This window comes from Symphalangus syndactylus, chromosome 8 (genome assembly GCF_028878055.3).
Source record: "Symphalangus syndactylus isolate Jambi chromosome 8, NHGRI_mSymSyn1-v2.1_pri, whole genome shotgun sequence".
NCBI classification, from domain to species: Eukaryota; Metazoa; Chordata; class Mammalia; order Primates; family Hylobatidae; genus Symphalangus; species Symphalangus syndactylus.
This window is the reverse complement of record NC_072430.2, coordinates 55,935,212-56,007,300: the sequence shown is the minus strand read 5'-3', so window position 1 is coordinate 56,007,300 and position 72,089 is coordinate 55,935,212. Positions and strand designations below refer to the sequence as shown.

Below are 72,089 nucleotides of genomic sequence, written 5' to 3'. Positions count from 1 at the left end.
CGCTCAGTGTCTTACTTTAGTTCTGTTATCCCTACTTGACAGTGTGTGTTTTTTTCATTTATTTGGTGTTGTGTAGATCAGAGAAGGATTTTTATTGGCAGTATCCTCATTTGCATCTCTTTATGTTTTTAAGACAATAAATGGCATTTTACTTCAAAACTCCCTCATATCCATGGACTTAGAAAGATACAGACTAGACTCATATTTCCTGTATTAAAATATTTGCACAAAAACACCGTACTTTCTGGCGTGTCAAACAAGCTAATGTGTCTCATGAGAATTGTGTGTTCAGACATGAACAACTCCGCGAACTTTTTTGTGTGTGAATCATTTGAGCTTTGAATGGGTTTCCTCATGGGGAGATACGATTGCATAAAATATTCGACTTCTACCTGAAATGTATCATGAGGTAGTCTTTCAACAAAGACTGTTAGTTCTACAATGGATAAGCAGTTTTTGAGAAAATAAACTCTGCATGGACAAAAAGCTTTCAGTTTCTTGCATATATTCTGTCTTCTCGGGAGACCAAAGAGCTCTCATGAGCTCATGAAATTTGAACCTCAAAGATTCGTCTAATTGAGCTATTTCTGTTTCCACATTTTATTCCCAGTGGCCAGTTTCACACCCATAACATTTAAGAGACTTGGAAAACCTGGGAGATATTTTCAGCCTGTCAAGATGCCTTTTTTTTCCCCCTCTTCCTTTGACTTTTAAAAAGGAGCTATTGACTCTCACTCTTTAATTTTTGCACCAAACAGCCTATCTCTTAGTCTTTTCAGATCCTCGCAGGGGATTTAAATGATGAAATCCAATTCTCCATAAGCAAAGGTATTTCATAGGCTTTTAGAAGTGGAAGAGACTTGGAGGACATTCAGTCTTTCCCATTTAAACGGCTTCAACCCAGGAAAGGATCCAGGTAGAAGGAGAAGGAATCCCACAACACCGGGAGAGACTTCACACAGAAAGAAAAGATCATTTCCACCTTCAGACTCCAGACATCTTTCACCATCGACTCCTGACATCAAAGGGACAAGATGTGGGGGTGGGACCTAAAGGTCTGACTTTCGGTTTGGGTTTAAAATGAAGTGACAGTGTTTCCCTATAATCAATTTCTTTAGCTTCTAGGTAGACTAAAGTGTCTTTCCTTTGAGACCACAGCTGAGATGAGCCCAGCACAATTTCCACTGCCTGCAGCCCACAACCTCATCTTTGGCTCCTACCATTTGGCCTAAGGTCAACTTCTCTCTAACCCCGGCCCTCCTCCCTGGGAAGACTCTGTTGCCTGATCTTTCTTTTCCCACACTCCATTATATGGCATGATATCTGCCTCTGCATTTATTTATTAGGACTCAGATCTGTAATATACAATGGTACCCTTCCTGTATGATGCTGTATCTGTGTAACAGAGAGAATGAGAGGCTCTGCTTGCTGTGGAACTGTCATGGCCAGAGGCTTGCAAAAGAGCTAACCCTCAGGAGGCCCCTCAGAGCCAAATGGCTGTCTCAAAACTTCACCCTCACGATCCAGCGGTCCAGACAGGCAGCCATAAACAGCTCCTTGTGAGGGACTGCATTTGCAACTGGCAACCTTACACCCACATGTCTGGCCCTCATTTAGTATGCTAGCTATATTTTTTAAAAATTAACATTTTGCCTAATAAGCCTCCTCTTTGTCATTGTTGCTTTCCTTCAACATGTCCAAGCAGGCTACAGAGCCAGGGTGTATTTTTCTTTAAGCAGGTAATACAGTCATATGTTTCATAACTCAAAGTGACATTTTAACAGTGTGCACTGAGAAGTCTCGCTCCCACCCCTGACCCTGGGCACCCATTCCCACTCCCCTGTATGTAAGCACTTTTATAAGTTTCTTATCTATCCTTGCAGTGCATCTTTTTATTTTTACTTTTCCACCTGTTTTTTTGATAAAATTTTTTTATTTTAGAATGTTTTTAGATTCACAGAAACATTGCAAAGACAGTAGAGAAAGTTCTTGTATGCCCTCATCCCATCTCCTTTATTGTTATTATCTTACATGGTCATTGTGCATTTGTCACAACTAAGAAGGAAGCACTGACTGGTATGTTACTATTAACTCTGCGCTTTATTCATATTTCACTAGTTTTTCCATGGATGTCCTTCTTCTGGTCTAGGACCCCATCTGAGATCATGCATTGGTTGTCTTGTCTTCTTTGGCTCCTTCTTGCTGTGACAGTTGCTCACGTTTTGCCTGGTTTTAATGACCTTAACAGTCCTGAGAAGTGCTGTGTTGGGTGTTTTGTAGAATGTCCCTCAGTTGGGGTTTATCTGATGTTTTTCTCATGATGAGACTGGGGTTATGGATTTGGTAGGGGAAACCACAGAGGTATATTGCTACTCCCATCACATCATATCCGGAGATCCATTGTGTCCACATGACTTATTATCCTTGTTGTGAACCTTAATCACCTGGCCAATGTAGTGTCTGCCAGGTTTCTCCATCATGAAGCTACTTCCCCCACCCTCTCTTTTCATGTTCCACTCTTTGGAAGCAAGTTTCTGAGAGCAGCTGCACTCAAGAGGGTCTACAGTGTTTCTTCATCTGTGTGTGGTAAATTGGCAGGGCCCTTAGGAGTGCCAAACCTAGGCTAAGACTGTTCCTCCAAGTGGTACTTTCCTAGCAGGATCTCACCTCTCAACAGGACTCACACATTGTCAGAAGCAGTTCATGCACTTTCCAAGTTACTGGGCTTTTGCTCTGTCATTTTAATTATGTCTCCTACCTAAGCCCTCTGTATTAAAAGCAGCTTTGGCCGGGGTGAGCACCAAACCCTCTAGTCTTCACTAGGACAATACTCTCTCCATTAAGTTTCAGTGGCTTTGCGTTGGATTTTGTTTTGATCTGAGCCCTGAAAAAGAGTGTGTGGCTCACAGGATGGTTATTTGGATACATGCACACAGGCTTAAAATTAAACATGTCTGTTTTTTAGTTCTAGCTCTGGAACTTTCTGTGGGGAAATAAAAATCTTTTAACCTATTTCTATGTTACCGCGGACTCCTGCACTGCAGGCTTGGGAAATTCATTTTGCCTCCCAGAGTTTCAGAGTTCCTTTCTGCCAAGTGGAGATGACAGCGTGAGGCCCGGGCTGCATATCCTCCTAAGCACTCTGTGCTGGACTGGATGGACCCAAGCAGGCAGCTCCCGATGGTAAAGGCGGTGTGCCGTGAAGACACTGAGCGCAGAATACCCACTCTGTCCTCTGTGAAGGGCTCACAGGCCACGCAGCATGGAGCGCATGGTAATATGCATAAGTTCTCCACGATTCTGGGAGAAATAGCTCCACCCACATATGAGTAAGTGTCGTCTGCTCTGTTATTGCAGCAGTAACACCAAATTTCTTCCACTTTCAGTCAGTTTATAAAAATAAGAGAGAAAACAATCTATTCTGATGAAAGAGTATAAACATTCTTGGAAGACATACTTTTTTTTTTTTTTACAGACCGGGTCTTGCTCTGTTGTGCAGGCTAGAGTGCAGCGGCACAATCTTGGCTCACTGTAACCTCTGCTTCGCAGGATCAAGCGATTCTCCGGCCTCATCCTCCCATATAGCTGGAACTACAGGTGTGCGCCACCAACACTCGGCTAATTTTTTAATTTTTTTGTAGCTGGGGTTCGTCGTGTTGCCCAGGCTGGGAAGACATAAATATAATCTCAGGAGTGGGAATGTTTTTAATGAGAAGTAAAAATATCAGGTCAACTGATACGCCTTGTAGAACTGACAAAATGAAAATTCATTTTACCAAAATCTGGCAGCCCCTTCAAGACTCTGCTGAAGACTCACCTCCGTTATAGCACAGTCTTAACTGTAGGCAAATCATACCATGTTAAATTCTCAGTACTCACTCATTCTTTCAACCAGTAAGCATTTATTGGCCTCCACTCTGAGCCAGGCACTGTGTTAGTTATTCATCCTAAAGAGCATGAAAAATATTGTTCTAAGTGTCAGCACTACCTTCGTGACTCATTAAAATCTTTTAAATACATTTATCCAGGACCAAAATATACATCTTCAAGCCAAAGATTATATTATTCCTTGGCCACACCTTCCAGCAAGTCATCATTTCTCTAACACAAACTACCCTGGCCCCAGAGAAAGTCAAGAGAGGAAAGTATGTGTGGGATGTTGTGGGTCGATTACATTAAAAGAATGTGACAACTTGATGTGGGTTTGTGATATTTCAATTGGCTTATACCGGGCAAGGGTGACAGATAGATTTATGTGGGGCAACTGTGTCCTACTCCTTTTGCTTTCCTTAATCACAAAAATGTGGCAGAAAACTGGATGTTGTAGATAGACCATGGAATTATGTGGTTTCCACAAAGCATTGTATTTGGCAGTGGTTGGGAGACAATGATCGTTCTCTAAAGATTCTGGGTTCTCTTAATCATGAAGGCAAACATTTGAGCATTCAGTCATTCCTAACAAAGGCCTAAATATTATTATATCCAGGGCTTGTCTTGTCCTATGTGCTGAGCGAAGCATTGGCTGATGATAGAATAGGCTCTCCCACCCAAAAATATTCTACCCACCACCCCCTTCCACTTCCCATTACCACCATTTATTCCTTGCCTTCCGTCCCACTACCAAATCTCTCTCAGATCTCCTTGGCTGCCACCCCTGGGGTTTTCACAGTGAAAGTCCTAGTGTACGATACATCTACTGAGATGGGTAATGCCTTGGTCCATTGTCAGCCATTCACCACCTAAATTTGTTTATCAGATTAACTTAGCCACTTTGCAAGGCCCAGAGAGAATAAGAGGACAAGTGATTTATTGATTTTTGGTGGCAGAGAAGAAAAACCTAGAACAAAAGAATCTAAATAAATTGGCAGTATAGAACAGCAGTTAATCATGTGGTTCTCAAAGTCAGACTGCTTTCCTCGCTTACTCACTCTGTCATCTCCAAGAAGTTTCTTAACTGTTTTTCCTGCATTGGTACAACAGGATTGACAATAGTAAGAGTATCTGCTTCATAAGATTGCTGTTGTGGCTGGGCACGGTGGCTTATGCCTGTAATCCCAGCCCTTTGGGAGGCCGAGGCGGGGGATCACAAGGTCAGGAGATCGAGACCATCCTGGCTAACACAATGAAACCCCGTCTCTACTAAAAATACAAAAAATTAGCCGGGCATGGTGGCGAGCGCCTGTGGTCCCAGCTACTCGGGAGGCTGAGGCAGGAGAATGGCCTGAACCCAGGAGGCAGAGCTTGTAGTGAGCGGAGATGTGCCACTGCACTCCAGCCTGGGTGAAAGAGCGAGACTCTGTCTCAAAAAATAAATAAATAAAGATTGCAGTTGTGAGGGTTAAATGAGAACATTTTTATGTTAATGCATAGGAATGCCTGGCATATATTAGGTTGGTGCAAAAGTAATCACGGTTTTTGCCATTTTTAAAGTAATGGCAAAAACCGTGATTATTTTTGCAGCAACCTAATAGTAAGTGCTTGATAAATATGACATCTTGAAGAGAGACCTGAGCAGCCAGATGTTAGCATGAGGGCCCTGGGGATTTTAATCATGTGCAGAGGGTAGAGAAACATTGCTGAGTAAAATACATTTGAAAACAAAGGCTCATAACCGTTTTGCTGGCAATTTGTTTCTACCCTAAGTGTGGCACCCACAAACTTTTCTTCTTAACACTCCCTAAATACCTTCCAGTTTTCCATCAACAATCAACAAATGGATTGTCTGCTCCAATTTCTGCAGCAAGTATCCATTTACATTGTCCCAAAGGAAGGAGGACTCTTGTGTTTTCTGAGTCATGGGTCAAATGCTGTCAAGTTTTTCATTCATTATACAGTAGAGAAGAGGCTAGCATCATGTCCACCTTGGGTCACTACAGTAGCTTGGGTGACAAGTAACTTGGCCATTGAATCCCCAGGATAGAAGAAATGCTTGAGTCCAGTCATTTATACAAATACAAGGACAGAAACAAGGTCAAAAGTTGAAGTGTAGAAGACAGAGAGAAAAGCAGTTTTTAAAGTCTAGACAGTATATTAACAGCAAGGGATTAATGTGTTGCACTCTGTTTATAGGAGCTTTTTGCTGACAGCACAGAACCTGAGCCCTCCTCTCTCCTCATAGCAAGTTCCCTTCTGCTGTGTCAATAGAAGCCACCTCTTCTCAATCCTTGGAGGATTGGCGATCAGAGTTTGTACTTGGTGTCTACAGAACAAAGGGAAACAGAAAAAGGAAGCATATCTTGAGGACTTGCAATATTGGATAGAAGATGAATCTATCACATCAGTCTGGTAGCAGCTCACAGTTGTATTTTAGCCTCCCAAGATTTTTTTTTCCTAGTAACAAATGAAAAGATAGATGAATAAGAGATCATCAAACCTTTTCTATATGTACTTTGCTTTTCTAAGGAAAGCAGTTTGGGAAAGAGTTTTTCTTTCCTTTTTAATCATTTTTCTAAAGTTACAAAATGTGTCAGGTACTGTGGCTCATGCTGCTAATCCTAGCACTTTGGGAGGCCAAGGCAGGAGGACTGCTTGAGCCCAGTAGTTCAAGACCAGCCTGGGCAACATCGTGAGATCCCGTCTCTTTTAAAAAATTTTTTTTAATTTAAAAAATATATAAATCAAATTATAAAATGACTTTAATTAGAATATTGGGGCAGTGGCTGGTGGGAATGTAAATGCATTTCACCTTTCTGGAAAGCAATTTGACAGTATGTAACAACAAGCCATCAAAATAGGCATATCCTCAACCCAGAAATTCCACTGGTAGGAACTTATACTATGGGGACAGCAGCATAAATATTTAGATAAGAGAACATTCTCATAGTATAATTTATAATAACTCCCCAAATGGAAATAATCTAAATACTCCAAAATAGGGGATGTGTTAAATATAATACAGTGGGAGTACCAAGCAGCCACTAAACACCTTCTTTAGAGAAGTTTTTCATAACATTGAGATATAAGGTAGTGTTTAAGATTCATTGAGGGTTGGAGGGCAGGCGCTAAGTGTACTGTACAATGGGCTCCTGAACCTGGAGATAGACTGCAGGAAGGACTGACCCCTCGGGGTAAAAAAGGCAAGAAGGCTTTTAGCTGCTTGAATAAAATTCTGCCAACGAGACCAAAGCTAGCTATGGAATCTGCCTGCCATTGTTCACCTGAGGCACCTGAATGAACGAGCAGATTTCTCATAATTTGTGTACTGAGCTCTGGTTACATAAGCCACTAGCTGTTTGTGTAAATGGCTGTTTTACCCTTTGCTGAATTGGAAGGAGCCTGTTTGATTAGAACAGCTTATATAACTGAAATCTGAGACTGAAGGGAAGATTTGGCGGGGACTGTTGATTGCATTGGAGGGTGGATTGGAAAGGAAACTTTTCCAGAGTGAGAGGCTCTTATTTTGAGGCACTGATGTGGAACAAATTGTCCCCGACACCCCACCTAACCACATTAACACACAGTGAAATGTAGCCCATCGATAGAAATGGGCTCTATTCCTTCTTCCAGGGGGAGAACAGGTCTGTTTCTTTCCAAGGATCAAGCCAGGTTAACACACATGTGCACAGAAGCCAGTCAGAATGCAATGTCGACGGCATGGGCTCCAGCAACATTCCAACCCCCTCTGCTTTTTAAAGCTCAAAAACATTTCCATAAAGGTTTTTTGGGGTGGGATTTTATTTTTGTAAGAGTGGGTGTGTTTGTAGTCTTTTTTCCTCTTTAAAAACTTTTTTTTCCCTTTTTTCCTTCCTGAATTTTAATGGGCCCTTAAGTAGGAGTCTGCTAGGATTTTAACATTCAGTGAAAAAAGGTACAGGATCTTCGTCTCTCCAAAGCAAGCCTAGGGTGCATTTTCCAGGCCTTTCTCCCACACCCACTCAGCTTAAACCTCAGAGGCTGTGTGGGTGCTGGCCAAAGCCTCCTGCTTCCAATGCATATGCTTCCTGTTTTGTCTTTCACCTCATTTGGACCCTGGGGTAGATTCAGTTCTCATCTTTAGACTCTGTTATTTCAGTTTTTGGTCTCGATGTCACTTAATCAGGAAAATGCTAATTCCTCAGGAGGGAGAATAAAGTCATGACTCTCTTCTTAGGTTTATATTAAAATCTCCTAGGAGCCCCTCAGCAAGTAGCTCAACTCCTTACCTTTGATTTTCCATCTGTAAAGGGAAAATCTGTAATGTGCGTTTAGTCCTCAAATGCAATAATACCTGAAAGCCATTTGGGAGCAACTTAGGTCGTGTCTCATTCTCTGAAAAGGTGTAGATAATGTATCAGATCATTTAAATTGCATGCATCTTCATATTTACAAATCAAATGTGTTTCCATCTATATGTATGACAGAAGTGTTTATTCACAAACACACACATTACAGAGAAGCTGTATGCAAACTCTCACCACTGTCCCCCAACATATACAATGGTTTTCTGTGGGATCCCCTCTCACTTCAGCTACTTGCCAATCCCTGCCCTCACTAAGAAGGCCCTCTTCTGATTCAGAACTCTGCCCTCAGGAAGAATTTTGTTGTCCAAATTTCATACCAGAGGAACTACAGTCTTGTTAAAATAGTCACAAAGGTGTGAATTACTTAGTATGGTTGATCCTGGAGAGGAGACGTGCTTATTTCTTCTACTCTAGGATGTCCTCTATTATAAGGTCTACCATCAATTTAATTTAGTAATAGCTTTGCCTTTCATAGAGGAAGGGAAAACTACTACATTGATTATATTCATTAACAGGGAGATACATTCCAAGTTCAAGGGCAGGAAAATGGACATTATCATTTATTTACTGTAGTTAAGAAAGCGCAGACTCTGGAACAGATTGCCTGGATGAGATCTCTCCAACACTGAACAGCTAGCTGTGTGACCTTGGGCAAGTGATAACTTCTCTGTGCCTCATTTCTTCAACCATAAAGCCAAGATAATAGCATTTCTCTTACAAGGTTATTGCAAGGACTAAATGATTCAATATACACAGGGTTATTGCAAGGACTAAACAATTCAATACACAAAGTGCTTAGAACAGTGCTTGGTAACTGATCAATACATTTAAGAATTGCTAATTCAGATGAATCTTTTTTTTTTTTGAGATGGAGTCTCACTCTGTCGCCTAGGCTGGAGTGCAGTGGCACAGTCTCTGCAAGCTCACTGCAAGCTCCACCTCCTGGGTTCACGCCATTCTCCCACCTCAGCCTCCCGAGTAGCTGGGACTACAGGCGCCCGCCACCTTGCCCAGCTAATTTTTTTTTTTTTTTTTTTTTTTGAGACGGAGTCTCACTCTGTCGCCCAGGCTGGAGTGCAGTGGCGCGATCCCCGCTCACTGCAAGCTCCGCCACCCGGGTTCACGCCATTCTCCTGCCTCAGCCTCGAGTATCTGGGACTACAGGCGCCCACCACCATGCCCGGCTAATTTTAATTTTGTTTTTATATTTTTAGTAGAGACGGGGTTTCACCGTGTTAGCCAGGATGGTCTCGGTCTCCTGACCTTGTGATCTGCCCGCCTCGGCCTCCCGTAGTGCTGGGATTGCAGATGTGAGCCACCGTGGCCTGCTGAATCTTTTATTTTTCTTATTCCCGAAACTTGGCAGTGTGTGAAAAATATTTCTTTCTAATTCCAAACTAATCTGATGAAATGTAGAGATCTTCTCTCCCCTCCCCCTGCAAAATACAAATCTGTTTAGACACACAAAATGGGTTCATGGGTGTGATGATGTTGAAAAAAACAGACTCCCCTTCTTCCTGCCATGCTCTCACCACAGTCACACAACACTGCTAACAGCAGCTGTGTTTCCCCACACATCAAGCGAGTAATCCTCCAGCAACAGACACCAGCTGGATGTCCTCTAATTCAATTCAACCTGACACTCTCTACCTAGACACAGCGTCAGATCCCACAAGTTGAGGGTTCAGTCCTCAAGACAGCCACCTCCCCAACTGCCCAACTTCAGATGCTAATCACAAGCCACAGGTTGTTTCGCTTTTCCTTCTGACCCATCTGCTATAAATGGGGGTTCCCACAATCCCCTCCTACGGTTTGATTAATTTGTTAGAATGGCTCACAGAACACAGGAAAACACTTATGTTTACCAACTTTTTATAAAGGATATTTTATTTTATTTTTTTGAGACCGAGTCTTGCCCTGTCGCCCAGGCTGGAATGCAGTAGAATGATCTCGGCTCACTGCAACCTATGCCTCCTGAGTTCAAACAATTCTTGTGCCTCAGCCTACTGAGTAGTTGGAATTACAGGCTTGCGCCACCACGCCCATTTTTTTTTATTTTTAGTAGAGACAGGGTTTCACCACATTGGCCAGGCTAGTCTCAAACTCCTGGGCTCAAGCCATCCACCCGCTTTGGCCTCCCAAAGTGGTGGGATTACAGGCGTGAGCCACCGTGCCCAGCCAGGATATTTTAAATGATACAAATGAACAGCCAGATGAAGAGATACAAATGGTAAGGTCTGGAAATATCCCTAATGCTAGAGCTTCTGTCCGCTTAGAGTTGGAGAATGAATCCCCAGTGCGTAGAAGTGTTCTGTTCCCCTTCTTGGATGCTCCCCCTCCCACAAACCCAGTCCTTTTGGGTTTTTCTGAAAGCTTCGTTACATAGGCCTAATTGATTAAATCATTGACCATTGGTGATCAACTTAATTTAAGCCCTCTCCCTTCTCTTGAGGTTAGGGGATGGGGCTGAAAGTCCCAACCCTCTAATCATGTCTTAGTGTTCATGTGACCATACCCCATCCTGATGCTATGCAGGGGTTGCCAACCGTCAGTCAACTCATTAACACAGAAAAAGACATTGGCAATTCCAAGGATTTTAAAAGTTATCTGTGCCAGGAAACAGAGACCAAATATATATTTCATAGTATCATTGTCCACCCCTACTCTTCAAACACTGATCCCTTACATCAAAAGGATATAAAAACTCAAAAGATACTGCCATATTACCAAAAACCAATTCCATTATTAACAGTTGGTCCAGTCCACCATATGGTATGAATATGTCTCCCAGGTGAGGCCACTCAGGTTTGCAGACTTCCATTTGATCTTATCAGGTTCCAAAAGCCAGAGTGTCAGAGTGGGCAACATAGTGAGACCTTGTCTCTACAAATTTAAAATTAGCTAAGCGTAGTGGTGCACACCTGTAACCCCAGCTACTCAGGAGGCTGAGGCAGGAGGACTGCTTGAGCCCAGGAGATTGAGTCTGCAGTGAGCCATAATCAAGCCACTGCACTCCACTCTGGGTGATAGAGACCTTGTCTCAAAAAAAAAAAAAAAAAAAAAGGAAAGGAAAAAAAAGCCAGAGTGGCCTCAGCAAACATACAGTTTTACCCTTTAAGGATCTGATATAATTGAGCTAAGAGAAAACGTCATGTCTTTCTCTGAGCCTCTCTCAAGGTATTAGTACAATATTGAATGATACGGTTTGGCTGTGTCTCCACCCAAATCTCATCTTGAATTGTAGTTCCCATAACCCTCAGGTATGGTGGGAGACACCTGCTGGGAAGTAATTTAATCATGAGAGTGGTTACCCTCATGCTGTTCTCATAATAGTGAGTTAGTTATCACGAGATCTGATGGTTTTATAAGGGGCTTTTCCCCTTTAGCTTGACGCTTCTCCTTGCTGCTGCCATGGCATGTGAAGTTTCACCATGATTATAAGTTTCCTGAGGCCTCTCCAGCCGTGCTGAACTGTGAGTCAATTAAGCCTCTTTCCTTTATAAATTACCCAGTCTCAGGTATGTCTTTTTTAGCAGCGTGAGAATAGATGAATACATTGGTTTTCCCTTATTCCATAACCCATTTATTTATTCTTTTACCCTCGGATACTATTTCTCTTTCTCTGCATTTATAATCGAACTTTTCCACCTTTGGAAGGAACATTGTTCTGGTCTACACCACAGGTGTAACACTAGTCTAGCAAATACCTCTCCCTCAATCCATTCCTATTTAGATAAGGTAATATTATTCAGGTGCAGAATTAGCGAGCTATTTTTACCACTAGGCGATATAGCTGCATTCACTGTTAACCCCAATTTTGCCAGACGGGATGAAGGCATAATCCACCCCTATTAGGTCCTTAGAAATTCTGACAGAAGGTTTAAAAACATAGTTACCATTTCTTGCTTAGGAACCATCCCTGTTTCCAGTGCTTGTTATTACAGCCCTGGTCCTGTGACTACTGCATTAGGTAAGGTGGGGGAAATTGAGCTGATGTGGGGAAGAGATGAAAACAAAATGTGGTCATTATACTAGCGTGCTGTTCCCTTGGTAAGAATTGCATAGTCATCCTGGCATCCCTCCTACCAGTCGTCCCCACCTCCACCAGAAAGCAGGGGAAACTCTAGGGGGGACAATCCTTTAGTCCCACTCACGTCGAGCATGAGCACACACTCATGAAGCTGTGCAAGCCAGCCCTTCCTGCATTTCTCTCTCCCGTCTTAGACAACCAGTATTTTAACTGCATGTTCCACTGCTCTGTTCAACTATTACTCTGAGAAGGATAACTCTCTGCCCATTGCTGTACAGTGTGTTCCTTGGTCTAAAGAAATGAAGGTCAGCTGTCCAAATTCATGCAATATCATCTGTTCTGGTTTTTTATAGCACTCTGAGCATTTGCATCTTCCACTGTGTAAGCAAAGCCAAATCCAGAGTCAGTGTCTATTTCTGTCAAGACCCATTCGTAGCCCCTCAGGGCCATCAGCATCAGTCTCACTTGCCAGCTATGTTCAGGGCCATCCCACCAGGGAATCTGCCACATAGCCATAGGCAGTCTCTGTCTCTTTTGCTGACAAACAGAACAGTTTTTATTGGCATTTTGTGTCCCAGAAGATGCCGGAGGAACGTGTCTACATGAGCTCATCTCTGCACTGCTGCACGACCCCCATATCCACTCATGTTATGGACCCAAGTGGCCCCCTTAAGCAAACACATAGGGATATCTACTTGTTGATCCCAGACACCTTTAGAACCTGGAGGGAGTTCTTCTGATGGGCATTGAGATGCCTACCTTAAGGCACCCCTTAAATTTCCATAGTAATTTCCAAAGGACCATGCTCCCTATGGGCATCCCTTTAATAGGCCAGGTTTCCATTGCCCTCCTATACCATCGGGCGTTTGGTCACTGACCGTGGGTCAGTAGGAACCCAAACCTAGAGGCTTTTAGCACTGTTCAGTTTTTTCCATCACCACTAGGAAAACAGCATGCAATTCAGCTCCCCATGCTAATTCGTTTTTACCTTCTTCAGTCAGAGTGGCATCATTCCCAACGCTATGTTATCCATTCACCGTGGAACTGCCATCCACAAACCATAAGCCCTAGTCTGTGTTCCATTTAGGACTATCAAAGAAAGAATTTGCCCCTACCAGCACTTGAGCTTCTATTCTACACTGTGTGGGCTCAGGCAATCTTACTAGTTCCCAATTAACCTGCCCAATTAATAGTGATTGAAGGGCAGATTTTCTCTTCTGTTTTACAGTACTAGGTACGGGAAACACTTCCCAGTCAGATACAATGTCCATCTCCAGAATACAATCAGGCAAAAGAGATGCAACCACTTTACATAAAGCATGTTTAAATACACTAACCCTCCTATAAACTTTTATCTTTGTTAAAAGAAAAACTTTAGACAAATTAAATTTAATAGTCTAATTGAGCAAAGAATGATTCACAAATTGGGCAGCCCCAGAATGAGATTAGGTTCAGATGACTCTGGGGCTGCCACATGGTCAGATAACATGTATGGATAGAAAAAAGAAAGTGACATACAGCAAACAGGAGTGTAAACTAAAAATAAAATTCTAAGCACCCCCAATCAGCTGAATGGACCCTTCCTCTCGGCTAAGGGTATTCCAAAGTTAAGTAGTTCAGGCCATGATAGGAAGCAGGGGTCAGACTTGCCTTGTGATACCCTCCTTTTTTTGGAATTCAGGCATAATTGACCAGCATTAATATTAAAACAGAGATCTTAAGACTTTTTGTAGCAATAAGACACCAAATTCCGGTGGCTCATGCCTGTAACTCCCAGCACTTTGGAAGGCCGAGGCGGGCAGATGACGTGAGGTCAGGAGTTTGAGACCAGCCTGGCCAACATGGTGAAACTCTGTCTCTACTAAAACTACAAAATTAGCTGGGCGTAGTGGTGTCAGAGGCGTGTGAACCAGAGCACCTCCATCTTAAATAGGAGATAAGTAAAATGAGGCTGAAACCTACTGGACTGCATTCCCAGATGGTTAAGGCATTCTTTTTTTTTTTTTTTTCCGTAAAAGTTTTTTTTTGTTTGTTTGTTTGTTTTGTTTTTTATTATTATACTTTAGGTTTTAGGGTACATGTGCACAATGTGCAGGTTTCTTTTTTTTTTTTTTTTTTTTTTTTGAGACGGAGTCTCGCTCTGTCGCCCAGGCTGGAGTGCAGTGGCGCAATCTCGGCTCACTGCAAGCTCCTCCTCTCGGGTTTCTTACATATGTATGCATGTGCCATGTTGTTTTCCTACTCCCATTAACTCGTCATTTAGCATTAGGTATATCTCCTAATGCTGTCCCTCCCCCCTCCCCCCACCCCACAACAGTCCCCGGAGTGTGATGTTCCCCTTCCTGTGTCCATGAGTTCTCATTGTTCAATTCCCACCTATGAGTGAGAACATGCGGTGTTTGGTTTTTTGTCCTTGCGATAGTTTACTAAGAATGATGTTTTCCAGTTTCATCCATGTCCCTACAAAGGACATGAACTCATCATTTTTTATGGCTGCATAGTATTCCATGGTGTATATGTGCCACAATTTCTTAATCCAGTCTATCATTGTTGGACATTTGGGTTGGTTCCAAGTGTTTGCTATTGTGAATAGTGCCACAATAAACATACGTGTGCATGTGTCTTTATAACAGCATGATTTATAGTCCTTTGGGTATATACCCAGTAACGGGATGGCTGGGTCAAATGGTATTTCTAGTTCTAGATCCCTGAGGAATCACCACACTGACTTCCACAATGGTTGAACTAGTTTACAGTCCCACCAACAGTGTAAAAGTGTTCCTATTTCTCCACATCCTCTCCAGCACGTGTTGTTTACTGACTTTTTAATGATCGCCATTTTAACTGGTGTGAGACGGTATCTCACTGTGGTTTTGATTTGCATTTCTCTGATGGCCAGTGATGATGAGCATTTCTTCATGTGTTTTTTGGCTGCATAAATGTCTTCTTTTGAGAAGTGTCTGTTCATATCCTTTGCTCACTTTTTAATGGGGTTGTTTATTTTTTCTTGTAAATTTGTTTGAGTTCATTGTAGATTCTGGAAATTAGCCCTTTGTCAGATGAGTAGGTTGCAAAAATTTTCTCCCATTCTGTAGGTTGCCTGTTCACTCTGATGGTAGTTCCTTTTGCTGTGCAGAAGCTCTTTAGTTTAATTAGATCCCATTTGTCAATTTTGGCCTTTGTTGCCATTGCTTTTGCTGTTTTAGACATGAAGTCCTTGCCCATGCCTATGTCCTGAATGGTATTGCCTAGGTTTTCTTCTAGGATTTTTATGGTTTTAGGGCTAACATTTAAGTCTTTAATCCATCTTTAGTTAATTTTTGTATAAGGTGTAAGGAAGGGATCCAGTTTCAGCTTTCTCCATATGGCTAGCCAGTTTTCCCAGCACCATTTATTAAATAGGGAATCCTTTCCCCATTTCTTGTTTTTGTCAGGTTTGTCAAAGATCAGATAGTTGTAGATTTGTGGCATCATTTCTCAGGGCTCTGTTCTGTTCCATTGTTCTATATCTCTGTTGTGGTACCAGTACCATGCTGTTTTGGTTACTGTAGCCTTGTAGTATAGTTTGAAGTCAGGTAGCGTGATGCCTCCAGCTTTGTTCTTTTGGCTTAGGATTGACTTGGCAATGCAGGCTCTTTTTTGGTTCCATATGAACTTTAAAGTAGATTTTTCCAATTCTGTGAAGAAAGTCACTGGTAGCTTGATGGGGATGGCATTGAATCTCTAAATTACCTTGGGCAGTATGGCCATTTTCACGATATTGATTCTTCCTACCCATGAGCATCTTCTTCCATTTGTTTGTATCCTCTTTTGTTTCATTGAGCAGTGGTTTGTAGTTCTCCTTGAAGAGGTCCTTCACATCCCTTGTAAGTTGGATTCCTAGGTATTTTATTCTCTTTGAAGCAATTGTGAATGGGAGTTCACTCATGATTTGGCTCTCTGTTTGTCTGTGATTGGTGTATAAGAATGCTTGTGATTTTTGCACATTGATTTTGTATACTGAGACTTTGCTGAAGTTGCTTATCAGCTTAAGGAGATTTGGGGCTGAGACGATGGGGTTTTCTAGATATAAAATCATGTCTGCAAACAGGGACAATTTGACTTCCTCTTTTCCTAATTGAATGCCCTTTATTTCCTTCTCCTGCCTGATTGCCCTGGCCAGAACTTCCAGCACTATGTTGAATAGGAGTGGTGAGAGAGGGCATCCCTGTCTTGTGCCAGTTTTCAAAGGGAATGCTTCCAATTTTTGTCCATTCAGTATGATATTGGCTGTATTCACCTTATTTCTTAATAACCATTTAAAAATGTCCACCTTCCTGGAAAGTTCTTTTATTCTCTTCTCTGTCTTTTCCCATTCTCTTGTTAATTAATCTAATGTTTTCATTAGCATCTGTAAGACCCACAAAGGGAAGCTGTGACAACAAACTGGATAAAGCTTCTTGAACTTTCTTTTGAGTTTGCAAAACAGTACGGTTATATGGGGATCTCCATTAAAGGAGCCCCCTGAATAACAGAATTTACTATAATTCAGCAGGTGAATATCCCAGTCTGTATAAAGCTGGTCCCACATAGCTTGCATATGAAGCATATTAGCTGCTGTAACTGGAGTGTTCCACTTAGCATTTCTAGGTGGAGTCAGGCAATCTGCCTCCTCAGAGTAAACAGACCTTAAAATGGCTTTTATCCAGTTCACCAGGCTCGTTATTCCCTCAGGAATCACCTCCGGTCCATGACTGTTCCATAGTGTGCTGTGGATATTGCATCAACCCAAACATACTCTTCCACCCTGCAGCATTTAAAACCAAAGATACTGCCCCAAAATTAGTTAGCTCTCACAATCCATTTTACTAAGGGTTCTTCAGGAAGCTGATGATACTGCAAGGCTCTTGTATTGCTTCGAACCCCAAGAGTGTGCCAACAAACAAGACAAGGTGGTGTGGAGCAACACACTGATTTAATGAGCGCCTGGGTGCAGGTGGGCTGAGGCCTAAAATAGCTTCAGCACCAAATGAGGACAGGGCAGGAGTTTTATAGTCTCCTGTAAACAGGAAGTGTCTCAATCTGATGTAACTGCTTCGAGGTACCCGGCTGGCCTCTCTGTCCGTCTTCAGGGGGTACATGTCTTCTGGCCAGCTCTCTTCCTGCTTCTGCTATCTTGCTGAAGCAGGCTGCTGGCGCAAGTGGTCTTGCACCTTGGGATTGGGCCTGAGAAGGGAGGAGTTATTCATTCCCTTAAGCTTTCAGGCTCTGGGGAGAATCTTTCAGATACCAGTCTACAAAATGAAACAGTTCCTTCACACTATACCCTCTGGTTTCAATAGCTTCTTTGTTTTGCCCTTACCACACACTGACTACCGTCTTGGTAAACACAGGTCTTAGAGGTACTTTCTGTAGTCCTAGCATAATTTTTTTCTGGGAGATGGCTCTGAGGCTAATGACTGAAGTTCTAACTCACTGAAATCTGCACTGGGGGTAGCATCAAGATCTGACCCAGCACTGTCTTTTGATTTCATTTTAGCTGTTACAGATAGCAATAACCACATAATTGTATATTTTACTTTTTTGTTGTTTGTTGTAAGTTTGCATTTCTTTATGCACCCAGCAAACCAACTCTCCAGGAGTTGAATGCATCTCTAAATTTCACTGGAGGTTTCGCCGTTGGTAACTGAGTGCAACACAGCTATTGCTTCATATCATGGTGATATGGCTCCAATGACTGTAGAAACACCATGGGTCCTTTGTCTCACACTGATAAGATTGACACGGACATGCGTGCAGTGATTTTAAGGAGTGAAAAGTTTAATAGGCAAGAAAGAAGAAAGAAGAAAACAGCTCCCCGGTACAGAGGGAGGGAGGGAGCCTCCAAACAGAGAAACCCCACATGCTGCAGAAAGCAGTTGGTTATATCGGGAGGTTGGAGGAGGCGGTGTCTGATTTGCACAGGGCTCAGGGGATTCGTTTAGCCAGCTGTGTCATTCATGTAGCCCTTGAAAAAACTGACCTTCCCACCCTAGCCTTTTAATATGCAAATGCGGGTTGCCATGAAATCCTGCACATGTGGTGTTATCTGGAGGTGGCCATGACACCTGCCACACGTGGTGACAAGGATAAGAGGGCAGGAACTTTCATGTTGGGTGGACCTGGTTTCTAGCTGTCTGCATGTGCATATCAATGCTTGCCAGTCTGGTTTTTCAAGCCGCTTTCAGTTAGAAAGGCAATGGTTTGGGGGTTGCTCTTTATTAAAGGAAAATTCCACCAAGAACCTTCACCCTTTCCAGCTTCCTAAAAATTATTTCTGAATAACTCCTGTATTAATAGGTGGTCAAATGGTCACCTGAGAATCAAATTTATCACCTTCCACCCTATTTGTCCTTTTTTGCCCAGAATCACATGTTCCTGTGAGTCAGAGGCCAGGCTAGTAAATCCCACTTCTGACACCAAATCTGAGGCTATTGAGGAAAAACAAACTCAGTTTCTCCTACTATACTCTCACAACACAGAACACTTCAGTAATTAAATGTGTGAGGGATTTTCCCCACAAACCAAGCAAACGTAAATTCTACAGCTCTAATTCAATTTAATTCTGACACTATGTACCTGGAGGTACCATCAGATCCCACAGGTTGAGAACTCAGTACTAGAAGACTGCCCTTCACTTCAGATGCCAGTTGCAAGTCTGGGTCTCTGGGATAAGTCAGGATTCCCACAACGCCCTCTTCGAATTCAATTAATTTGCCAAATTGGCTCACAGAACTCAGGAAACACTTACTTACATTTACTGGTTTATTATAAGGGTTACTACAAAGGACACAGATAAAGAAGTGTATAGGGTGAGGTTATGTGAGGAAGGGGCACAGAACTTCCATGTCCTCTCTGGGTGCACCACCTTCCAGGACCCTCCACATGTCCAGCTATCCGGAAGTCCCCTGAACCCAGTCTTTTGGGGGGGGTTTATGGAAGCCTCATTACATAGGCATGATTGATTAAATCATTGATCATTGGTAATCAACTTAACATTCATCCCCTTTCCACTCCCCAGAGGTTGTGGGATGGGCTGAAAGTCCCAACTCTCTGCTCATGCCTTGGACTTTCCTGTGATCATGCCCCATCCTGAAGCTACCTGGAGACTTCCAACCATCAGTCAACTCATTAGCATACAAAAAGACATTGCTTTGGAGATTTTAGGAGTCCTAGGCCAGAAAATAGGATGAAGACCAAATATGTATTTTACTCTAGCACAATGGGTTTTCAAGGCTCTTTGAAATCTACTCATATTCCTGATCAACTTGGTGAAACCTACAGGGAGCCACTTTGGCAAGTGTGTAATAGTGGTTCAGAGTCTAGGTTTTGGACTCAGGCTGACTCTGTGTGGCCATGGGTAAGTTCCATGACCTCTTTGAGCCACATCTCCTCATGTATAAAATGGGAATAAGAACAGTATCTACTCTGTGGACTTAGCCCCTTGATAGAAGCATGTTTAATGAGATAAACCGTGTTAGGCACTTGGTGCAAGGGAATCATGCCATTATTTGGGAATGGAGGGAGATTAACATGTTGTTCCCAGTGCATTTCTAGCCACCTCCCCATTACAAAAGAACTTAGAATTGGGAACTAATACCAAAATTCTAAAAAATGTCCCCTATAATATGAATTAGGGGAAAGAATAACAACAGCAGCAACAAAAGTTAAACAAATAGTGAGGTGACATACTTCTAAATATTTAAGAAATTGTTACTTTACTGAAAGAGTCTAGATAAATACTCTTAGAGTGACAATGGAGCAGGAAGAGTCCCAAATTTGCTCTGGGGAGCTGGATTTTAATCCACACCTCCCATGCCTCACCAGCCTTACAGACAGTGAATGGTCATACCTTAACTCAAAAGTCTCCCCCAATGACATCAGTTTGGAACACCCAAAGCCTAGTACATTTTAAGAAAACTCTTCTAAATGGCCACAGGATCTGACTTTCAGCAGGCAATGCTTATTTATACACTGCATATGTTTGTTTGTTTGTTTGTTTGTTTGTTTGTTTTTTGAGACAGAGTCTCACCGTCGCTCAGGCTGGAGTGCAGTGGCACAGTCTCAGCTCGCCACAACCTCCACCTCCCAGGTTCAATCGATTCTCCTGTCTCAGCCTCCCAAGTAGCTGGGATTACAGGCGTCTGCCACCAGCCCATCTAAGTTTTTGTATGTTTTGGAAAGACAAGATTTCCCCATGTTGGCCAGGCTGGTCTCAAACTCTTGACCTCATGTGATCCCCCCACCTCGGCCTCCCAAAGTGCTGGGATTACAGGCATGAGCACCATGCCAAGCCATGTTTGTTTTTTTAAAGGCCAGTAGGAAACAACAAAATGTTAATAGTTGTTATCCCTGGGAGATAGGGTTATAGATTATTTTAATAATTTTATAATTGTAATTTATAATTTTATTTATAATTTTAATTCTTTGTATTTTCCTGCACTTTCAGTAATTTGTTTTTGTAATAAACATGTGTTGTCTAAATAATTCAACAATTAGACATTAGTCTATATGCCAGGCACTTTGCTAGGTATTGAGAATGCAGCATCCATTATTCCTGGTGTTTACAGTCTAGGAGGGAATAAGACAGTGAATAAATAAATACACAAATAATTAATTGCTTTCTCTTCAGAGAAGTCTAGAAGACTATGAAGTCAAGAGGGATTTGACCTAGACCCAATTCTGGGAAGGCTTCTGAAAAAAAAAAATAACTTTAAAGCTGAAATCTAGCTGGGCACAGTTCACGTCTGTAATCTCAGCACTCTGGGAGGTCGAGGTGGATGAATCACTTGAGGTCTGGATTTCGAGACCAGCTTGGCCAATATGGCAAAACCCCATCTCTACTACAAATACAGAAAAAATTCACCAGGTGTGATTGTGTGCACCTGTAGTCCCAGCTACTCAGGAGGCTGAGGTAGGGGAGTTGCTTGAACTCGGGAGGTGGAGATTGCAATGAGTGGAGATCGAGCCTGGGCGACAGAGAGAGACTCCAACTCAAAAAAAAAAAAAGAATAAAAAAGTTGAAATCTAAAGGAGGAGAGAAAGAGGAAGATATTCTAGGTGGAGAGAATAACATGTGCAAAGAGCCTGAGGCATACGGTGTATTTAAGAAACCAAGAGCAGGCCAGAGTAGCTACAGCTTGGGGAACGGAGGGTGTTCAGATATGGCAAGACCAAGCAAGCATGGTCTTATAGATCTTATTAATGGTTTTTGCATTTTATTTTAAGAGGAATTGAAAACCAAGGTTTTAAACAGAATATAGTAACAGAGAGCTATGTCCATTTCATATTTTATTTTTAATTTCAAATCATTTGTTATCTGTAAGGAGTTCTTGGATTTGGATTTTTAAGGCCAATTTAATGGATTCATCCTATATATGCATTAAAGTGTTTTATAAAAAGCCTTTTTTCTTAAAACATTAGCTTCCTCTGGCCAGGCATGGTGGCTCATGCCTATAATCCCAGCACTTTGGGAGGCCAAGGTGGGAGGTTTGCCTGAGCCCAGGAGCTTGAGACCAGCTTGGGCAAGAAGGCAAGACCTCATCTTAATTTAAAAAAAAAAAATACAGCAACACAAATAACACTTTAGCTTTCTCTATACAGGGAGACTTGGATTTTGAAAGCTGCACATCACTGCAGCCTGGCTCTCCCATCATCAGTTTGGGGCAACAGAGCATGCTGGAAAAGACAGGAGCATAGAGTAGAAGGCTGAGCAGCAAGAGACCCTCCTGTGTACAGCAGGGAGTTGAGGCATGAGACTGCCACATGAGCATTCTGTCATGAAGTTTCATGTGCCATGGAAATGCAAAACAATTCAATTCCCAGACCAGCTGCGGTCAAAACACAGCTGGACAAACGACAAAAGCTAGAACCTGACAAATTGGGAGGGATTTTTCAGCTGAGGAGTGCAAAGCTGGGTCACTGTCATGCCGATTAACTAGTTCAAGCTTAAGTGATGATCTCAGGGACCTGAAATGGTATATGAGTAATCCTCACATGCCAACATGAAGTTACATGTGTTACATTGCTTTTGAGTTTGCTTTACATTTTTGTTTTAAACCTACCCTGTTCTATCATCTTAGGAAATCACTGTATCAGAAGTAATTAGCCATGTGGCTGCTAAATAACAGATGAGAGGTTTCCAGCAAATGCCCCTCTCTAGTGCTCCTAAATCAACTGGGCATGTTCTGACCTCCAGGTGATTTGAATGGCAGAGGTAACTGCCAGAACACACCCCTGCCCCTGGAGTGACTCAGAGGTTTAGTGGACTCTGGAGCCACAGGAACGGGCATCTGGTAGTCAACCTTTTCCTGTAATGAGGAGTTATTAAATATTCACATCAGGAATTGAGGCTTTAGTCCGCCCTCAACTGGTCTTCCAACCTGTTACCTATTATGCCTCACACTTTATATACCCCCGAATACAACAAGAAGAAACTTGTGAATGTTCTATAAAATCTGCTACTGACATCAGGGTGGGTCTTTGAGGCTTATGGTTATCCTAATAAAACAAAGGAATGTGTAACAGACTGTAGCCGGCAGACCACCAACTACTTTATTGTTTAAACACAAAAGCAAAACTTTGGTAAACCTACTATACCTGAGGCACAGCGTGTGGCTGTTTCTTAACCCTCGAAGACTCTGTTATGTACCCAACTTCAGCTGACAACTGTATGTTTCTTGTTTCCCTCCATGTGAGTTTACTAAGTTACATGCTTAGACAAGAAATACCTGTTGATGGAGTGGTTATGAATTACAGATTGGAGCTTGCAAATCAATTTGGAATTTTTAAAAAATAAATTCAAACCAGATCTGTGAGGCCAGCTTCTCCACAGACAGCATAAGCATGAGGCAAAAGAAGAGCCCGAGCAGATAGGCAGTCGGGTAGCCCTAAGATAGGTGGGAAGGAGGTCTTCTGTGACCCCAGAATCCTCTTTCTTGATCTCTTCCTTTCCCCACCACCACCCTCATGCTCGGGAACTCAGTATCCTACTCTTATCATGATGCAGATGCAGGAAAGTGTCTGTATCAGCAGAGGAATGGCAGGAAACTCTCAAAAGAGTTAAGTGCAGGGAATTAATCGAAGGAGTTATTTCGTGAGATGTGGGAAGGTAATGGAAACCAATGAGAGACAGAGGAGCGCCCAAGGACTATTACCAGCAGGGAGCTGTTCCTCCCCACCAAAGGGGCCAAGGGTGAAAGAGCGCTTATGAGAATCAAGTAGGCATTTTAGTAAAGGAAGCTGGTGGGGCAGCCTTACAGTGGTCAGCCTCTTAAGGCACAGAGTAGGCCGCAGATGGACAGAGAGCCCATCTGAAGAGGCAAACAGAAAATAACCAGCACAGAGCCTGGCATTAGATTATTCAATCTGTTACTATGTTCAGGTTCATTAGTATCCAAAATCTAGTAGGTGTGAAAGAAAAGTTAGGAATCATGCTAGTATTTTATTTTTAATCCTTGCACTAAGAAGTTTCCAACCATCAGTGAGCAGATCTGGGAGGGTGGAAAGAACGACCTGTTTCCCAATTGCACCCAAAAGTTAGTGGTTGCTGGTCTTTTGAATGATCAGTGATGTGAGGGACAGCTTCCTGGTGAGACCTGATATAAGACCCTCTTTTAGGAGGGTCCTTCGCCCTCCCAAAGTGCTGCTATTCATTGGACAAATATTGAGTCCAATGCAGTGTCCACTTGCAACATTTTGCATGTAAAAGCATTTTCTAGGCCAGGCACGGTGGCTCACACCTATAATGCTAGCACTTTGGGAGGCCGAGGCGAGTGGATCACCTGAGGTCAGGAGTTCAACACCAGCCTGACCAACATGGCAAAACCCCATCTCTACTGAAAAAAAAAAAAAAAAAATTAGCTAGGTGTGGTGGCATGCGCCTGTAATCCCAGCTACTTGGGAGGTTGAGGCAGGAGAATCACTTGAACCTGGGAGGTGGAGGTTTCAGTGGGCCAAGATCGACCCACTGCACTCCAGCCTGGGCAACAGAGTGAGACCCTGTCTCAAAGAAAAAAAAAAAAGAATTTTCTTATTAAGTTTGTTTAATCATCATGAATCCACGCCCCTCATTTCAGTCTTGAACTTTTGACAGAGCCTTCCCCCAAATTTCTATTCCTCTGGCCTTTCTCCCTTCAAATCACATCTCCCACAGAACCATCAGATTATTCTATCTAGAAAAATAAATCCCTGCTTAAAACCCTGCCCTAGCTCCCCATTATCTATCGTGTCAAGTCCAGACCCCAAGAATGGACTCCCAGGTACCTCTGCAGCCTCATTTCTTCTCTACTCTCCTTCTTGCCCTTTAAATAACAACCATGTTGGCACTTTTATTTATGCGTGTGTGTATTTATTTATTTATTATTTTTATAGAGACAGAGTCTCCCTATGTTGCATAGATTGGTGCTAAACTCCTGGGCTCAAGCAATCCTCCCACCTCAGCCTCCCAATGTGCTGGGATTACAGGTGTGAGCCACTGTGCCTGGCCATGCCAGCACTTTTTCTCATGTCTTTCCAGGCCCATGAGACACTCTTCGGCCCCCATTGTTGACCTGCCTGTCTCCCGGTGGTTATTTTGAGAAACAGCTCAGGGTAACAACTCCAGGCTGCCATACTGAGATGCTCTCTAGCCCTGACTCTTCGTCAACACAGAATTCCCTGCATCACATTGAAATGCCTCATCTCTCACCTTCACTGGGAACACTGTAAAGGCAGGAACTATGTCCTATTCATTGAATAATCAATAATCCTCCCCAATATAGTATATGGTAAGAGTTGGCATTCAAAAATATATGATAAACTAAACTAAATGATGACTTCCCTAAAAGAAAGTGTTCCCTTAAAGCAAAGTTCCCTAGGACATTAGACGTTTTTTTTTTAACTCTGTAGGAACACAACCTATACAGATATTTCATTACTGTTACTAGGTTTCTCTATATGTTCAATGTATACCTCAGCCCCTTAAGAATTGGTTTAAATGAAAATCCAAGAAGTTTTGAAAACTGATTGATTAAATGATGTTTGGTAGAATGAATGAAAGGAATTGAAAGTTGGCCTGGCATGGTGGCTCACGCCTGTAATCCCAGCACCTTGGGAGGCTGAGGTGGGCAGATCACCTGAGGTCAGGAGTTCGAGACCAGCCTGGCCAACATGGTGAAATCCCATCTCTACTAAAAATACAAAATTTAGCCAGGTATAGTGGCATGTGCCTGTAATCTCAGCTACTTGGGAGGCTAAGGCAGGAGAATCGCTTGAAGCCGGGAGGCGGAGGTTGCAGTGACCAAAGATTGCACCACTGCATTCCAGCTTGAGAGACAGAGTGACTCCATCTCAAAAAAAAGAAAGAAAGAAAGGAATTGAACAGAAAAAATAAGCCACAGAGCATCTGACTTATGGAGGCTTTTAAAACACCCTGCAGTAGACGAGGTAAAGTTACACAGTTACCTGAAGACAGCAGTAGAGATTATGTGGAAATACTGGCATTGACAGGCTGACCTCCATGTCCCCATGGGCCTTATTTTCTATAATTCTAAAATGGCTTTCAAATACAGGATACTCCATCAACTTGGAGATGTAATCATCCAGTGTCATTTCACAATGGTGTAGGTGTAAGACTTCCATGTATGGTCTGGGAGTGTGTTTCTAAGAAATGGGAGTGCTAAACGAAATGAGTCAAACATACTTCAGTTCTCATGAGCTATATCCTCTGACAACATTATTTATCACCTAAAATCAATATCCTCTAGATGTCTTTATCTTCTTGGTGTTCTCTAGCACTCCTGTCCTGGTGGGTTGACCCATATCTAAAATGCAACCTCATCCATTCAACTGGAACTCACCCACCTAGAGTTACTGGAAAGCTTGCATTTCACATTTGGCATGTTACCTCAACCATCAAAATAATCTGGAGTTGGTTTATCCTTTGGGAAACTATTTGCTGCAAGTCAAAAAATCATTAGTCAGAAAAAGGATGTTAATGACAGAAAAAGAGAGCAGCATAAACAAAGCTAAGATACTGGCTGCCAACCACTCAACTTGTGGAAGGGCAGATGGAGGGGGTGCTTTTTGGCCCTCAGACTTCATACCAGCTTACCAGCGCCATAACTATCAATACCATCTGAGCGGGCCTAAACAAGGAAAGCTCATGTGGACAAAGGGGCAAGGAGATGCTTCAGAAATTCCAACTCCTCTTGAAGAGTGTCCAGTGCTGGGAATCAAAAGTAACAAAATTATCCAGTAAAGCCCCTGCCTCACCACTGCAATGTAAATATTTTCTTTTCCTTTTTTCCCTCAGAATGTGAAGTTAAAACTCACCTAATTCAATGGTTTTATGTATGTATGTATGTAGGTATGTATGTATGTATGTATTTAGAGACAGCATCCCACTCTGTTGCCCAGGCAGAGTGCAGTGGCTTGATCTGGGGTCACTGCAACCTCTGCCTCCCGGATTCAAGCAATTCTCATGCCTCAGCCTCCCGAGTAGTTGGGATTACAGACGTGCACCACCATTCCCAGCTAATTTTTGTATATTCAATAGCGACCGGGTTTTGCCATGTTTACCTGGCTGGTCTGAAACTCCTGATCTCAAGTGACTCGCCTGCCTCGGCCTCCCAAAATGCTGAGATTATAGGCATGAGCCACTGTGCCTGGCCTTGATGGTTCAATTTATGTGGACAACAAGCAACTGGAAACCCTGGCATTATAAGCAGCATATTTATTGTGTATGGTGTGGTCTAATTCTGGAGAAACCACTTATAAAACCACCTATCCTCACTTAGGTCTCCAGTTAAAGAAGCTTTAACAGTGACTGCAGCTTCAACTGTATAGTTGCTTCTCCTCTAACAGTTATGGCTGGGACACAGCGCCCTTCTCTAGAAATGAGTGCTAGAGCCAGGGAGCAGGGGAGGAGTCAGTCTACCCAAATGCAAGTTCTGAATGTAAGAAGGTGTCTGTTTTGTACACATTCACTTTGGCAGCACATATACTTTAAAAAAAAAAATTGGAGCCATACAGAGAAGATTAGTATGCATGGCCCTTTACAAGTATGATGTGCAAATTTGTAACACGAAGCTTTCCAAAAAAAAAAAAAAAGGGAAGTGTTGACACAAGTGTGAAGACCATGATAAACAGGTATAGAGATTACCATTTGCTCCACCAATGGCACATTTTTTTTTTATTATTTTTTATTGTTTTGAGACAGAGTCTCGCTCTGTCTCCAGGCTGGAGTACAGTGGTGCAATCTCAGCTCACTGCAACTTCCGCCTCTTGCATTCAAGCGATTCTCCTGCCTCAGCCTCCTGAGTAGTTGGGATTACAGGTGCATGCCACCACACCCAGCTAATTTTTGTATTTTTAGTAGAGGCAGGGTTTCACCATGTTGGTCAGGCTGGTCTCGAACTCCTGACCTCGTGATCCACCCACCTTGGCTTCCCAAAGTGCTGGGATTACAGGCATGAGCCACCATGCCTGGCCCACCAATGGCAATTTACCCAAATGTGTTGAAAACTTACGTCCACAAAAAAATCCGCATGGCTGGGCACGGTGGCTCGTGCCTGTAATCCCAGCACTTTGGGAGGCCAAGGTGGGCGGATCACTTGAGGTCAGGAGTTCGAGGCCAGCCTGGCCAACATGGTGAAACCCCATCTCTACTAAAAATACAAAAATTAGCCAGGCGTGGTGGTGGGCACCTGTAATCCCAGCTACTCGGGAAGCTGAGGCACAAGAATCGCTTGAACAGAGGTTGCAGTGAGCCGAACTCCAGCCTGGGCGATAGAGCAAGACTCAGCCTCATAAATAAATAAATAAATCTGCACACGGATGTTGATAGCAGCTTTATTCATAATTGTCAGAACTTGGAACAATGAAGATTCCCTTCAGTAGGTGAATAAATAAACCACAGTACATTCTGACAATAGAATATTATCTAGGAATTAAAAAGAAATGAGCTATTAAGCCATGAAAAGACATATGGGAAACTTAAATGCATTTTACTGAGTGAAAGAAACCAATCTGAACAGGCTACATGCTGTATGATTCCAGCTATATGACGTTCTGTCTCCATGGGCAAAACAACGGAGACAATAAAAACATCAGTGGTTGCCAAAGGTTAGGGGGAGGAGGGGACAGATAGGTGGAGAACACAGGATTTTTATGGTAGTAAAACTATTCTGCATGATACTGCAATGGTAGATACATGTCATTATACAATTTGTCCAAACTCATAGAATGTAAGACACGAAGAGGGAAACCTAAGGTAAACTATGGACCTTGGGTACCAATGTAGGTTCATCGATTGTAACAAATGTACCACTTTGGTGGGTTGATAGTGGGGGAGGTTGTAGGCATGTGGGGCAAGAAGTAGATGGGAACTCTCTATATTTTCTGCTCAATTTTGCTGTAAATCTAAAATTTCTCTAAAAAAGCCGTTTTTTAAAAAAATGTCTAGCATATTTTTAAAAAAGATATACAGGAAGCAGAGTGAAAGTGGATCTTTTAAATATTTGATTTAAATATCAGTGTTCAGCCGCTGAGAGGTTTGAAGTAGTCAAAAAGGGATGTTTTATTTTTTAAATTTTTGTGGGTACCTAATAGGTGTATATATTTTGTGGGTACATAGTAGGTGTATATATTTATGGAGTACATGAGCTACTTTGATACAGGCATGCAATGTGTAATAATCACATCATGGAAAATGGGGTATCCATCCCCTCAAGCATTTATCCTTAGTGTTACAAACAATCCAGTTAGACTCCTTTAGTTATTTTTAAATGTACAATTAAATTGTTACTGACTATAGTAACCCCGTTGTGCCATCAAGTACTAGGTCTTACTCATTCTTTCTCATTATTTTTTGTACCCATTAACCACTTTCCCTCCACTACCCTTCCCACCCTCTGATAACCATCCTTCTATTTTCTGTCTTCTTGAGTTCAGTGCTTTTGATCTTTAGCTCCCACAAATAAGTCAGATCACGGGAAGTTTGTCTTTCTGTGCCTGGCTTATTTCACTTAACATAATGACCTCCAGCTCCATTCAAGTTGTTGCAAATAGTAGGATCTCTTTCTTTCTTATGGCTGAATGGTATTCCATTGCATATATATGCCACATTTTCTTTATCTATTCATCTGTGGATGGACACTCAGGTTGCTTCCAAATCTTGGCTATTGTGAACAGTGCTGCAACAAATATGGGAGTGCAGATATCTCTTGGACATACTGATTTCCTTTCCTTTGGGGACATACCCAGCAGTGGGATTGCTGGACCATATGGTAGCTCTATTTTTAGTTTTTTGAGGAAATTCTAAGTCATTCTGTATAGTGGTTGTACTAATTAACATTCCCAACAAAAGTGTATGAGGGTCTTATTTTTATTTTTATTTTTATTTTTATTTGTTTTGAGATGGAGTTTCACTCTGTCGCCCAGGCTGGAGTACAGTGGCACAATCTCGGCTCACTGCACCCTCCACCTACTGACTTCAAGCAATTCTCCTGCCTCAGCCTCCTGAGTAGCTGGGATTACAGGTGCATGCCACCACTCCCGGCTAATTTCTGTATTTTTAGTAGAGACAGGGTTTCACCATGTTGGTCAGGCTGGTCTCGAACTCCTGACCTTGTGATTTGCCTGCCTCAGTCTCCCAAAGTGCTGGGATTACAGGCGTGAGCCACCGTGCCCGGCCGAGGGTCTTATTTTTAACATGTCTTTTTTGATCCATCCAGCTCCATCCTCACCAGATTGCTTCCCTCAGTATGGAAACCCATGCCTGCCTCCCTTGGTGTCATATCAGAACTTGGCCATGGGGCAGCATGATTCCTCCTTGGTCTGTCCTGTGGCTTCAGGAGAAGGCCCTGCTCTGTGGGGAGGAAGGAAGACCGTGACTTTCTCCAGCACACCTTTCCCATGCACCCACAGATTTGGGATCTGGTCTCAACAACCCACGTGAACTTGCTCTGAGTTCCTGACAGAGGAAGCTCCTAAAGTTAAGAACTAACTTCCACCCTTAGTGGACAATCACTTGAGATGCACCAAGGGTTGGACCACCTTGCTCTGCCAAGGTCAGAGCACTCAGTGAGGCCAAGCTCAACTCTGGGATGAGATAACTGGCTGAGAGTGGCCTGGACAAATGGAAACAGAGGCAACGTGACTTCCCCTTTCCATATTTGCCCAGCTTGATAATGACACACAGAAAGGAGACACAGTGTATATGTAAGTTTAACAGCACAAGTAAAACTAATAATTTTCCAATAAGAATTGACCAATTTATTCAAAATTTGAGATGTTTAAAGTACGGACTTGAAGCCTACTGTTCATACACAGTCATTATTAAAGTATACGTTTCTCAAATATTGCAATCCCACCTCCAAAGTCACAGATTCTTTTCTCCTTGGTCTCTCAGGCCTGAAAGTCTTTGTCCGTATTTCTTCATTCTGCAGCCTGACGGTTACACCCCAGGTACTGAATACACACACACACACACACACACACACACACACACACACACACACACACACACACACACAAGCAAGGGACTCTTATGAGCGTATGGTGGGCAAGAGAGACCTCTGCTGGATGAATGATGGCAAACAAGCGTTGCTCTGCCCTAACAGAAAAACAAGAAACATTTTTTACAGTGGTGATTTGGAGGAGGAGAAAAATTGTTTTTGTTTTAAAATCACCTTTTAAACTCTATGAGATTAAAAACCAACCCCATAAGCTATGTTTTTTTAGGTTTCTAGAAACACCGTTTGTGGACTGTGCCATTTCTATAGCACTTTAATACTTACGTTAAGCAATTTTTTAAGAGCTCTGTATATTCTGCACACAGGTTCTAAGAGCAGCTTAACTGCCTAATAGCTGAACTGTTTCTTTTCTAATTGCCTGCCAGCATTCCATGTTTTCTGTGCACAGGCAGGGATGTGTGAGGCATGATTCTCATAGACCCAAAATCATAGGATGGACTTCAAGACTGAGTTTTCAGAACTCCTGGGGAAAGGAGATGTATTTGAGATAGGTCAGCGGGGGATAAAAGCATTCAAAGAAAACTTGACACACCTTGCCAAACTTTTCCCCTTGGCTACATATTTTCAGAATCTTTAGGTCCTTCATTGGGGTGGGGGGCGGGGAGAGTGAGTGCCTTTGAAAAGAGGAAGTTCCCTTGCACACAGCATATATCCTGATGCATTAAAATATGCTCAACTTTGCAGTGTCCTCTTTACACACTGTGTTTCAGGGGCACAGCAAAGGCAGAGCTTGGTGGTTCAACTCTCTGCCTCTCATGTAATGCCTAATTATACTGGTTTCTAATCTGACTCTGCCTAATTAGGCAACGGTGCCCAAGTTTTCCAAATTTCCTAAGCCTCGTTTCCTCCTCTGCAAAATTGGAGTGGTTGTAGTGTCCACTGCAAAGTGTTACTAGGAGAGTTTGACGAGATAATATATAGTCAGTGCTTAGCATAGTGGTGGCTGGCCTATAGTAAATGTTCAATGAACACAGGTATAATTATTAAAGGTGGGGTAAACACATACACAAATGTTTGTGTACATGTTTCCTTCCTTCTTCCCTCCGTCCCTCCTCCCTTCCTTCCTTCCTTCTTTCCTCTCTCCCTCCCTCCCTCCCTTCCTCCCTTTCTTCCTTCCTCCCTTCCTTCCTTCCTTCCTTTCTTCTTTCAACAAATATTTATAGAGTTTCTACTATGTTGAAACTCTGTGCGAGACATTGAGCAGCATAAAAAGCTGAAAAAGTTATGTTTCTATTCTCAGGGAGCTTTCAGTCTCTCTCATGCTTTATCATTTGGATATAGATCAGTGATTCTAAAAGCTGTTTGCTAACATCCCAGAATGGCCTTAGAAGAAAATTCCCCAAATTCTCAGGAAAATAAATAACAAGCTTTTACCTGAAATATTAATTTATGCCTTTCAAATCTTAAAAGACAGAAAAAGTCGTGATAAAAGTCCTGCTAGACCAGGCACAGTGGCTCATGCTTACAATCTCAGCACTTTGGGAGGCCAAGGTAGGAGGATTGCTTGAACTTAGGAGTTTGAGACCAGCTTGGGCAACATAGGGAGACTTTCATCTCTGCAAAAAAATGTTCTAATTAGCCGAGTGTGGTGGTGTAAGCCTGTAGTCCCAGCTACCTGGGAGGCTGAGACGGGAGAATCACTTGAGCGCGGGAGGTAGAGGCTGCAGTGAGCTGTGATTACACCACTGCACTCCAGCCCAGTGACAGACCCTGTTTAAAAAACAAAACAAAACGAAACAAACAAACAAACATAAAAACCTCCTAAAAGATTGGCAATCATAGATGTCAGTTTTTGAGAGGAAAGTTGTTGGTAGGCAAACCTTTAATTTTGGGCAAGAATAAAAGCAAGTTGATTTTAAGGTTTCTCTGGCTGTATGAATATTTCTTCCAAAGGACATGGTCAGAAATCTCCAGGGAATTTCAAATGTCTTTTCTGGGGAGAATCCGGTTTTTCTGGTGTAGACAGGCACCCCCAAACCATCATCAGTGCAACATGGCTTCCTCCTTCATTCCTCCTTCACCAGCTCTGTACTGCCGCCTGCCACGTTCCAGGAAGGGTGCTGATGCGGATCCGTGAATAACCAAGACAACATCCCCTGCCTGGGAGGGCTGCGCTGTTCCATCCTCACTGCAGTCCCACACTCTCAAATGGACCCTTCAAGATTATGGCAGCCCTTCTTGCTGCACTATCAGGATTAGGGCTGGAGTTGTGAACCCAGAATAGCAAATTCAATTCCTCTCAAATCAGTTTCTCAATGTTGTCCTTTAACCTCTTAGCAGGATTGAGGGAGTTTCTTTCTCTTCATTAGGCAGGTTATGGGACTCACTTAAACCAAGCAGCAAAGAGGTTAATTGACCAGGTTTGTGTTGTTATTTATATGTCATGTAAACACCCAGCTGGTCCTGGCCTTTACATTTGGCCATATCTCAGCAGGGATCACAGGATGAACTTGACACTTGTGAGACTCCCCAGAGAGGTCCTGAGATTGGGAACACATTCTTTTGAAGTGTGTCATCTGCTTCAATCTATTCTTTAGGCCAAATCCTAATCATCACACCTGTCCTCCTTATAAGGGTCCAAGTGTGGATGAGGCAATTTTTCCTTTTTCTGTCCGAAGAAGAGATTATTATCTTAAAAAAAAAGACAGTCTTGTAAGAGGCAAGTTCAAATACAAATTAAAATAATAATAATACTTAGCATTTCCACCCCACCTTTCATCTGCAGAGCTCAAAGTACTTGGCAAACATTAATTAATTCTCAAAACAGCCTTATGAGGTGAGTAGGGGTATTATCTTTATAATAATATATAAATACTGGCTGGTTCATGAAAGCAGCCACTTAAAAGGGACAATGCCACAGGATTAGTTTCAAAAACAGTCTTCTCACCTGGTCTAGACTTAACAATTTTGGATAACACATTTGGGAGTGCCAAATATCCTAATAATACGATATCCCAGAGTGAACATATATACCCTTTCAAAGTGATGTCTCTAGTGGTTTAAGGCAGTCTTATCTATTTGAAGGAACTTTTTAATGTTAAAAAATTCTAATTGTGGGTTGTTCACTTGAAACGATGTCAGTCTAAACATGAAAGGATTCTAAACTCTCCTAGTGCATAAAGTTTAGTAGCACGAGTCTGGGATTCTATTTCAAATGCATTTGCACTTGAAGGGGTTGTGACAATTTCAAGGTTTTATGTTTTTACTCATTGATTTAAATTTTGAGCATGTCGCAAATCACAGTTCCATGACTTGTCAAAATGCGTACCAGCCAGAATTTCTGTCTCATCACCAGAGATGAAAAATACCAAGACAGATAAAAGCTGACCAGGAATGCATTAAATTGGCTCCCGAATGAATCATACAAAAAGGTGGTCTATTTTTATTTGGTATCCTTTTCTTCCTTTGTCTCCTGTCATGACCTCCTTTAGCAAATAGAATAGTATTCCATTTTCCAGTTGCTAACCTGAATTCCCCAGAGTTGATTTCTGAGCACAGAACCGTCAGTGAAACCCACCGCATGTGGGCTGTGTTCTGTCATAACTTTGGTTCCATCTGTGCTTATTTTTCCTGAAGACAATGCTCGCCTATGTGAAATTGTACTGGCTTTTTGATCCTGAAAAATTAATTCTTTGGGTTAGTAGAAATCATACTTTTTCTATCCTAAATTCACCCCACATCAAGAATTACCTTGCCCTCAGTCAACATTACTTCAGGATTTTCTTTGTTTTATTGAGATGTAAAAATATCCCCAGATGCTGGCTGAAACCATTGTTTATTTTCTTGGTTGGGTAAATCCTCTATTTTAAAATTGTATTTGTTGCTCCGAATTTTTTACTTATTGATCCTAGTATGTGAATTGGTCCACTTGATCATGGAAGAAACCTTATATACCACTTAACCATGCAGTATTGATCTGCTAAATCTATCTGCTTGCCTCTGTCAATGGCTTCACTTAGCAGCCTCGAGAGAAAACCTGCTTTTGGTCTCATAGCTTGGTTGAGCTGATGGTCTCCAATCTCCAAAGTGGGATAAACCAGATTCCTTCACTGTGTTTATCTTGGCCCGCCATGTCTCTTTATGGAGAAAATGGTCCAAATAAAGTGCTTCCTCTGTGTATTTTGACAGGAAACACTACTAATATGCTTTCCTTTTGTTGTGTGCCTTTCTCCTTTCTCCCAGTGTTGTTTAAATATTTTCAGTACAATGACACATTTATTAATCCACTACTCTCTGCATGGGGCATGAAATGATTGGTTCTTCTGTAATGCCCTCTTAGAAAAGGTGGTTTCTCCAGTGAGAGTTAATAATATTACCACTATTCATGTAAAAAAACGCTGAGACAATCTCTTAAAAATGGAACACATTTATCTAAAACAGCTGGTAAAGAAAGCATGCAGGCCCAGCCAGAGGCGGCGAGGTCAGAGGTCAGGGTTAACACCGATCTCGGTGGAACTTTGAAGCTGACATTTTACAGATTATATGTGTCTCAGCGCACAGTGGGCATGGCATATAAATTGGACTTAGAGGCCCCTATTTGTTCTCTGCATTTTTATGAGCCCACAGAGCTCTTCTTTGAAGCAGCATACATAGAAAATAAAAACTCATTTTAATGTTGTAGAACTATTTACAATAAATCACATTTACATCCTGCCTTTTCCTAAGTATAAGATCTCTCTCTCTCTCTCTCTCTGTCACATACAGACACACACACACACACACACGCATACACACACATTCATGGAGTCTATTTCCCAACCTGGGGAGCTTATTTTTCACCTTATAGTATTGTAAACCTAGCTTCCTCTCTCTCCTTGCCTTGACTTAGGAATCAGATTAGAGATGCAGCTATATTTAGTACCACAAGGGCACCTTTTGTAAGTCATGTGAGGTGATTCAGCTAGAACGAGCACTCCTCACTCCCAGGACAATCCCCTGATACCATAAAATGCTTGCTATAGCATGGCACTTCAGCACTAGAAGAAAGCATCTGATTTCAAAGAGATTGAGTTCCACTCTGGAACTAATTATATCATTCGTTTTATGGATTTTTTTTTTTTTTAAGTTGCTAGGTGTTTTAACTGGAGAAGGCTGGCGACTGAGAGAGAAACGTACTGGCAGAGATTCTGCCATGGGCACTTTAGCCACCTAATTAATTTTCAATAAAAACTCGCAATAGTTAATTTGCTCTAGACCCCAATGTAAATCAAACTGAGACAAATAGGTTAAAATTAGAAATGTGTGATGGAAACCATGTTGATGGTCAAAATTACCTTTCACCCTGGAAATAACACAGATTGACAGGGAAAGAAAATGAGACCACACAGGTTTTTGTTCAAAGAGACTCTTAAGTGAATTAAATATTTTATTAAGGGGAAACCTGGACCAAAAAAAAGGTATCCAAGATCTATGAAAGAATGTTATTTTAATAAAAAGTAAAGTTTTAAAAAGAGTTACCTTAAAAATCAAAAATCACAAAATTAAGACATCACTTTCATTATACAAAGTAGCCTGGTATCCCCTTTTATTTTTTTTCCCAGACTTAACATGATATAGGGTATAATAGTAAAAATACTATAAAGTTATTAAGTTCCTAGATCTAAGGTGGCAGACGTACCCACCCAGTGCCACATTCCTTCAGCTCCTATGTTTTAAAACATTACTTTCCAACATCAAATAACCATTTTTACTTTTATGAGAACACAGACATAGATTTTTTATGATTTTATAATTATACTTCAATCCTCCAATTAAAATGCCCAGACAATATAGATATCTTTGGCCCAGTCTATTGGACAAATATTATTATTAAAGTTCCTTCCAGGACTTTATATTTGCAAAATATTTTGTGGGCTTTAATCATTTTAAATTGCCTTAACTTTGCCCATTTTCTCCATGCCACTCTGTTATTGCTCAGACAACCATTTCGTTTTAACCCACAAACTACTCACGTGATGCAAGGTGAAATAAGCTAATTTTTTAACATATTGGAATGTTAGTCTCAGTGATTGTTAGCTCTTTCCCCGTCCTTTGCTGAACATGGCAATTTAAACTACCCCTGGATTCTATTTTTATTTCACTTTTGCCAAGTTCACGAAGTAAATTCCCTCTTTCCCACTCAATCTGGCTTTTCTTCCTGCCCCAAAGGAATGATGTTGTCACTGTGATGTCTTCTAATGCACTATAAATGCCGTGATGAATTGGAGGCAGGCTGGTTGCTTCTGAGTGGGAGTCCATTATCCTGTCAGAGTGTTCCTTTCCTGTAACTTAATTTTTATTGTAACAAATGACTAACTACCAAAAAATGAAACAATGTGATGGGCCAATCTAAAGTGGCCTTCCTCTGATGGTAAGTGGAGCAGAGTGACAATTGTTTGCAGCTGCTTTCCAGAGGGCTCTCTGATGACATTCACTACCCGAATTGGAGTTATCAAAAGCATTTTCTGGGCATTTATGAAAGATCCTCATTCACATTGACTGACTAACGATACCAATATAAATAAAGTGCTTTGCAAAAGAGGTCATGTTAAGAATAAGAGTGGAAGAGACAGATTCTCGAACCTGGCTGCACACAAGAATCACCTGGAGATCTTGTTAAACTGAAATTCAGGGGCTCAGCTACCATCAAAGGAGATGCCCGTTTAGTCTGCTGAGGTGGGACCTAAGAACAAGCATTTTAAACAAGCATCTCTGCTTTTTAAATCTGTTGAAGCAGTCATACACATCATACTGTGAGAAACACTAGCCTAGAGCTCTGGTCAATTAATCTTTTCAATAAATCTCCACTGCACACTTGACCTTTATTTTATAACAAAGCATTTTTTTTTTTCCTGCTTGGATTTCTAACTAGGGTAGTTCACTCATATCCTAGTTCCAATTTGAATATGATCTGTTCACAATTGGTCCATTTTCCCCTGATTTGTTTTACAGATTAATAACCAACATGTCTGAAAGGTTAAAATCATCCGTTACAGATAATTTGAGAATATTAATCTGGAATCCATCAATCCCCAGAAATCCAATAAATTTGGTGTATAAGTGACCGAGACTTTATCTGGACCAGAGGGTTCACAGATTTCACCATATTCCCAAATGGGTCTGTGACCCAGAAAAGATTAAAGACCAGTATCCTGGAAATGAACGAATTTGGCCTCATTAATATGAAACTTCCCTATCAAATAAATGGTTGCAATGTCTAAATGGTATAACTGATTACATGTCTAAATAATGTAACTGATATTAAGGTTTTAGCTTTACAGGTGATTAACATTTTATAATAAAAATAAGGCTAATTGCAACCCTTCTGAAATATTAGAATGTTGTTTGATATTTGAAGTTTAATATGTAGTGTAATTGCATTGTCCCGGAAGCACTGAAAGTTATCTTCTAAGAAACATTTAGGAACTAAGGACAGAATCACTAGGTTTTACCTCTATGGGTTTAAATGGAGTCTATTTTGGAGGCAGAGTGAAACTGAATACATTCTAGAAGATCATGGAATCTCAGCATGAATTCTTCCATCTATTAAACATTTATTGAGGGCCCATCAAGAAAAATAAAAACTATCATATATTTATTGGAAGCTGAGGCTAGCAGATTTGTGAAATATTCCAGTTTCAACTAAACATATGCACACCTGTGAATTGTCATGGTGGCATTCTGTAGCCATTAAACTTTCAGTTGGAATAATTTCAGTAAATCACAGTTAACTTTATTAATCCATGTAATCTGTAAGAACAAAAGGATGATTTTTTTTCTTAAAAAAATGTTTGAACATCACTTAGTTAAAAGGCTCGATGAGAGTGGGAGATGATTGTTGGAGAAAGAAGCAAAATAATAGTTTTGTGAGTAAAACCACAAATCCTTTAATCTATTGATTTCCACAGAAATAATGCTAACCTTTGTGGATAATCACAAAACATGAAATGAAAGACATATCAAAGAAATATCAAATATTCTGGCTGTACCCAAACAACTTCTGGTAGGAAGACAAGATGTACTTTAAGGGACTTCCAAGAATTTCATTTTAATCACAACCCTTGAGGTGTTAAAGGGGTTCATGAGGTCTCAACTCATTGTCAACTAATTATCTTTAAGTTGTTGTCAGCACATTCTAATTATTATGCTCCTGTCAGCTCCACCACTGGGGGTGCACAATCCTAGAGTAATTGGTTCCAAAAACAATACCACCACCACCACCAAAAAAACCAAACAAACCAACAAACTCAGGGATGACTCACCTGGCTGCTGCTTGGTTTGCTAAACTAAACTGTTGCCGTCACCAACACACACATGCCCGTGCAAAAAGCTTTTAAGAACTTTCATCTTTTTAAAAGAGCAAGGGAAAAAATCAATAAAGTGGTGGCCTGGCCAGCAGTAGGGAATAGTTGAAGCAGCATGGGTGGCTGAGCTGTATGAGAAACAGATGTAAGCTCTCTGGGAACTGGGCAGGCATTTCTCTTTACAGCCAAATCAACCAGCCAATGGAAGGCAATTAATGTCTCTACCATCGGTCACCCACCCATTCCCAAAAAGATTATTCAATGTGGCTGCTGAGGCCAAGAGTAGAAAGCGGCATCCATCCAGCTGGAGAACATATGATTTGGGCTCACACTTTACCCAAGTCATATTCTTAAATATGATTTATTTCGAGGTCTGAATCAGCAGGGAAAGGCTCTCTTGCTGTTCTGACTTGGCACATTCTACCATCAGACAAGTCTAAATTCATCTGTTGCCATTTACATCCATATCTTTTTTTTTTTTAATTTATTTTTCTTGGCCTAGGAATCCTTTTAGAGTTGGTAAAGGACATGGACCTGACACAAAATGATTCTTGCTGGTGTAGAGTTAGATGTTACAGAATTAAGGATTTGGAATGATTCAACCCCTTTGGAAAACTGGCAGTTTCTCATAAAGATAAACAGGCATCTACCCTACAACTCAGCAATTCCAGTCCTAGGTATTACCCGAGATAAATCAAAAGATATATCCACAGAAATAATCATTTAAGAATATTCAGAGCAGCACCGGGCATGGTAGCTCACGCTTGTAATCCCAGCACTTTGGGAGGCCGAGGCGGGCGAATCACGAGGTCAGGAGTTCATGACCAGCCTGGCCAACATGGTGAAACCCCATCTCTATTAAAAATACAAAAAATTAGCTGGGCGTAGTGGCGAGTGCCTTTAATCCCAGCTACTTGGGAGGCCGAGGCAGGAGAATCGCTTGAACCTGGGAAGTGGAGGTTGCAGTGAGCCAAGATCAGCACCACTGCACTCCAGCCCAGTGACAGAGTGAGACTCTGTATAAAAAAAAAAAAAAAAAGGAATATTCAGAGCAGCATTACTCATAATAGCTCCAAAATGGAAACAGCCCAGATGTCCATTCACAGTAGAAAGGTAGGATAATCAAGTTGCATATTCATACAACAAAACACGACTAGGCAATAAAAAGGAATGAACTACAGATACACAGTATGATAGAGAATCTCAAAAGCATTGTGGTGATCAAAAGAAGCTGGATATAAAAGAATACAAGCAGTATGATTCATTTATATGAAGTCTACAAATGGGCAAAATTAATCTATAGCGAGAGATGTCAGAAGTCAGAAAGAAGTCGCCTTTGGCAAGGGGATAATTGAGTGGGAAGGGGCACAAAGAAACTTTTTGGGATGATGGGAATAGTCTATATCTTGTTTTGAATCATGGTTATGTTTGTGAATACAGCAGACAAAATGCATGGAGCTGAACACCTAAGATCTGTACATGGCATTGTATGTAAATCATGTCTCAAGGTTTTTAAAAATTGAAAAGCGAAGGATTTTTCTAAACCCAGATGATGCAACAGAAAAAAAAAATGAGGAAATTAAAAAAAATAGGGAAAATGGGGGGAAGTGGATGATGCTGGGGAAAGCCAAATTAATTAAGGATAAGGATACATATGAATGTGTGTAGAAATACCCAGCCATCTACCTAAGATTTTCTCGAGTGCTTACTAAGGGCCTAATACTGTGCTAATCACTTTAATATACATTATCTCATTTAATCTTCTTTTTCTTTGACCCTCTAGTACACAGAATTGGATTAATCATATTCCTTGGTTCATGACATATTCTCATCATTGGTCCATTTGTAGCTAGTTTGCTAGTTTTATTTAGTTGACTACTTATTTTTATTCATTATATGTGTTCACAAGCCTGCCGCTCCATCACAAACTAGCACCTTGACTATAACCAGTTATCTCCCTATTTGATCCTCTCTCCCTCCCATTCTCCCTTATTCCCTCTCGTTCAAAGCAGTCATCACCCTGGACCTTGTGTTTATCATTCTTTTTCTTTTTTGCATATGATTCTATTGCTGCTGTATAGACTCATAAACATATAGACTTCAATGTTATTTAGCTTTACCTTTATGAAAAAATGTGCTATACATAATCTTTGGAGATTTATTTTTTCCTTTAGTATCATATTGCTAAGATTCATTTATATTATTGTGTGTTTCTGTATCATTTAATCTTTACTACAACCTTGTAAAATTGGTGTTACTATCCACATTTATGGAAGATAAAGTTGAGGCTCAGAGAAGCTGATTAATATGCCTAAGGACACACAGCTAGGAAGGGGCAGAGGCAAGATTCAAAGCTGAATCTCTTAACCAATATACTACACTGCCTTCTCAGTTCTATTGCCAATTATCTATAGCCATATCTCTATCTATACCTATTTGTATCCATATCCATTGCTGTACATATTTATATATAAGCATAAATGTCTCCAGGTAGTGGAATACAAAATAATCAGCCAAGTTCATCTAATAATTTATGGGTTGTTATACCTTGATAGAGAAATACGAACACAAGCCTATAACCTCAAGGGTCAAGTCCTCTAAAATTTAGAATATACAAGCAGGTAATGTCTAAGGAAAAGCATCTGAAGTCAGAGTATTGTATGTGTGTGTGTGTATGTGTGTGTGTACGCACGTGCATGTGCAGTTTCTGGAAAGTGTCTAAGAACAACATCCTTATTTTATTTAATCTCATATGCTAAAAGGGCAAATACATGGGCATTGTTTAACTGAGTCCTTGCTTTGCACCTTATAACTGTATACCAGAGGCCGTGGAAACTGGATCGCCCTCTCAGGATGCCATTACAGCCAAGCAGAATCTCATTAAAAATCAATTCCTCGGGTCCATAAAGCCAGTTTATTTTATCTTCCTGCAGTGCCTGCTGCTAGTAGTTACACAGTTCCATTGTGTGGCAGTCTTGTCTGTTAAGAACATTGCACAAAACGGCTATTTAAAGATTTTCCATTTTTATGTTAAACTTTATAATTTTACAGTAGTTTAAGTTTACAGGGTTTGCTTTTCAAGCTTAGGGTATCTTGTTACATGGGTTGGAAGTAGCATTGCCAGTCCTAAGGTTCCACTAATTAAATATTTGCCTTTATAAACTAGATGTTGTCCAATGTGAGTGTGCAGATTTAATTGGGCAGCAGGGCTCCAGAGCTAAGAAAGCCTGATTTGGCCACTTTCAGCAATTTCTCATTCATTGCCGCTTTCTGATTGTTGAATTGTGCCTAGGGCCTTCACTAGTAGTAACACAAAAATCAGCTAGGGAATTTGCTCTTTGTAGTAATCCTAATTCAACTCTCACTAAATATCTTAGAAATCAGTATCAGCCAAATTTTATAAATGGGGAGTTGAAAGCACATAGAGATTTAGTGACCTGTACAGGTCACCCTGAATGAGCAACACAGGCAGAAGAAATTGGAGAGGCTACTCTGGCCCCATCTGGAATCTTTTAACTCTTTTGACCCCCTTCAGCGGGCTTCAGAGCTCGCTGATTTCAAAGATCAGTGACCTCTTTGGGATAGTGCTTGGCAGTGAAACAGAGAGGCTTGAATTCCTTAGATTTTGGCTACTGTGGTCCATGACGCAGTTTGAGTTTGTTTTTTAGAAGAGTCTGTGCTGTTAGTGAGGAGAGTAAGGAGGGATGGGGAATGGTGGGTTGGGCTGGGATTGAAGTAGGAAGATGTTTAAGATCACTAGAGCCACCCAGTGTTCCTTCCCTACCACGTGTTGAGGACTAGCATAAGCATGTCATTACATTTTTTTTAAAGGTTAGAAGTTGACATTGGAAGGAACCAAATCCAAAACAATCCTCAACATAACCTTTTTCAAATTCTCAGTGGAAAATAATAGGGTTGTCCTCTGTTATGAACCCTTGCAATTTTGACAATTGCATTTCTCCTCAAGAAACCATCCCAGGCGGGTGCAGTGGCTCATGTCTGTAATCCCAGCATTTTGGGAAGCCAAGGTGGGTGGATTGCTGGAACTCAGGAGTTCAAGACCAGCTTGGGCAACATATTGAAACCCTGTCTCTACAAAAAATAAAAAAATTAGCCGGGCATAGAGGTGAGCAGCTGTAGTCCCAGTTACTTGGGAGGCTGTGGTGGGAGGATAGCTTGAGCCTGGGATGCGGAAGCTGAAGTGAGCCAAGATCCTGCCATTGCACTCCAGCCTGCGTGACAGAGCATAACCTTGTCTCAAAAAACAAAAACAAAAACCCTCACTTTACAGAGGAGACACAGAACATTAAATAACTTTTCCAGGTCACATACTCAGGTATTGGCAGAAAATGGACCATCACCCAGGATCACCACCTCCCAAGCCAGTGCTTCTCTCTGTCACCCCTCTGCCACTAAGAGCACCTTTAATAAACCCTACACCAAATCGTCTTTGGATTTAGAGTCATTTTAGTCTGGGCTTGAAAACATAAAATTGAAATATTGCTACATTAGTGTACAGTGCTAATGTTTGCTTAGGGTGAGACTGGGCTAGGAGAATAAGACCTAGGGAGAGCTCCAAATAAGATCCCCCAGCTGGGTGCAGTGACTCATACCTGTAATCCCAGCACTCTGGAAGGATGAGGTGGGAGGATCACTCGAGGTGAGGAGTTCGAGACCAGTCTGGCCAACATAGCAAAACCCCATCTCTACTAAAAATACAAAAACTAGCCAAGCGTGGTGGCATGCACCTGTAATCCTGGCTACTCGGGAGGCTAAGGCAGGAGAATCACTTGAACCTGGGAGGCAGAAGTTGCAATGAGCTGAGATCACCCCCAAGAATGTGAAAATGGAATCTTCAACAGGGAGAAAGAGTTTTAAAGACTACTGAAGCTTTTAGAAAAATTAGAGGTCCTTGGCTGGACACGGTGGCTCATGCCTGTAATCCCAGCACTTTGGGAGGCTGAAGTAGGTGGATCACTTGAGGTCAGGGGTTCGAGACTAGCCTGGCCAACATGGTGAAACCCCGACTCTACTAAAAATACAAAAATTAGCCGGGTGTGGTGCCACGTGCCTGTAGTCCCAGCTACTCGGGAAGCTGAGGCAGGAGAATCACTTGAATCTGGGAGGCAGAGGTTGCAGTGAGCTGAGATTGTGCCGCTGAACTCCAGCCTGGGTGACAGAGCGAGACTCCATCTCCAAAAATAAATAAATAAGTAAATAAATAAATAAATAAATAAATAAATAAATAAATAAATATTATAGGTCCAGAAAGTATGCAGTGATAAATAGCCCCTGAAGCTGCATAAAGCAAGAAGGTAAGAACATTTTTAAAAGCAAGGAACTTCTGAAAGTGCATAAAAAGTAAAGTGCATTGCAGGGAAACATAGGAAAATCATTCATGAGCCTCCGAATCAGTGGCTTGACTCAGCACTGAAACATAGATCTTGAGCAAATACAGACGGAAACTTGTTTTACGAAGGACCAGGAGAGGAATTGTCTCATAAGAATGTGTAACTAGAAATGGCTTTATATGCCTGGTTCATCTATATGCCTGCTACTGCACTTATTTGTGTATATTTTTTGCTAATAGAGGTCCTAAAACTGATGTAAGAATCTGTGTACACTAAAAAAAATTCTGATTCCCCAAGCTTTGCTGAAACAGAGCATAGGGAGGGAGATGGGGAGATGGGGAACAAGAAACACAGTTTTTGAAGGAAAAGCAAAAACTTCATTCCTTGGGCGGGATGGTAGAGGGTGGGGTTGAAGGGAGTCTTCAACCACGCCAAGTCTAAATAGACTGGGAGGCTTTTATTTGGAACTCTCCTTTGGCAACGTTTCATCACAGCATGGTTTCCATTCTTGGCGGAGAAAAGGACCTGGAGGCTACAGAACTGGCTCAGTCTTCACTCTGACAATACGTTCACAATAATGGAAGACATCTTTTCCCTATAACTTTGAAAAACATGAAAGCAGATATTGGCTCTGAGTATGTCTGATAGTCCAACTTTATTTCCTGTCAACAGAAATAACTGTGATTTATATGTGGTCATCAACTTCGCATACTCACAGACAATTCAGATTGAGAGAGTACAGCGAGATGTAATGCTCGGAGCCGTGATGTATGCCTATCCAGCAAAGCTTCCCAGTCCAAGGAGACCTCGGGGACTGAGAACGACTCTTTAATATTCTCTCTTCTGACACTCTATCCCCAAGTGCATCCTTCCAGTGAGGTATATTACATGGGCTTCAGATGAACTACATGTCGGCTTTGATCTCTGTAGCCCCTCAGCTACGCTTCTTGTGATCCTGAAGGTTGGTTGGACTGAATCCAATAATTATAATGAGATGCTGAAGGCTGAGGAGCTGATTCATGTTGGCATCCGGCACACTGTTTTATTCTTTTAGTATTCGTTTACATCAGAGGAGTGAGAGCATTTTAAAAATTCCATTTTCTTCTCAGAATGGATTGATAGTGCAGGCAGTGGAAATTGGGTGAATACACCTTTTCAGTTAATGCCATCTTATGTCATCTGGTTTTGAATTCAAAAGCATTTTTTTCCACTGTCCTGTTGTTATGCTGTATAATTTATTGAATTTAAGATGTCGAGAATCATAAGATGCACCATTACGTTATGTACCACTAAGAAAAAAATGCTGCCAATTAAAATATCACCTAACAATTTTTTACATTTTTTGTACTTTATCCTTATTAAAAGGGTTCTTTTACATTTGTTTAGATAGATTTTTCTTATGCATCATGCTTCTGCTGATATGAAAAGAAAAATATACTTAAAATAAATTAAGGTTTATTTTGGCTAAGATTTTCCTAACATTCCTTCATGTTCAGAGTCCAACTCTTCAGAATCCCTTAGAGACAGAATCTTCAATGTCTATGTTATTGTACACAATGCAGTGTTTTGCCCCAAAATATGACAATACTGCACAATGACAGCTACATCCTGACCATTACCTGGCTGACAGTGAGTCTGTCTAGGGGCCAGCGATTGTAAAATGCTATGGATTGTGAGAAGCCAAGACTTTGAGATACATCCTGATTTTAGAAATGTTAAAATGTGGGGGGAAAGTGCAGTTTAGAATGGAAGAAATATTTGTTTTGGTATTGAAGAATGGTACCAGCTTCACTTACACACAATTTTAAAATAGTTTACAAAAATTTATATTTCTGGCCGGGTGTGATGGCTCACACCTGTAATCTCAGCACTTTGGGGGGCCGAGGCAGGCGGATCACCCGAGATCAGGAGTTTGAGAAGAGCCTGGCCAACATGGTGAAACTCCGGCTCTACTAAAAACACAAAAAATTAGGCGGGCATGGTGGCCCATGCCTGTAGTCCCAGCTACTTGGGAGACTGAGGCAGAAGAATCGCTTGAACCCGGGAGGCGGAGGTTACAGAGAGCCGAGATCGTACCATTGTACTCCAACCTGGGTGACAGGGCAAGAAGCTGCCCCCCGCCAAAAAAAAATTGTATTTCTTAGGTTCAATATCAACTTCAGAAAAGTAGGCAAAGTTTAAATCATTTCCACCTAAAGCTTTTTGCTTTGATTGAATGACTGTTCCAGTATAAGCAATTCAAAGCAAGTCATAGAATGCTAACTGGGCATACTTAATTTTGCTTCTAGAAAGACTCTGGAGGTTTTCTGCTCCAGAAAGAAGTGACTATTGTAAGTGTATCAGTCAGTCCATTAAGCTGTGAGTCAGTTTCATACAGTTCCTGGGAAAGGCATCTGCCAATATTTATTGGTCTTTCACTTAAAAAGAAAAAATATAGTTTCAAATATAAAAAGACATATTCTTCCTATTTGGCAAAGACATTTGGTGAAAAGCAAAAAAGTGGCAGTCTTTTCCATTTTTTGTGCCTATGCTTATGACAAAGTAAATGACGTGTACTTTTCCAGGGTTAGGGCCAAGAATTTTTTCTTTATGACATAGTTGTAAAACTAACACATTTGTGAAAAAGTTTTTTAGAGGAAAAAAGGAAATTTGGAGTAACCACTAGAATTATATTGCAGAAAATATTGTTATTTGAATAAAAATTAATGATAAATTTTTTGAACATTTAATCGTAATGTATAGAAAGTCACAAAATTATCATAAAATGTATAAACATCCAAACTTTATTTACTCTCAGGAACTTTAATTAATTTATTTGTTTTTATTTAAGTTTTAAGTTCAGGGGTACACGCAGTTTTGTTACATAGGTAAACTCACGTCATGGGGGTTTGTTGTACAGATTATTTCATCACCCAGATATTAAGCCTAGTATCCATTGGTTATTTTTCCTGATCCTCTCCCTCCTCCCAACCTCCACCCTCTGATGGGCCCTAGTGTGGGTTGTTCCTCTCTATGCGTCCATGTGTTCTCATCCTTTAGCTTTCACTTATAAGTGAGAACATGCAGTATTTGGTTTTCTGAGGAGCTTTAATTTTTATAGCTACTATTTCACATGCACATACACAATCACTTCAGGGCAGATTTTTTTTGCTGTGATTTGCGTTAGACCCAAAGGTAATTAAATGCTGGTGATTCTGTCCATGTCCAGCGGAGGGCAGCAGTGCACATCTTTAAAAACGGGATTCTCATTACAGATTGGACCTACATCAACCTGAGAAATCGTACGCTGCGTTCCGTGTCGCTGCAGTCAGGCTCCGGCCACAGGCCCCGTCAGGGGCAGCGAGGCCACGGCGAGGTGACTTCAGGGGGCCAGGTGGCAGAGCTGAAGGCTTTTCTCAGTTCTGTAGAACGAGCTTCCCCAGCCCCCGAGTGTACAGCGCAGGAAAAATGCAAGACTCCATGACATGCAAAGGGGCTGGCACTGAGCCCACTGCTTGACTGCTGAGTTTACCTTTGGTAGTAAATTTGAAGAAATGTGGCTAAAATGCTACTTATTTCCTTCCCAAGATTTCTGTCTTAGGGTTAATTTCTACTTAGATTGCATGGCCTCCCGCTTTCTGCTCTGATGAAAGACAATGAGGTTGGGCATTGGTGGCTCACACCTGTAATCCCAGCACTTTGGGAGGCCAAGGCAGGAGGATCACTTGAGGCCAGGGGTTCGAGACCAGCTTGGCCAACATAATGAGACCCCTGTCTCCACAAACATTTTTTAAAAAGAAAAAAGACAATGAAGAGATGTCATGGCTTTGGTGCTATGAGTCTGTAATACAAAAGCCATCTCTCCACGCTAGCAGTGGCCAGGGTTTTGCCTCCTTCATACAGTGCCTATACTCACCAAAATTCCAAGGGGACTTACCTGCAGGGGTGCCTGTGTTCTTTTGAACTTTCCATTAAAATGGAGTGCACTGGGCAGTGGTCCACCTAATGTCATTTTTGTTTTTCAACTTAAAGAAGACACATATAAAAATTATTCAAATTTATTAATGAGGTTGCAAATGCTTAGGAATCAATTATTCTAACCTTGTGCATTACTTGAGTCTGTAGAAGCACTGGATGCAACACAGAAAAAAGTACAGTCTAAAGGTATCATGATGCGATGGTTCACACCTGTAATCCCAGCACTTAGGGAGACTGAGGAGGGAGGACTGCACAAACCCAGGAGTTGGAGGATGGTGAGGCCCACACAGCAAGACCCTGTCTCTACAAAAAAATCTAAAAATTAGCTAGGTGTGATGGCACGAGCCTGTAGTTCATGCTACTCGGGAGGCTGAGGTGGGAGGATCACTTGGGCTCAGGAGGTCAAGGCTGCAGTGAGCTGTGATTGCATCACCGCACTGCAGCCTGGGTGGCAGAGCAAGACCCTGTCTCAAAAAACAAAAACACAAACAAGTAAAGGGGTCGTGAAAGTTTAAGTCTTAGACTCCCTGCCAACCTTTTCATCAGCACAGAGTAAATTCCCCAGACTGTTATTATTTTATCAGTGCTGAAGAGTGTATACAATGTATGCACAACTTAAGGAATAATAGCAAGATGGACACTAGTGTACCCACCTCCCACAGTATTACTAGTACTTTGATACACCTGTTTGCCCTCCCTGCCGCCATTCACCCCTTCTCTCCCAGGGGTAACCACTCTCCTAAATTGTTATCTTTTCTGTGTTCTTCATTATAGTATGAATTTCTCTCTATTCTGTTCCATTGGTCTACTTGCCTACTCTACATTAAAATCACCCTGTCCAAGTCACTGAAGCTTTCCAATTAAGTCTTCACTTCTGGTAGGTCAAGTGAAATCCCCCTCCACCTTCTCACACCTTCAACTCCAGTTCTTTTTCAGGGCTGTCTTGTCTATTCTTGTTCCTTCACAGATTTAGTCTTAACATTCATGATTAATCATTATTTGCATACAAACTAAAAGAAAATTAGAGGATGAGAAGTTGACTCCTTTAGCGAGCCTCTCAGTCGGCCAACCTGGTTTGAATTCTGGCTGTCTATACTGCCTGTGCTGCCTTAGACTAATTATTTAACCTCTCTGAACCTGGCTTCCTCATCTGTGAAATGCAGTTAATATTAGCACCTACTTCATAGGATTGTTGTGAGGAATACAATGTGATAGGCAAAGCACTCAGAACATTGCCTGGAAAGTGCTCAACAAATGGCAGCTATTTGTTTTGTCACTGCTGACTTTGAATAGCCAGGGAGCTTCTGAAGTCACACTGCCCTCAGCTGGAAACCTGGCTGTCCCCAGCCAGCTGCGTAACACTGGACCACTTTCTCTCTCTCTCCAAACCTCTGTTTCTGAATTTGCATAATGGGGATAATATTAGGGTTGTTTAAAGATGACATGAGAAAACCAAGGGAAATCACTTAGTGTGATGTCTGGTAAGTTGTATGTGCTCAACAGGATTTTAAGTAGATTTCTTTTTCTTTTCTTTTCTTTTTTTTTTTTTTTTTTTGAGACAGAGTCTCAGTTTGTTAACCAGGCTAGCATGCAGTGGCGCGATCTAGGCTCACTGCCACCTCCACCTCTCAGGTTCAAGCAATTCTCCTGCTTCAGCCTCCTGAGTAGCTGGGACTACAGGCACACACCACCACGGCCAGCTAGTTTTTGTATTTTTAGTAGAGACGGGGTTTCACCATGTCGGCCAGGCTGGTCTTGATCTCCTGACCTCAGGTGATCCACCCGCCTCGGCCTCCCAAAGTGCTGGGATTACAGGTGTGAGCCACCACGCCTGGCCCATAGATTTAATTTTTAAAGTGAATTGCATCTTAAGGCTAAAAATGGTCTGCACCCTTGATTCCGAGTATCTACAAAAACACTTGCCTGGGAGTCATTGGAAAAGAATGCTGGTAGTAACAAAAAGTTTATAAAATCACCTCTTGTGATCTTGCAACTTTTCTTTGCTTTCAACTATCGGAGGTGCAGGGAGGAGAAAGTGTTCATTACTCAGGGCCGGACTCTCTTTCCTGGGTCCCTCCTCTGGTTCCACAGCCCGCTTTACTGGCTGAGGGCAGACAATGCAAAGCCATGTCTTAACTTGATTTCCAGAATCAGAGGAAAGTTTAACATAACAAAATTTTATAGCTCCTGCCTAGTAACATATATTACTTAAAAAAAAAATACCTTTCCCTTATCATGCATTATTCTTTTACATGTACATTTTCCTGACGTATTGAAGTAATATTCCGCGGTTTGCTATGAGTTGGAGGTTTTATGGCCCTTCTGTGGCAGATCAGACTAAACATAATTCATTCATAGCTACTTAGTGCTCAGGGAAATAAACCCCTGAACTTAAATAACTATGGTGTGACCTCTGTAAAATATTATTTATGGCTTTAAAACTACTATTATGTAGATATCAAGATGTGCCAAATGTTATAAACCAAACACCAGCCAGCAAATGGGACAACTACTATTCCATTTATTTTTTTCCTTCCTTTCTGGATATTTCTCTGCAAATACTACTTCTGTTTAAATGGATTCTGGGGTAATTACCCGGCAGGGGAAAGCAATGTTTATTTACATTTTATTATGGAATATTACAGTAAGTAAAAAATTCTCTTTCATAAAGAAGCACCACAAAAATGTGAACATTCATTAACATACTGGAGTTTAATAGGAAATATATTGATTACTTTTGAGCATAAAGTAACTATCCTATCAATGAACTAATGTAACCCATCTGCTATTAATTTCTGCAAATTAGTTTATGGAGGAAAACCTGATTGTACATTTAAGTTATCCAGATGGGATACGCTGAGCATTTCCATGCTGTTAAGAATATATGTGCATTCTCAGCTGTCTTTAAGATTTTCAATGTTTAGAGTGCCATCTCTGCATCTTACATTATTAGATGCATCTCTGCATCCAATAATTTCCTGAATTATTTCCTATGCATTCAACTATATTGTAGGAAATAAAATGTTCAGTGGTAAGAAAGTAATGGAGTCATTGGTTTCCTAGTTGTCATTCAACAAATGTTTGAGGACCCATCATGTGCTGGTTATGGTACTTGGCACTGGCAATAAAGATGAATGAGAAAAAAATTCTCAGCTCTTGTAGGACTAGCAGCCTGAATATGGAGATAGATAAATGAATAATCAGCTTCTAGGCACATGGCAAATGCTCCAAGAAAGAAATGGAATAAGTACTAAGAGAGGACTAGGGTAAGGACAGGGCATGGGAGAGGCAAAGAAGACTTGCAAAGAACTTCACAGAGGATGAAAACACAGAGTCAAGTCTTAAGGAAGAATGAATGAGTAGATTCTGGTGGTCAGGTGGAGGAGCAAGACCAGCATGAGCAAAGACACAGAGGTTAGGGCCTCTTTAAATCATTCAATATGGCTGGAATTTGGTGGGGTGTTGGAGGAAAAGTGGATGAAGATTTAGAACGAGGCCAACCATGAAGGTGTGTATGTCCTGCTGAGGAGTTTACTTTCTCCTGTAGGCTGTGGGTAGACAGGAGTGATTTTGCATTGAGGGGTAACATGATGAGACTTGTGTTTTATGTAGCTCATTGTGGCTGTGATGTGGAGAATAAACTGGAGCCCAATTAGGAGGCTTCTCCAACTTTCAGATGAGAAATAGCAAAGCCCTGGGCCAGGGCAGTGGTAAAGACAGAATTGACTGAAAGTGCATTTGGGATATAGAAGCAACAGGATCTGATAGCTAGGTTGATTCTAAGAGGAAACAGAAAGGGAGAAATCAGGGAGGCAATTCAGGGATACTTGAGGGGATAGAGGAGTCATTTTCAGCATCTGATGCTATTCTTGGAAGGATGGGTTTGGAGAAGTGGCCAATAAAGTTAGTATGGCCCACACAGAAGTTATGGTACCTATGGGGAGGGTATTTAGATGTGTTCAAGAGGTTTTTGGAAATGTGAGTTTGGAGAGAAGTTAGGGTTGGAGACACGGATTATGCCACTTATATGTATGATGTTCAATAATGTTTTTAAAGATACATGAAAGTGAATATATGAGTGTTGGGAAAAGAAAGAGAGATCAGATTGTTACTATGTCTATGTAGAAAGAAGTAGACATAGGAGACTCCGTTTTGTTCTGTACTAAGAAAAATTCTTCTGCCTTGAGATGCTGTTAATCTATAACCTTACCCCCAACCCCGTGCTCTCTGAAACATGTGCTGTGTCAAATTCAGGGTTAAATGGATTAAGGGCTGTGCAAGATGTGCTTTGTTAAACAGATGCTTGAAGGCAGCATGCTCATTAAAAGTCATCACCACTCCCTAATCTCAAGTACCCAGGGACACAAACACTGCGGAAGGCCACAGGGACCTCTGCCTAGGAAAGCCAAGTATTGTCCAAGGTTTCTCTCCATGTGATAGTCTGAAATATGGCCTCGTGGGAAAGGAAAGACCTGACCGTCCCCTAGCCCAACACCCGTAAAGGGTCTGTGCTGAGGAGGATTAGTATAAGAGGAAGAAATGCCTCTTTGCAGTTGAGACGAGAGGAAGGCATCTGTCTCCTGCCCGTCCCTGGGCAATATAATGTATCGGTATAAAACTCGATTGTATGTTCCATCTACTGAGATAGGGGAAAACCGCCTTAGGGCTGGAGGTGGGACATGTGGGCAGCAATACTGCTCTGTAAGGCATTGAGATGTTTATGTGTACGCATATGTAAAGCACAGCACTTGATTCTCTACCTTGTCTATGATGCAGAGACCTTCGTTCGTGTGTTTATCTGCTGACCTTCTCTCCACTATTATCCTATGACCCTGACACATCCCCCTCTCCGAGAAACATCCAAGAATGATCAATAAATACTAAGGGAACTCAGGGGCTGACGGAATCCTCCATATGCTGAACGCTGGTCCCCTGGGCCCCCTTATTTCTTTCCCTATACTTTGTGTCTTTTTCTTTTCCAAGTCTCTTGTTCCACCTAACGAGAAACACCCACAGGTGTGGAGGGGCAACCCACCCCTTCATATGAGCTAATTGGCTCATCTAAGTAAAACTTAAGACCACAATTCAGTTGTTTGCAAACTACATTGAAATAACAGATAAGTCTTCATCCTTGAAGACCTGTAGGAAAAAATGAAAAGAATAGAAGCTGTTTTACATGCTGTCACTTAGCATGAATAGGAAATGTTTCCTTTCTCATTTTGGATTCTTTAACAAAAATTGGAAATGTCTTTTACTTATTAAAATCATAACAAGAATTAATCAAGTCTTCCTTTGAAAATACTCATGGTCCATTCCAATGATTGTCATTGCCTCATCCAGAAGTTATGCTTTCTTTTCTTTCAGAACATCACTTACTTTTATAGAGTTCTGTACAAAACTGAGCAAAATGTAAAGGAATATATTTCTACCTCATTGGTCTTGATGACTTTCTAACACTTCATGCATTTTGATGGATAAGATTAATGCAACCACATAGAGTTAAGCACCTTGGACTTTCAGAACAAAGGCCTTTTAGAAGAACAAAGTATCATTATTAATGACACATCATTTACAGTTTTCATCATAATGTAAGGTTTCAGCCACTATAATGGGAACTTAGTTAAGAGCTCAATGTAGAGGGCAAGGCTATTAGCTAAGGTTCTTGACGGTAATACCTTTTGCTCCTAAGGAAAAAGATAAATCACACTCAAATTGATCAAAAAGACAAGCCAAGGGGTTCAGAAAGAGGTGAGCCACCATTTGCTTACTAAATTTCTCAAAGGCCTTGTCATCAATGAGTCCTGGTGGTGAGCCCTGCCCTCATCATGGGTTTCCTTTGCTGCCAATCCCTTGTCTTCTAGGTATCCCGCTCCTCCAGAAAAATGCCCCATGCTTCAGACCTCATCTTTCCCTTTATTCTCCTCTCCTGTCTCCTTACAACCCCCAAAGTTTCTTGGGTTTCATTGCCACAGGATTTTTCTCTGTCCTACGTGAACTTGGACAGCAAAGTACATTAAATAAAGGAATGCTGGTTTGCTCCAGTAACCTAATTGACATGAGTACCGCTGATGACGGCAATCTTAATGCAAGGTGGCAAAGCAGTGGGGACGCATTTTTTCCTGAATACGCGTTGTCAGTGTATTCAGTGTTTGTTGTATTACTAACAATTAAGTAAATAATGGAGGATGCCTGTGTACATAGCATCAACACTATTAGAAAAATTGGCAAATTCCTGACGAACTGCTGCTCTTATGTAAGAATCTCTTTGGGAGCTTAATGTACTTCAGGTTCATGAAGACATTCTTAACGACTCTTTTGAAACTACTGTTTTGGTTGGAAGAGACTTAAGGGACATTTTCTTGGGGAAAAAAATTAAAGTTAATTAAAAAAAAAAATGCCATCTAAAATCAGCCAGCTCTGTTTTAGGTAGAGAGAAAAAATCTGGAACACAAAGAAATGTCCAATAAAAATAACAGAAGAGGGAATTTACTTTTTATTTTTCTTTTTCTTTTAAGACAGAGTCTCACTCTGTCACCCAGGCTGAAGTGCAGTGGCATGATCTCGGCTTACTGCAACCTCCACCTCCCAGGTTCAAACGATTTTCCTGCCTCACTCTCCTGAGTAGCTGTCACTATAGGTGCCCACCACCACACCTGGCTGATTTTTGTATTTTTAGTAGAGGCGGGGTTTCACCATTTTGGCCAGGCTAGTCTCAAACTCCTGACCTCAAATGATCCATCCACCTTGGCCTCCCAAAGTGCTGGGATTACAGGCGTGAGCCACCACGCCTGGCCGGGAATTTACTTTTTGATTATGTGTATGCCCTTGGACTTCTTATATCCAAGGGCATATAGGGAACTAGTTGATGACCTTGCAGCTCTACCAGCAACTTTGAGAGTTACTCAAGATTGTTGAGATCTCCTATGACAGGAAGACGGCAACAGACTTAAAGTAAGGTAGAAAGGGTTTTGATTATATATTATGAAGTGATATTTGCTCTAAAGGAAATTCCAGACTATTAGTCCGTCTCTGAATTTTGATAATTACATAGGCTTGGTTTGGTGGCTCACACCTGTAATCCCAGCACTTTGGGAGGCCAAGGCGGGCAGATCATTTGAGGTCAGAAGTTCGAGACCAGCCTGACCAACTGGTGAAACCCCATCTCTACTAAAAGTACAAAAAAATTATCTGGGCGTGGTGGTGTGCACCTGTAATCTCAGCCACTTGGGAGGCCAAGACATGAGAATCTCTTGAACCCAGGAAGCGGGGGTTGCAGTGAGCCAAGGTCACATCACGGCACTCCGGCCTGGGCAACACAGTGAGACTGTCTCAAAAAAATAATAATAACAATAATTTTATAGTGAGCAAATTGGTTAGTTGATTTGATTGTGGAGATACCTGGAAAATCTTTCTTGTCATATTATTGTTTTAATTTTTTTTAACCATCTGAGGAAATACAGTGACATATTATTGTTTTAGGAGCTCTCACCAACTACTTTACTTTCTCTTTTATGCTTTTATTTTACAAAGTTAAGTCAAAGCTCATTTCCAGTCCAATTGTTGAGGTTCACTCTTTTCTATCTCACTTCCCGAAGATACCTCTAGCTAGGGAACATTTACTGGGCAACAAGGGAATTCAGGCCAACAAGAACCTGGAAGCCTGAGACACCAGACAAAATGCTACAGCACAGGGATCATTGCAGGAAAATGTTTCCCATTTCAGTTTTAAAGTTTCTGCTGCTTTGAAATCCAAAATATCCAATAAATAATTGCAATTTATAATTGAAGTAAAATGCAGAAGACTACTATGATCACATTCTTTAATAACTTTTAATACTACAAAAATTTTTTAATTGATATTTATTAAATTCAAACAGTATTTGAGGACTATCCAGTTTATATACATGTTGAGGTTGATAAAGTTCAAATTCTGTTTTAGGAAGTTAACAACGAATTGAGTTCATTTTAACTGAATGTTATTATAAAAGATGGTTTTCTTGCTGCAATGTAAATCTGCTATTAAGAAATTAGCAAAGTGGCTAGGGCTGTTTGTGCCTTTAAGATCATAGTTCAAAAGAATTAAGCAAACTCGATAACAAAGGTAAGACAAACATAACCTTTATTCTCTCTCAAAAACCCAGAGAACAGGGCCTGGAACCATATTCATTAATTTAATCAGAATCAGAATACTTTAACTTTCATAGTCTCATTTAAAATTTTATAGCGATATACTGATCATTCTAAAAATAACAAAATACATGTTGCTCTCAACTACATAGTAAAAAAATGTAGTAAATTCTCTTACCCAAAATAGAGGAGGGGTGGGCTAGTGAGCTGCTCAAACATTTGTAACAAATAAAAATTTCTCTATGTACATATAATGATCATGTTTTCATAGCCTAAAATCACCATACAAAATCTAATAATTAAATTTGTGTCGTGTTCAGGAGTTGGGAAGCCAACACATTGAATTAACAAAGTATTTTTGGTATATGTAAATAATGGGATAGAATCTCTTGAATCAGGATGTCCCAGAAGTTCTAAGGCAGATATCAATGACATGCACATTGTCCATTGTTCAGTAATTTTCAAAGACTAGAATAAACTATGTAAACTATTCAATACAATTGAATATTACTTAACTGCTAAAAAATACTTCAAGATCTTGCACTGCCTTAAGTGAGTGAGTAGAATCAAATTAGTAATTGGAAAATAGCTGTAATAGCAGGCACCAAAGAATTCTGACAAATACCAAATAACTGTTTGCTTTTACCAAATAAACTGGGAAGATGATATCACAAAGGGTTTTAAGTTATTTTGCCATACAAGGTTTTTAAAAATAAAACTACTGCTTCTTAGAATAACTTTAAACATACTGATTGATGTTACTCAATCAATAAAATCAATTGAATGATTTTAGTTGAGTGTTAATGTCATCTCAAAGGTTCAAATAATCTTAATCTAGTTTACATATAAGACTATATATGCCTTAGCATTGATTCAAATATGATTACTAGAAATCAACAGATTTCATTTGAAAAGATAAAAATTTTTTTTTTTCCAGGTCCAAGGGAAAAGGTATGAATGAAGCCCTTTCTAATCACACACACACACACACACACACAATGACAAAGAAGACTGAGCTAGGAGGCATAGACGTGACTTTAGGGAACTTACTTTCCCTCGAAGATATCTTCCAGCTATCTGATTCTACGTTAAAGCATTTCCTCTAAACTGTACAAACTGGCCTCACATTTTCGAGTTTCTACACAGTACCTGGCAAAGTTTGCCTGTTGGCTTTTATACCAAAATACTAAAATATCAAAAGAATAACGTAAACCTTGTCCTATAACTCTGTATGCCAACTAGTTTTCCCGATAGTGATTTTTAAAAAATTCATTCCACAAGTCATCAAGAGCTTCCTACGTTCAAGGCAGAGTGCCAGACCAAACCTGGAACATCATGGTTGTCACTGCCCCTGGGAACAAATTACTATCTGAAAAAGTGAACTCAGTTGACTGCTTCAGGCCCAACCTGGTTCAGGGTCGTGATTCCCAAATTGGAGGGAATATGGGACTCTCCAGAGGAGTTTGTTAAAACACAGCTTCGAGGATCTCATCCCAGCCTTACTGTGTCTGCATCTCCGTTTGGTGTCTCCTAATCTACCTGCATATTTAACAAGCATGTTCTCCCTCACGCCTCCACGTCTCTGCAGGTAATTTGTGGGCCTCACTCTCCATTCCAGCCCACTCCCCCCACCAAAGAAAAGAAAACCACTGTACCGTAGTGGCAAAAGCTCTGGACTCAAGAGTCAGGAGTCACTTGCAGCTGCCTGATCTTTGTTACTTCACATTGCTAGGTCTCTCAATCTCTTCCTCTAATAGGGGTTGAACAGGAGTCTCCACAGGGATCCCTTCCACTCTCAGACTTGAAGAACCTCACATGGCAACTCGGTGTCGTGAAGGAGGTGAGAAGAGTTTGCAAGGATGTGTCACTCTGCAGTCAACATCCCTCCCCCCGGGCAAGACAGTAGCAGCCCCCCAAGAGCAAGGCGGGTAAGTCCCTTCTCTGGTCCCCTCATTCACAAAGGGAGGAAAAGCGAGGCGAGGTTGGAACTGGGCGAGGGGCGAGGAGGAGATGCCAAAAGCACCTCGCAAGAGTTTTGGCAAGAAGCAGGAGGGGTCCCTGGAAAGCCGGAATCACTCCTCGTCGTCGTCGTCCTGGTCCTGGTAGCGAATGTAGACGACCAGCATGACAAAGCCGGTGAGGATGCAGAGGGAGCCGACGATCAGGTAGGCGATGCCCAGGAAGGGGTTCTTGCCACCCATCCACGAGATGCTGCTGAAGATGAGGAGCTTGTGGCCGCCGAACGCGCGCACCGGGTAGTTGTAGGTGATGTTGACGCGGTAGGCGCCCCGCGGCAGCCCGGCCGAGTAGTTGCCCTGGCGGATGCGCGCGTACAGCTTGCGGAACGTGGGCAGCGCCGCCGTGCGCATCCACACCACGAAGTCCTGATTGATGAAGCCGGTGTTGTTGGGGTCGGGGCTGAGCTCGTAGACCGGCCGGCGCCAGTTGGGCGGGGGCGCCGTGCCCTGGAAGGCCAACGCCAGGCTGCCGTTGACCAGCGGCGGGTTGCGGAACTTGACGTGGTAGTCGGTCCACCAGGCGATGCCGGAGCGGTCGAGCGGCACCTCGACGTAGGGCCCGCCGGGCTGGCGCTGGTGCCAAAGCGAGAAGGAGTCGTTGAAGAGGCTGTTGGCGATGGCGCCGCAGGGCGCGATGGGCAGGCCGGCCGCGCTGCGCTGGTAGGGGGCGCACTCGTTGACCGGGTGGCGCAGCGCGCTGGGCAGTCCGCTCAGCTGCGCGTCGTCGCGGGACACGCCGTAGCGCCGGTTGTTCTGGTAGAAGTTTGTCAGCTCGTAGTAGAGGTACACGGGGCCCTGGAAGAGCTCGGGCAGCGAGAAGTACCAGGCGCACGAGCAGGGGGGCGGCGGCGCCCGGCCCTGGCCGGCCGCGGCGCACACCGAGCAGTTGCCGGTACCCGGGTCGCCTGTGTAGTCGTACTCCAGCTCCTTGATACCGTTGGAGGAGTAGTAGAGGCCCAGGCCCAGGCCGATGAAGGCCAGGCCCGCGCAGAAGAAGAGCGGCAGCGCGATGCTGGCCGACAGCAGCGGCTGCCAGGCGGGGAGGCGCTGCTGCGTGAAGGCGGTGTTGTCGGGCTGGTGGGCGCCCCGGGCCGTGGCGCTCCAGGTCATGGCGGCCGCGCGGGGGGGACCGACGCGCGGGCTGACCGAGGAGGGGGGACCGACGCGCGGGCTGACCGAGGGGGGCCCCGCGGCGGGACGCCTCCCCCTCCGCGCCGCGCGAGCCCGGGGACTGCTCTCGGGTCGGGTTTCCCGCCGGCTCAGGTGGGTTTTTGCCCAGGCCCCGCCTCTGCCTCCCTCACAGGTGAGTTTAGTTCCAGGCCCTACGAGCAGTGCCCACACCCCCCAGTTCCGCCTCCTCCCAGGTGCGCTCCACCCCCGCGGGTCACCGGGAGCCGCACCTCGCCCGCCCCTTCCGAGGTGAGCAGGTGGGTGTTTCTTACCTCACCTGGTAGACTCAGTCTCGCGTTTCCTCTCAGTCCGGGTCATCGGACTCCACCTCCTCTCCGAGGTGAGTGGCGGCCCCGGGCTGCCTCTGAGTGGCTCCTATCTGGCTCAGGTACCACCTTCTCTTCCGCCTTCCAAGTGACTAGAGTTCCTGGGCCAGTCTCCCGAAATCAAAAGGCGCTCCGGCCTCCAGCAGAAATTTCTGCTGAGGGCTTCCACCGTGGTCCTGGAGGCTTCAAGATTTCAGATTCTTAATCCTCTGTTATTTGCGGGATAAAGGTGACTCTAGACCATTTTGTCTTTTAGGTTAGCTTCAGAAACCCCTTTCGCCCAGCTTTCAGTCTCAAGTTGGGAGTGTCCAGGAAATTACGTTATGATAAATCTGTTTCGAATTCAACGCCTGCGTTCAAATTCTAGGTTTTTTTTTTTTTTTTTAAGGGAAAATGATTTTCTGGCCAGATCACCCAGTCTGGCTGTATAACTAGGAAATGTAGAAAGTTCTCTAAAAATAAAATGATCCTTAAAAAGAATCAAAGGCTGGAGAGGTTCAGAGCCTTTAAATAACTCTCTAGCTGGTGGAGAAACCAAGAAAGGAAAAAATGTGCTGGACTACATGTGATTTCATTTTCTTTTCAAATAATTTGCCTGACTAGAGAAAGGCCCAATCTAAGGTCCCAGGAGACCTAGCTGCTATCCGCAAAGACATCTGGAGTGTCTGGCCTAAGGAGGTGAACTACAAGGATTTATAGGATTTATTATAAAAGGAACTCAAATTAGCTCCCTACGTTGCCTGGGATTCTGGCTTTTTTTTTTTTTTTTTTTTTTTTTTTTAATCTAGGTTGGTATAACATATACAAGGGGGTATTGGGACATTCTGATTTCTTACTAAATCTTCCCTAGGTATTGTGTTCTTGCTTCTCCTCCAGCTTGTAAAATGCAAGTAATACAAATGTTTTCTCTATTACACTACACCTAGCATAATATATTATATTCAGGAGCCATTCAAAACCCATTGAACTTGGAAAGTTAAAATCCTTATTAAATTTAACAGAGGAATTTTGTTAGCGTCTTCCAAGTGTTCAGTCCTATGCTAATTAGACAAAAAAGGACCTTTGACCCCAAGGCATTTGCAGTTTGATAGGGGACATATTAGGAGTAAGAAACAATCAAAATAGCCAATAATAGCTATTAATCATAGGGTGTAATCAAGTATCAAATTGTGCTCTACAAGTCATACTAAAATTAAAAAGTAATATTGTTTTAATAATAGAACATTGATTCCAGTTTGTTAAATGAATGCAAGTTGGAAACCAGGTATTAGAGAAGACTGAGGGAAATTCAAGTGACTTGAACTTCAATTCCCTCACTTCTTATCATACCCCAAGAGAGGAAGTTCCAAAATTCTCAACAAGTTCCCATAGTGTGATCCAGTCTCCAGTCACCCTTTTTTTCAATAAAAGAATAAATAGTTCTTTGTATCATTATGGTTGAGTTCCACCCACCTCCGTTTCATTGAATCACTAGTCCACAAAACTAGTCTCTAGGAAGGAATTCAGTTTTCACAACTTTAGTAGATTTTTTTTTTTTTTTTTTGAGAGAGAGGTGTCTCCCTCAGTTGTCCAGGCTTGTCTCAAACTCTTGAGCCCAAGAGATCCTTCTGCCTCAGCCTCCCAAATTGTTGGGATTGTAGGTGTGAGCCATCACACCAAGCCTATCTGGTGAATCTTAAGTCTTTATCTAGTAGATCACCACCACACCCCTAAAAGGGCAAGCCCCATTCTTGAGCTGAGAGCCTTTCCTCCTTTTCTCCTATTCCTGGATGGCCTAAAGGTACTAGTTTATTCATTCCACTAATTAAAGTGACAGATTTTCAAAGTCAAAAGGGAATATTTCAAGACAAGGAATGGTCAACAGAGTTAAACACAGGCTGAGGGTTCAAGTGAGATAAATGAAAAGGAATTATGGGGTTTGACTTTTGTGGGAACACTTTGGGTGGTTTGTGTGGCAGGAATCAGGTTACCATCAGGTGCAGGGAAGGGGAAGTAGGTAGCAAGACAGGAAGACACCTTTTTTTTTTTTTTGTAGATGAGGTCTTGCTGGGCGTGGTGGCTCATGCCTATCATTCCAGCGCTTCGGGAGGCCAAGGCAGGAGGATCACTTGAGCCCAGCAGTTTGAGACTAGCCTGGGCAATGTAATGAGACCTTGTTTCTACAAAAAATAAAAATAAATTATCTGGGTGTGGTGGCATGTGCCTGAGGTCCCAGCTACTCAAGAGGCTGAAGTGGGAGGATAGCTTTAACCAGGGAGTTATGATTGCGCCACTGTACTCCAGCCTGAACAACAAAACAAGACCCTGTCTCAGAAAATAAAAATAAAAAAAGAGAGAGAGAATGGGGTTCTAAAGGAGAAAGCCTGTTTTTAGAAATGTGTGGAAAGGGAAGGAGAATGGCAAGTGATAACTGTCTAGAAGAGCATGTATCCTAAAGGAAGGCTTCTTTTATAGATGTCAGAGAAGCGTGTATTCTGAGGGAAAAAGATAATAGTGCAGATGAGGTTGAAAAGAGGGGTGGCAAGCTTACTGATGGTGCAAAGGCAGGAGCAGGCTGGAGACACTGATCCACCAGCCAAAGCCACTGGTTTCAGAGAACAGGTGCAGAGTTATCTCACCTCTGAAACGAGAGGGCAGGGTGATAAAAATGCCCTCTGCAGAATGCAACTGGGCATTGGGCTCCCGCACCTCAGGCTGGGAGAAAGAAATGACTGAGTGTGACCATCATATGGTGGTTTTCAGGGCAGATGAATTTGAAAGATAAAAAATTCAAGGTATTGCAGTCCTTGTGGAGCGGTGGCTAAAGTGATGTGCCTTAGTAGTTAATCTGAAAGGCGAAGAAAATGAAACCAACCCTGTGGATCAAAAGAAAAAGAAGATACTGGTAGATTGGCAGTCCTAATAATGTTAATTGGCAGGTGCCGTGAAAGCTGGGAGGAAAAAGTGCTGGTATGAGATGGGGTGTTAAAGATCTTGGAGGTGAAGCTGTACCAAGGTCCATGTATACACTATATTTCCCCTACCAGCTCGTAAGTTCCGAGAGGTGGAAGACTGATATAGATATACATTGTCGTGTTCCTCAGAGTTCACTATGTAAGGAAGGTTCAGATCTCATTTCTCTAATTTTATTACACATGTTGTGATGTATTAAAGGATGCTTGGATCATGTAAACTCTTCAGTACCAGTAAAATAAGAAACAAGTTCACTCTAAACAAATATATTTTTATCAGTGTTATTAAGAACTCAAAGGAAAAGAAAAAAGGCATTTCTGGTCCAAATACTGCTAAAATCACTTCATTTTTTCATTTTATCTCCCAGACTTTATCCATGTAAATATTTAATTTTTAATAGGTTGTAATTAAGATATACACACAATTATTCTAGTTGTCAAATTACCTCATTTTGGAATGAGATGAAGATTGAAATAAATATTTTCTGTGTTCCTTAATGGTGCCATAATTCATAGGTCTATCATATTTAACTATTGTTGGACATGTAGGTTATATCCAGTTTTTCAGTATTCCAAAGAATATGATAGTGACCATCTTTTTTGCATATAACCCTTTTTAAAAAAAACTTTGTGTCTCCCTTTCCCCCTGACGTTTTCTTTCAGATTTTTTTCCTTAGGATAAAATTCTAAAAGTAGGAAAGGGACTTAAAGGTGAAGCTCTTTAAAAATACATACTGCTAGAGTCATATTTACACTGCCACACCAATGTATATATTTTGATACTTTCACCAAAAATTTGCCAACAAAACCAAGAGCTAACTACAGAATATATTTAGTCTATGCCAATAAACTCTCAGATACTAGGAGAATAGTATAGGATAGGGGAAAGAATGCTGGCCCGACCTTAAGGAAGTTCAGATTCCACCCGGAAAGTTCCTCAGGATATAACTATGTGACCTTGGTCAAACTGCTTAACTTCTCTGTTCTCATGATTGCTTATCTGTACGAACGTGTTTACCAAAATGATTGTTGGTGTGTCTTTTTTAAGCAAATATTTCTGTTCCTGGTCTTCCTTACAATGACTCATTGAATAATAGCTAACACAGAGTACCTTCTGTGAGCCAGTACTTACAGTCACTGTATAAGCACATTATATACATTGTCCCATCTAATTTGTACACAAATGGGGGGCATTCAGTCCAATTATACTCAAAGAACTGAAGCAAAACTAAGATTCAAGCCAGTGCAATGGAGGCTGCCTGAGTTCTCATAGTTGTAATGGGGAGATGAGGGCTTCAAAGGTCAGCTTAATTCCAGCGTCCTGCATCTTCAACCATGCTACACTGTAAGGCCTTGGCATATTTCCTCCTCAAAAAACTCCAAGAACGTTAACCTTGAACCATTGTTTATTGTTGCAGATCTACTCTTAACACCCCAAAGATAGGCAAATTCTGTTCCATTTACACAGAGTCCCAGGAACAGCTGAGTTGCTTGTATTTTTGTTTTTACAAAAGCTTTTGTTTTAAAGCCAACTTTTGTTTAGTATGCTCATTTCTCTTGCTAAAATAAAAATAACTTCACTTGTCTGGCTGTTCTCAGTTTTTGCATTTAGTTCATTTAATTCATGACTATTTATCTTACTGTAACAGAACCTGGGTTTTTAATTGGCATTCCCTTATATAGGTTTATACTGCTCAAGATTGTTGCCTATTACTCTGCCCATGGGGCAGCTTTTATTTAAAAAGAATCAAATTAAATTGCTTCATAAAATTACAGCATGTGCTCAGAAAAGTTTTTAAAAAATTCTGTGTGCCTGGACTTCATTTTTTATTAAGAACTGCATTCAGCAGACTTCCTGTTTCAAAAATTATGGAGTGGTACCCCCTAGTGGAAGATGCAGAGAAACTTTAGTTAACTAGCACTCTAAGCACCAGAGGCACAAAAGACAGAAGCGAATTCTCTCCACTCCCTGCCACGGTGTGTTGGTTCTTTGTCACTAACTTACTGCAAAACAGTGGTCAAAGAGAGGGTGAACTCACACCAGTAATCCCAGCATTTTGGGAGGCCGAGGCGGGAGGATCACCTGAGGTCGGGAGTTCGAGACCAGTCTGACCAACATGGAGAAACTCCGTCTCTACTAAAAATACAAAATTAGCCGGGTATAGTGGCGCGTGCCTGTAATCCCAGCTACTCGGGAGGCTGAGGCAGGAGAATCACTTGAACCTGGGAGGTGGAGGTTGCAGTGAGCCGAGATCACGTCATTGCACTCCAACCTGGGCGACAAGAGTGAAACTCCATGTCAAAAAAAAAAAAAAAAAAGAGGGTGAACTGTGAGCACAGTTGGGTGGGTTGAGTTGCAGGGGACAGTATAAAGTGAAAAATGGGACTGAGATGGATAACAGAAGGTCTTAAACAGCAGAGGCATTAGGTATGGGATAGCCAGATTAAAAGACAGTTGGCAGGGTGCAGTGGGTCACACCTGTAATCCCAGCACTTTGGGAGGCCAAGGCGGGTGGATCACCTGAGGTCAGGAGTTAGAGACCAGCCTGGCCAATATGGCAAAACCCTGTCTCTACTAAAAATACAAAAATTAGCCAGGTGTAGTGGCATGCACCTGTGATCCCAGCTACTTGGAAGTTGAGGCAGGAGAATCGCTTGAACCCGGGAAGCGGAGGTTGCAGTGAGCTGAGATCACACCACTGTACTTCAGCCTGAGCAACAGTGCGAGAGTCCGTCTAAAAAAAAAAAAAAAGATAAACCAGCAAGGATAGGGTTGGACTTGAATTGTATGGGTAGAGTTTGGCTGTAGGGCTGTAGGGGTTGTGCTTGGTGAGTTGGCAGGAGAGCAACACCAGAATAGGCAAAGGACAAGTTAGGTGACAGAATTGAGACAGAGGGGAAGGAAGAGCTCTGTACTGGAAAGAAGAGCAGGGGTTGACTCAAAAGTGAATTAGGGCTGCGCCCGGTAGCTCACGCCTGTAATCCTAGCACTTTGAGAGGCCAAGGCAGGCAGATCACTTGAGGCCAGGAGTTTGAGACCAGCCTGGCCAACATAGCGAGACTCCATCTCTACTAAAAATACAAAATTACCCAGGCATGGTGGTGCACGCCTGTAATCCCAGCCTCTTGGGAAGCCGAGGCATGAGAATTGCTTTAACCTGGGAGGTGGAGGTTTCAGTGAGTTGAGATCGTGCCACTGCACTCCAGCCTGGGTGACAGAATGAGATTCCATCTCAAGGGAAAAAAGAAAAAGAAACTGAATTAGACTGCCCAGTGTGGCCAGTGAGGGGGCTTTATACCCAAGATGAGGACTGGAAGAGGGAGGGCGACACCATGACAGTGTCTGTGGAGCCAGTCAATCTTTCGAGGCTAGAAGCCACCTCCTCTGCCATCCTCTGTCCCCAGTGTAGTGAAACTCACTGGTTTGGGGGAAGTCTTCACCTCAGCGACCTCAGACTGGCTTTACCCTCTGCATAGTGATATATCTATTTGAAACTTTAGGAATTTCTTATGTATCAGGTAAATAATTAAACATTTCAAAAATTTCAGAAAGTTATCAGATTTTAAAATTGAATAAATATCTGTTGCTACATCAGAGCAAAGCCATATATTCTAACAGTCATAAACTAGGGAGGGAGGGGTGACATCCTCTAGGAAAACTCAGGTGCCCAACAAAGACATGCTTAGATGTCCTTCCCTGTGTGATATCATCAATAAGCCAAATATGCATACTCTGTTTTTTTTTTTCATTTTTTCCCCCAGAACCACCAGGAAAAAAAACTAAATAAAAATTAAATTTTATTTTTTTGTAGAAAGAGAGTCTAGCTCTGTTGCCCAGACTGGTCTTGAACTCCTGAGCTCAAGCGATCCTCCTGCCTCAGCCTCCCAAAGTGCTGGGATTACAGGCATGAGCTGTGGTGCCCAGCCTCAATAAACATACTTTCAATTCCATTACCTAGGTCACTGATTCAGATGCAAAAATACCTTGGCCCACCACCCTAGGAACCTATGTCATGTGCCTGATCAATACTGACTTGTTAATATTCAGTCTGGAGATTGTATACCCATGGAGGGTTGCAGGGGCCCCTGACTTTTTCTCTGAATAGTAACTCTGAATTTGTAGTGGCTGTATTTAAATTTTTAGTTTTCTTTCTGTAGGAAAAGTTCTGTGAGGATGGCTGCATTGTGTCAACTTCTAAGCCAAAGTTTGGGAATCTTAATGGAACCAAGACTGTAGATGATACCAGGAAGTTCACTCAGAGCAGGCTCTGATATGATGATAGGAGCTCTGGGAGCCGCTCACCTACTTCAGCTTGATATTTCATCTAGCAATTCTCTTTGACTTAGTTGGAAATTTCTGGGATGCAAGGAACGGAAACTTATTCAAGTCAGCTTTAATAAAAAGGTTGTTATTGTTCAGAGATGAGGGATGTCACAGAAGGAAGAATTGAAGGAAGCAGATCTGGCTGTCACAGGAGTAGAACGTCATGAGGCAGCTCCCTTCTCTCTGCACTGTCTTGCCTCTGCTTCTCTCTGCAGCTCAGGCAGGCCATCTTTAGCAAGGCTCTTGGTTTTTGCACCTCCAAATCTTGGCTTCTATGGCTTTTGGTTGCCACATCTTTGACTCTGGCTACCAGTGCTATGTCACCTTGCGGGTGATACAGGCATGAGCTAGCACTCCCAGCCCCACTTTTAAAACATTACTGGGTGAGCAAATTCCTTAATAAGAACATCTATAAACCCAAGTTACGTGTAAAGGAAGGGGACCAGCATGATGAGGATCTAGATCCAAAGAGGACCAGTTCAGGGAACTAAGCATGTAAAGGCTGGGCATAAAAATCTTGAGGTGAACATAGTAGCCATCTTCAGCATCCTTAAAAGGCAAGGAGTGATTTTATTCTGTATTACTCCAGAGAATGAACCTAGAATATATGAGGGTCATTACCAAGGAAACTGCCAAGGCCAGGTGCAGTGGCTCACACCTGTAATTCCAGCACTCTGGCAGGCCAAGGCAAAAGGATTGCTTGAGTGCAGGAGTTTGAGACCAGCCTGGGCAACATGGCAAAATCCTGTCTCTATAAAAAATACCAAAATTAGTTAGTCATGGTGGCATGTGCTTGTGGTCTCAGCTACTCAGGAGGCTGAGGTGGGAGGATCACTTGGGTCCAGGAGGTGGAGGCTGCAGTGAGCTTTGATTGTGCCACTGCACTCCAGCCTGGGTGACAGAGTGAGACCCCGTCTCAAGTATTGAGGGTGACTTTACACAATAGAACAACATGCAAAAAATACTTCACAGCATAAGAGTGAAGGCAGAAGGAATATATTTTTAAAAATAGAATGGAGCTGAATGAGAAGCTGGTTTGTGAAGCACCTGCCATGAAACCCTGTGGCCTTGCTGGTGGTAGTCTGCAGGGCTGCCTCAGGTTTCCTAGTGGCCAGAGAAGGGAAAGGATAAGTCATTGCATCTGTGAGAGAAAATAAGCCATTCGCTCAGAAGAACTTTAAAGATTTCTGCCTCAAAGAATAGGAAAAATGTGTCCAGGCACGGTGGCTCATGCCTGTAATCCCAGCACTTGGGGAGGCCGAGGTGGGCGGATCACAAGGTCAGTAGATGGAGACCAGCCTGGCTAATATGGTGAAACCCCGTCTCTACTAAAAATACAAAAATTAGTTGGGCGTGGTTGCGGGCACATGTAGTCCTAGCTACTCGGAAGGCTGGGGCAGGAGAATTGCTTGAACCTGGGAGGCGGAGGTTGCAGTGAGCCGAGATCACACCAGTGCACTCCAGCCTGGGCGACAGAGAGAGACTCCATCTCCAAAAAAAAAAAAAAAAAAAAAAAAAAAAGTAAGAAAAATGTTCTCCTTGGGATTCTCCCAGAGATGTTGTGAAACTGGGGAAAAATAACATCTTTTACAACATACTTACGGTAAATACCTCAGTGAGTTCCTAGGATTGTTTCTTGTAACATCTGCCAGAGTGAGACAGGATGGTGCTCGGTCAAGGCACAATTCAGAGGCCCCATGATCCAGTCTGGGTGTGCCATTCTGTGGGTCTCTGCCGTGATGTCTAAGGATGGGTTAGAGGACCTAGCAGTGTTTCCAAGATGTCCTCTGAGGGGCAGCTTCCCAACATCGCGTTCTCCTGTCCTTGGGCTTCTAAGAAAGACAGGGTTTGAACAAGGATTCTGTGGTTTAAAGAGTTTGAAACTGACCTAAAAGAAATGGGTGCATTGCTGTCCTTCACATAATCCTCTGCAAATATCTCTCATTTCCCAAAGTTCAGTAGTTAAGGAGCAGCAGTGAGTTACAAGATTAAGTATCCTTCAGTTAATAGGGTTGCTTAAAAACAAAAAAAAAGATTAAACATCCTGATAAGTTCCTGGCACACAGAGCATCCGTGTTGCCAGTTAAATACAGAGCCATATGTTTTAATAAGCCAGCAAGCTAGGGAGGGATTGACAACTTCTTATTAAAACTGAGGTACATAGCAAGGACATATGGTAGACAGAAGGCCACTGCACCTCAGCTTGGAGGTGGGCTAAAAAAGGACTGTCTGTCTGTGCTCAGATTCTCCTTAAGAAATAATTTAGTGTTTGCTCCAACAAGACAATATACCAAGTACAGCCTCAGAGATTTTAGCCTGAAGAAAGTTTAAATTTCTTATAACCAAATGTCAGTTTTTTCCATAAACAAATCTCAGTAAGTCCCTTATAGAACATCTAGCTTTTTATACTGAGAGGGGTATATGTGCATAAGTTTTAAAATGTATATAAATTAGAAAGTTGTTTTTGGATTTAGAGCAACTGGCCCTTCTTTGTGATAATAATAGCTAAGATCAATTGCCTATTAATGCCCTCTGGTTCTTTTTTTTTTTTTTTTTGAGACGGAATCTCGCCCTGTCACCAGGCTGGAGTGCAGTGGTGCCATCTTGGCTCACTGCAACCTCCGCCTCCCAGGTTCAAGCAATTCTCCTGCCTCAGTCTCCCGAGTAGCTGGGACTACAGCTGTGTGCCACCACGCCCTGCTAATTTTTGTATTTTCAGTACAGACGAGGTTTCACCATGTTGGCCAGGATGGTCTCGAACTCCTGACCTCAGGTGATCCGCCTGCCTTGGCCTCCCAAAGTGCTGGGATTACAGGCGTGAGCCACTGCGCCCAGCTGCCCTCTGGTTCTTGATAATGAAACCATAGCATTGATGAACCAGAGAAAGCCTCTGATGAACCAGAGGAAGGTCTCTATTCTATATTTCTTGTAATTGGAGTAAACACTGTATCTAATCCTCAATGGACTGTTACTCTTGACCTTGAAATACAGTGGTATTAAGTGCAGGTTTCTTATAAGCTTTTGTGGCTGAGGGTGGGAGTGGGGATGGGGAATCAATACTGAGCTTGCATATCTCGGCCTATAACTGATTTCAGTCATCTGAGTCAAAGATTATGGAAAGGTCAATAAAAACTGCATGCACTCTTAGGTTTTTCTTATCAGATTGCTCCACAAAATTGATAAAGAATTTAATAATGATCAGTGGTGAAATAGCTGGGCCTCTAGAACCTTGTGTAGAACATTGGCCCAAGAGTCCCAGAACTCACATCTTATCAGTCAGGAAGTGGCATGTATTTTAGATGCACCACCTAGTAAATTAGGAGGAGAATTAAAAAATTACCCTTGGGAAAAATGTGACAGACCAAACTCTGGTCCAATCAATAAGGAAAATTTTCTCATTAAAAATACCACCAAAGGCCAGGCATAGTGGCTCATGCTTGTAATCCCAGCACTTTAGGAGGCTGAGATGAGAGGATCACTTGAGCCCAGGAGTTCAAGACCAGCCTAGGAAACCCTGTCTCTACAAAAAAAAAAAAATTTAATTAGCCGTGTGTGGTAGTGCACACCTGTGGTCCTAGCTACTAGGAAGGCTGAGGTGGGAGGATTGCTTGAGCCCAGGAGGTCATGACTGCAGTGAGCTGTGATCACACCACTAGACTCCAGCCTGGGCAGTGAGACCCTATCTCAAAAAAAGACAAAACAAGCTGGGCGTGGTGGCTCACACCTGTAATCCCAGCACTTTGGGAGGCTGAGGCGGGTGGATCACCTGAGGTCAGGAGTTCAAGACCAGCCTGATGGGGTGAAACCCCGTCTCTACTAAAAAGACAAAAATTAGCCAGGCATAGTGGCGCGTGCCTATAGTCCCAGCTACTCGGGAGGCTGAGGCAGGAGAATTGCTTGAACCCGGGAGGTGGAGGTTGCAGTGACCCAAGATTGAGCCACTGCACTCCAGCCTGGGCAACAGAGTGAGACTCCATCTCCAAAAAAAAAAAAAAAAGACAAAACCACGAAGCTGGGTGCTGTGGCTTGCACCTGTAATCTCAGATACTAAGGAGGCCAAGGCAGGAGTATCACTTGAGGCCAGGAGTTCGAGACAAGCCTGGGCAACATTGTGAGACCCCCCATCTCTAAAACACAAAAAGAAAAATAACACCAAGAAGGGATTTTCCCTGTCTGCTCACAAAACCAGGTGATTATTCAGCCTTTATTTCAAGAGTTCTGTGGGAATAGTGTATATGCATCAGAAGCCCTACGTAATATAGTGGCACATGATTAAAGAATGAAAGTGCAAAGTAATAACATTAAAAAAAATAAGCTTATCTTCATTAACCTCCCAAGAGGGAAACAGGAGAGGTACAGGTGGGTACCAACTGTCTGTTAGGGCAAAACTCTAAAATGCCTGATTGACTACAACTGCATCAACAGACCTTCCATCTTCACAGAGGGCCTGTCAGCTGGTGCAAAAGAAGCACCTGGCCCTTTTAGCCTCATCTCAAATGACCATGGCAGGGGCAATACGCTAGAGCTTAGAAGCCTGGTGGGCTAGGCAGCAAGTGTGACAGCAATAAAGAACAGGCTTCTGAAGGACTGGTCCCGGGTCTTCCAGAAGCAGAGAAAGGACTTCCCATTGTCCCCTCCCCTGAAGGTCCACACAGCCCACCTCTGGCTGACCTTACATTCAAGTAGATATGGAATCTTATCGCAGCACTAAAATAACAGCGTTTCTTTTGTCCAGCTTGTACAAACAAAATACTCAACCAGACACCAAATCACTCAGTTCTCAGAACACCTGAATATTTTT

At 42.1% G+C, this 72,089-nt stretch overlaps 1 protein-coding gene and 1 long non-coding RNA gene across 2 annotated transcripts; both read right to left on the bottom strand.

Moving 5' to 3' along the window:
• Positions 1-32,571: 32,571 nt before the first annotated feature.
• LOC129487801 (uncharacterized) lies at positions 32,572-60,359 on the bottom strand. The gene is made up of 3 exons (XR_008659463.2): positions 59,965-60,359; positions 34,249-34,398; positions 32,572-33,413 (listed from the first exon to the last, which is right to left on the bottom strand). It is a non-coding gene; the product is annotated as an uncharacterized lncRNA (long non-coding RNA).
• Positions 56,475-59,971, bottom strand: TMEM30B (transmembrane protein 30B). The gene has a single exon (XM_063645531.1). The coding sequence runs from the start codon at positions 59,625-59,627 to the stop codon at positions 58,572-58,574; it is 1,056 nt and encodes a 351-aa protein (XP_063501601.1). The 5' UTR covers positions 59,628-59,971; the 3' UTR covers positions 56,475-58,571.
• Positions 60,360-72,089: the final 11,730 nt, after the last annotated feature.

Coding starts and splice junctions, on each gene's coding strand:
- TMEM30B (XM_063645531.1), bottom strand. CDS start 59,627: ATGACCTGGAGCGCCACGGCCCGGGGCGCCCACCAGCCCGACAACACC.